The 72,089-nt window shown below is 36.6% G+C and overlaps 2 protein-coding genes across 2 annotated transcripts; one reads left to right on the top strand and one right to left on the bottom strand.

The window, feature by feature from the left end:
* The first annotated feature begins 16,730 nt into the window (after positions 1 to 16,730).
* Positions 16,731 to 29,911, top strand: LOC139782135 (uncharacterized). The gene is made up of 13 exons (XM_071721083.1): positions 16,731 to 16,973; positions 17,400 to 17,492; positions 19,080 to 19,265; positions 19,345 to 19,383; positions 21,589 to 21,780; positions 23,747 to 23,841; positions 25,012 to 25,245; positions 25,639 to 26,076; positions 26,685 to 26,941; positions 27,637 to 27,815; positions 28,137 to 28,262; positions 28,365 to 28,556; positions 28,663 to 29,911. The coding sequence occupies exons 2-13, from the start codon at positions 17,414 to 17,416 to the stop codon at positions 29,739 to 29,741; spliced, it is 3,096 nt and encodes a 1,031-aa protein (XP_071577184.1). The 5' UTR covers positions 16,731 to 16,973; positions 17,400 to 17,413; the 3' UTR covers positions 29,742 to 29,911.
* Positions 29,912 to 33,265: 3,354 nt separating this feature from the next.
* Positions 33,266 to 47,970, bottom strand: Rho-6 (rhomboid 6). Its single transcript, XM_071721082.1, has 4 exons — positions 47,709 to 47,970; positions 37,782 to 37,952; positions 37,090 to 37,245; positions 33,266 to 36,112 (listed from the first exon to the last, which is right to left on the bottom strand). Exons 1-4 carry the CDS (start codon positions 47,964 to 47,966, stop codon positions 35,792 to 35,794), a joined length of 906 nt encoding a protein of 301 aa, XP_071577183.1. The 5' UTR covers positions 47,967 to 47,970; the 3' UTR covers positions 33,266 to 35,791.
* Between the last annotated feature and the right edge of the window lie 24,119 nt (positions 47,971 to 72,089).

The raw sequence follows: 72,089 nt of genomic DNA, 5'->3' as shown, positions 1-72,089 counted from the left end.
TTTAGACTTTTCTTCTTATCTAGTTATTGTGTTTATGTGCTTGCAAAATGTCAAGATTTCTATTTCTTCAATTGTTTGTGGAGACCAAGTCATGGCACGTCGTATTCGCGCGCCGCATCAGCCACGCGGCGTGCCATTACGTGCTCTCCACAAAAACATTAAAGAAATAGATCACAACATTTTGCAAGCATAAACACGATAACTAGATAAGAAGAAAAGTCCAACATTCCCGTGATAGTATCGCCATCCACTATATCGATTGAGATTACAAACAAAGCGCAAGAAACGGGGGAATTGGAGAACGCATGGAAAAAAAGTGTTAAGGAGGGTCCACATTATCAAGCAGAACCGCGAGCCGAACTTCGCCGCGAACCGATCATGCGTCCACATTATCGAGCCAATCTTTGTCGGCTCGATAATTTCGGTTCGTGGCGAAGTTCGGCTCGCGGTTCTGCTCGATAATGTGGACCCTCCTTTACGTCCGCGGGACAACTAACTCTTATTATATCTATTATACATTGTATTGCATTGTATTATTATACTCGTCAACAAAATTATCGCAACTTCAATCTATATCAATTTTTTTCTTTCAAAAAGTTCCTTAAAAAGTAGAGACCTTTACCCTTTAAAATAAAATAAAAATTTTTTCAAATACGACAATTTTTCGACGGAGATATTGCTTTGAAGTTATGCGAAATTTTAATATAAATTGAGTGTTACGATAATTTTGTTGACGAGTATATGACGATTATATCTATATTATTTTAATTTGTATGACTTTAGGGTTTTATATTTATATTTTTTCATATTGTTTTATTTTTGTAAATTTTATTAATTAAATTTTATTCATTGTTTAAAGTTTAATAATTGTATCATGTATTATAATTAGAGTGCTAAAGCTTGGTAGATTTTATCGTGAACCTTCCTAATTGTTATCCATGTAATATTGCTTTTATATGCGCTATTGCTAATCTAGTAGAATCTTCTTTCTATTTTATTGTTATGGAAATAACACATTTCAGATCAGGCTTATCGTGAAAATTTCATAAATCTAATATACCCTAGTTATACACTTTTTAGGCAAAAATTGGTAATCCCTTCATTTAATATCAACCTACCTTTAATGATACTCTTCTATAAAAAAAATTCAGTTTAATAATATCTCAAAATTTGCGGAAATTAGAGCAATCACGTAGATTTTTGTTAGACAGAAATCGGTAACCCCTTTATTATTAGCAATTTTTTCAACTCTATATTATATTCTTCAGTTTTTTCTACTCTTATATATTTCATTATAATTCTTTAAGATTTGGTTAATTAAACCCAGCTTTATACGCGATCAAAGGGAATCCGTACATACATACACACATACCGACATTTAAAAAATGCGATTTTCCGACGTTTTAGAACATTCTGAACACATTGGCATCGAAAACTAAAAAAAAATAATTTTTTTTTTGGTCTTTTCTACCCCTATTTCATATATAACTCTTTAAGATTTGGTTGATTAGACCTAGTTTTATACGCAATCAATCCATATACGAGGTTTACGAAAACAAAGCTTCCTCTATGAGGGAGCAAAATATACATACCGTTAGGAATGGATTGAAATAACTAAATTCTTCTTAAACACGCAAAGTGGTCTACATGGCGCTTAACGTTTGTAATAAATGTTAAGAAGCGACCGTTCGCGATTTTTTGCGGGTATATAGTAAGTTCGACCGCTTGGTCGGTTAATGAAGAAATAAAGAGGCAATTATGAGACGCTCCTTATGCTCGAAAATAGCGCGGATTCCGCGGAGAGGAGAGTCGCGGTAGTTAAAAGGATCGGCAAGAACTCTATTAAGGTCGATTAGAAAAATGTTTAACTACTTCAGAAACGCTTAACCTGCCGCACGAACTTTCCCACTTCGTGTCGCTTGGCTACGCTGATAATCCTGACATTAACATGTAATTAAGGCGGGAAAAAAAGGACGAGGCGACCGACCACGAGGTGGGGTTAGCGAGGAGAGAAAGAAAGTTTAACCCCGTCGGAACGGCTCTCGATCGCCGATCGTTCGTTACGCCGCCCGGCGCAGCTCGGCGCGGCGTTTCGAAACGGAAGGAAGTTTGGCCTCGCGAGTCCCATTTACCGACGCGGCCTGAAAATTATGGCCGCTTCGCCCGTAACGAGTGATGCCGCAACACGTATGCTTCGTTAATCCATCAATCCAGTTTTTACTATCGATCGTTGTACAACTAGCACTGCTGATGGTCTAGAATTATTTTCGTAAATATCGACACTCGACGCGCGGAATTTCGCAAGTTAATTCAAAAAACACTTTAACTCTTTTTCTACAAGAGACAATGGTTGCATTAAAATAAAAACATATTACTTTTGAAATAACACTGGCTTAACTGCTAAATTACTGGTTTCAAAAAATGTATGCCAAATCTTTTAATTATTTGAAAGTACAGAATTTCAAAGTCATCTTCATTATCTCCTTTAGAATTATAATAAGTTATTTTAACATTTGCGGTATGAAAAGTACCGGCTAATAGGCAATATAAATATTATAAATTATCCTTTTGTTGAGAATTTAATTATAATTAGGAATGCACCGATTAATACTGTATTTAGGGCCCCGTGAGCATAATCGCATGACTGAAGATAATATTATAATGATGTTTTGATGGGAACATTTCAACCGGAATATCAGCAGCGGAACAGTCAACGTGGTTAGCGTTGCCGCAGTAATCCACGAAGATACGAAGGGCATGAACACTAAGACTGAATGAAACTACCCGGGCATCTCGTCCGCCCGAAATCGCCCATCGCGAATAGCACAATACGAATTTAGCCGCCGCTGATATGGTTGGCATTATATTCTGTTGCAAGTTGTATTCAGAACCCGCGTCACGCATCGATATAAAGCGCCTAATTATTCGTCGCATGAATAATTCACCTAGGCGAAGTCGAAGATCGTTCAACGGAAAAGAAGAAAGTCGTAGGGGGAAAGGAACGAAAGCTGCTATTAGCTGCTCCGTTACACGGCAATGTGAAAAATTAACGGTCTCGCCGACGAATTTCCGCTCTCCCTCTTGCACGTCTCTATCTCTATCGTAGGGGGAAATGGTGACCATTGATACAGCGGGAACATTGATACAGTCATCATATCTCTGCATGAGAAACATCTAAGAAGGTCACATATTCATGCATATATGGCGTTATGATACACGAATAACCTAACCAAATTTCGTACGCGAGCAGTAGCCACTTGATGAATGACAGGTATAAACGTGTTTTGCGTACTCTCAGGTAAATATTTTCAAAAGTCTTTGAAGCGTGATTTTTCACATTAATCTGATTAATACTAAATAAATATTTCGTCAAAAGTAAGAAACAGTATATCTCTTACTAATTTGTCGAAAATATTGACATGACTTTGTATTATTTTCGGCTGAGAATATATTTTATTATGTATGACGCTGTGGGGCAGATTCGTACACTGACTCGTGGAGCACTTTGATACATATCAATATGTATCTATGTAGTTTATAGTATTAAGTAAGATATTTTTATTTTATTTTAGACGAAAATGGTAAGAACGTACCAAAAAAAGACCGATAGGGTCTATATTGATGAAGATGCCGTAAAATTGTTAATTCCGTATAAATAAATATCTCTATATCTCTATATACAATAAACATAGCTTGTTTTAATAATAATCCAATTTATTTCTGAATAATATTAATATAGATCACTGAGAATCAGTGCCCCATGCCCGTATCATTGTACCCCGCATATGAGGAACATTGATACGAATTTCATTTTTTACAAAAAATGTTATAACATTTCTTATTATTAACCGACAGCAAAAAGGCAATCAAAACACGTAAGTAGAAGGACAAGCCTTTAAATTTAACCTATTACATTTATCTTAATCTATCTGCAAAGTTATTTATTTAACTCTTGAAAAAAATCGTATCAATGTGCCCCACTTCCCCCTACTTCTCTCGAAGTACTATTTTTTTTCTTTCTCTCTCTCTTTCTCCCTCTTATTCTATATATATATTTTTTTGTAAATGCCATGCGACAGGCGCACGTGTTTTCGTGAAATGCGAAACCCGTCATGCGCGCGATAGTACGGGGAAAAAAGAACCAACCAACGACGAGAACGGAAATAAAAATATACCATCTGAAGGGCGTATTGACAGTTAGCAACGACGGAAATATTTTGTGAAATGTATTTCGGTATCGAATGAGGCGACTTCGGATACGTTTAATGAATTACATGATCAATGTACGATTGTAGATCATTAATGGACACGCGTGACTAATTACAATTGTCGCTTAGTAATTTATCCCATGAATGGGCGCGAGAAAATAATTCGAAAACGTCAGTAAATAATAATAATTGAAATATTTGCTAATAATATATATTTTTCTTTTTTTAATATTATTTTCACAAATATTAATTTTATTTATATAATTGCAATATTTATGATAACTATTTATATAATTGTTAATTGAAATAGTTGCTAATAATACATATTTGCTTTTTTTAAATATTTTTTTTACAAATGTTAATTACAGTTATGTAATTATATAAAAATGTAATTTACTCTCTAACAATAGCTTATGATTTATTTGTTAGTGGTAAAAATTCTTTTTAAAAATCAAGATAGATCGCACAAAATACTTCGATATTTCATCTCGAACAATAAGGAAAAAATCTCTTCGTCAAACATTGACCACTGTCGTCGTTAGAGCGAAAGTGTCAGCGACCATAACACGCGCTCGAAATGATTGTCGTTTGTAAAATAACGTTAATTCGATGACGAAATAGGAACAGTAGGAACACACATCGAATGAAACCGCAGGAGATGAAATCCCGCGAGAGCGCGGACGAGCCGGTTTACGGTGACGCGTCGATTATTAATTACGGATTTATAATTATCGCGTCGAACAGAGATACTGCGTTTCGCTCGTCGGTCGGCGTGATTCATTCAGTGATGCAGCGTCACGCACACGAACGACCACGTGCGCTCATCCACGTCCGAGAGTCTCTCCCTCATCCAGGTGTGCAGGTGAAGCCGATGCCGTAGGGGTCACTCATTTATCATTGCATAAGATTCAGAACCTGTTCCGGTCCATTCATCGCCGCTTGCTCGTATATACCTTTGAAAGTGACTCGTGGGACGGGCTATGAGAGCTATAACTACGTACGTGTACACCGGCAGTGGCGTAGGTGCGGACATACAACATTCGTTCGCCAAATTGCGCGTATCGAAAGCTCGATAATTTCGAGGGAGCTTGGCTTCCGATGCTACAAATACAAAGAAACTGATTAACTGTTTATTCAAGCGATAGTGAAAACGAACGCTAACAAATGGGCAAAGCGCTTGGAATTAGATTTTATTAAAGACAGATTAATTTAATAAAGATTATGCAATTTTACTAATAATAATTGAAAAACGAATCAGTCAGTCATATCGATAATAATTCATTATTTATTGTTATAATAATTTATTGTTATAAATAATGACATATATATAATAGTTATAATATATTATAAATAATATATACATAATAATTTTATTATATTATACAAAAGTATAGTAAAATTAATATAAATTATTTACATAGAAAAATGACAAGAATATTTTCTTCATTTCAAATTATATTATCAATACACATGACATATGTGTACATGTACATATATACTCATGTTAAATTCTATTAACAATACTCAATAACAATATCCTCATTATAATCGCTAACACTCATATGAACGGAGATTAATCAAACAAAAAAGCCTAGTAAAATAACCGTTTAGAACTGCTTGAATCGCGAGCGTTCGTGTTTATCGTGACAATATCAACGCTATAAAATATTTCGTGACACATACGAACGTACTACATATATTGCGACCGTACGGTAGTAAACAGCTGCAATTCCCGTTTGGACGGTTTAGATTATGCGTCAAGGCATGCATTAATCACATGAATATGAGCTTTAATATTTCGTGACTGCTGATCAGTCTGTAGTAGTACCTATTTGTTAAGTGAGCTTACGAATTAGAAGGGAGACCGGAGCGAAGTCGTCACCGGGGCGGAGTCGTCATTGCAATTATCTCGAAATCTGTATGTTGTGTGAACTCGCCATTAATACTGTAAACGCGGCTTATGGTGCCCACGTGACCAACGGAGTTTAGTGAGGTTATGTGCCATGTTGTGATTCTTATCAAGGCAAACGTGTTTTCGGAGGTCAAAAGTAAAATTTTTTGCGCGTCGAAAATTTGTAATATCTTAAATATTATTATGTCTCCGAATCTCAAAGTAAGTGATTCTAATGCATGCTGAACACGAATCCAGCAAAGTTTTTTCATTTTCATTGATTTCTAATATTTTATAAGCGACCAAACTTGATACTTATGTCCGGGACGAAGTCGTCACCAAGCCATATCATGGAGGCTTCCGGCGAAAATCAAAGTCAAAGAAGCAGCAGTGGTCGGATTCCGGCGAGGACTTGGATAATATATGCTGCGTGTGCTCAGAGATGACAGAATAGAGCTGACGAGAAACGTGCGAGCGTAGGGCACATAAGTGTGTGCGCTTTTCTTGCAATTATTTTCCGCCATCGTGTTTTTAATTAATGTTTCCATTTTTCTATTAAAAAATAATTAATAATATGTATCCTATCATTTTTCATGATCGGAATTATGAATTTTCATTTAAAATTCAGTCCGAAAATGGAGTGACGACCCGGCAATTTTGACATTTCAATTTTTGCACCTTTGTCGTTTTCACTCTATACCAATTGAATTAAGCGACGTAGACCAAAAATGTCCGTATAAATTTTGTAGCCAAGGGTTCACTCTTTACAACGGTATACTATATTTTACTATAATTATTTGTTTTGTTGTTAAAAATCGGCACCGAAAAAATAGTGACGACTTCGCCTTACTCAGATACTATAGCGTAGAATTGAAAATCTATCACATAGATACATCTATATGTGTAACAACTATATTTCCAAAACTTTAAAACGTTGATAAGTTGTTAATAAAAAAAAGCTACATTATTGAAAATTATTTCTATTCATTTAGTTGTTATAATTATTTTGAAAATGAGTAATTTAATTTTTGTTTTCTTATAAAATTATTTTTAATAATTTAAATAGCAGTTTAAAGTAGCAATTTATAACTCTCTTCTATATACATAACTTCGAATATCTACGTAAGAAGATATAAATTTGAATATAACACGAGCCCCGGCGCCAGTGGATGTATGTTCCCTTTAATTTTCCAAACGAACGATATTGTTCCGTATGCGTACGTCTTGGTTTCGTCCCAGGTGTAGAACAAAAGTGCCCAGTACTTGATCCAGATCTGATGATCTGTCGGTGATCTCTTCCGTTTCTCCGGTCACTGAAATAAGAGAAACGTCGATGTGGTGTCTCATCACAAATGCAGGCGGCACCAATGAACCACGTGATAATGATAATAATCAAAATGATAATAATGATGCGATGTAGATTTCTTGATTTCTTATTAATCCATATATTTCTATGAAACAGTATTTCTGAATTCATATCTAGATTCGATCATTGGTTCTCACTACGATATTTCATTGCCCTAAGATTAAATTAATTATTAAGGTCAAATGGCTAAAAAAGTTTGTTCTGAATAATCAAATAAGATTAAATAAAAATTATAAAAAAAGGACAAAAATTTGATTAATCTTGTGGCTTTTACAATTATACAATGCACTCCGCCAAATAATTAAGAGATCAAAAAAAATTGTCTAAAAAATAAGCAAATTTTAAACAGTTGTAGCTTTGTTTAAAAAATTGGAAATTTAAATCTAAAAAAAGTTTTGAAGTATGAAATCTTTACTTTTGCAGCTGTTTTTTACTTTTTTCAATTATGGTAATTTTAATTATGGTAATTTCACACCATTTTCAAAATTACCGTCAGCATTAGCTTTTCCCAAAGCACATCATTGGAGGTTGTCGGATTTGTGCTTCATTGTAAATGCGTGTGTGGGTATGCGTGTGTGCGCGCGCGTGCGCTAGTAGGTGTATGGGTAGGTGTGAAAATCAAATGTTCTTATAACGCATTGTACGCACCGATCCATATGGATCACTATAAAAAATTTATCACAGTACGTCTGCGGTTTTTTCTAGTTTGGACTACTAGAAAGCACAAAAATTTTTTTAATTACCTTGCATAATTTTTTGGGGGTTTAAATAAAGAAAAGAGAAATCGCAAATTTTTATGTTATATTTGCCTATTTGTAACATTGTCCACAAGTTAAAAAAAAATCGGCCATTATACCGTACTAGGGATTCAGTTTTAAGAATCCATTTTTGAAATCACTATACGATGATTTTTAACGGAGTTATAAACGATCAAAGTCAAAATGTCTATTTTTTCTTCAGTTCTCGACAACTTGATTTAAAAAATCGAAATCGTGATCTAAAAAAGGGTTTTGTAGAGAAAACTTCAGGCTTTAACATAAAAGAGTCAAATAATTTTTTCAGATCTTTTTTGTGCACATGTTACGCCCACAAAGTGACAAGAAAATTTCCCATTTTGTCGAGCTCGTCGTTTTCTGTCCCCATGTTAAAATTACCATGTTTGAAAAAAGCGAAAAACAGAGCTGTGATCTTTTAAACGTAAAAATTTTAAGCTTTAAAACTCTTTTTTTTAGATTTAGATTTTCAATACTTTTAAACAAAATTACAGTAAAATTTGCTTATGTTTTAGATGATTTTTTTTAATTCCTTAATTATTTGGCGGCGTATATTTTAATAGATAAGGAACGAGAGATATAAATTTGAAAATAATTTTTATTTTTTATCATGTTTTATTACATCCATACAATGAACGATGAACATATATGTTGGAAAATTCATACATGAAATAGTAAACTAAAAATGCTTCTGGATTATTCTTTTGTTAGTTTTTTTATAATAGCATGTATCCTATTTATAGCCCGAAGCGATACATCCTGCTTGCTTGATATCTTTGAAATTCGTCTTGTGTGCGCATCTGTTTTGATTAAGGTTGCCTCATCTCGCCGCTCTGACGAACAATTTGTCACTGCCGCGTGCTTATTTCCATGTTTCGTTGTAGAGACGGATGCATTCTGCGACAAATTTTAGTCTATCGCTTGAACGGATGTTTCCTTCCCTAGGACTTCCTCTGTCTTTAGAATTTATTGATGCTGATAGGAATTGTTCTTGCATTGATTGTGTGTAAGTTAAGCCTTTAGCTTTATTATGTATTTGAGACTTTCTCAAGAAGAGGAAATATGAAATATATTGTACTTTTTATTTGTTACAGATACAAATTATATCTTCTAAAATTTTAATTTCACTGAATGTTCTTAATTATTATTCAATAATAGATGATCTTTACCATTCAAACACAGTTAACGAAACGAACACAGTGCAAACGTTTTAAAAGCCGATTTATGTGCTTTGTAAATTCATAATATATTTTAAGCTTGAAAATAAAGGCAACATCAGCCTAATAAAGCCAGCGTTTGAAAGTTCTGAAATATCTTTAACGTGATTTTTCTATATTTAATGATGAGAGATCACGGTGTTACACGACATAATTAATAATGGGATCGCGTCGCGTAAAGATCTTTCATATAACCTATGTTGCACAACACATGGTCTGATTATCTACTGGGTCGATAATAACGTGCGCGCGGTATCGATTAAGTATATTGAAAGTAAAAAAGAGCCATCTGTCGTCGAAAATATGAAAGGGACAAGAATATTTTTGACGACGACGATGACGTTTCCTAATTGTAAATTTAACCTTTCAGACTTTGCATCGTAATAACTCCGCTCGTAGGGCACGTAGCGGAAAAATAAAAACACTTTTATTACATAATTCAAACCCAAGCTATCGATTGGGTCTACTCAGAACTTGATCGGTTGAGCGGTTATTGAGATCTAATAACATTGAGTGCTCGCAACTCGTCGCGTCGCGTAAAAGAGTCACGGTGCGGTCTCGCTTCGCGTGTACTTGGCGCGAGACACTACCGCGTGTCTCTTGATAAAGAAATTTTTTATAAGAAGAATTTTTATCACTATTCAGATAAAAATTATAAGCTATTGTGAAAATAGTTTACATTTATACGATCACATAAGTATAATTAATATTTGCGAAAATAATATTCTTTAAACAAATAAATAATTATAATGGTGTTAAATATTTCAATTATTATTTTATACTAATATTATTCAAACATTTCACGTGTATCATTTTACATATTATTTTATGAATTAAGTATATTTCTCATACATATTTAATATCGAAATATTTGAATTTAGATCGAAAATTATTATATTTCGTACAGGTGTCCGGAGAGAGTGACAGAGAGCGAGGGAAAGAGAAGAAAAATAAGAAATGGAAAGAAGAGTCTCGAATTAAATTGTGGTAACAGGCAATACGGTTTCATCGCAGAGGTGGTACGTTCGTTCACTCGCGTACATATCGCGAATTCGTTAATTACAGGTTGCCCTTTTACTTAACTTTTACTCGAAAGCCCTCTCACCGCGCCGGTGAGAATCTCCGTATCCGGTTACCAGGTGGCTTCAAGCAGAGTCAAAAGTCGTGGGTCGGCCGCGGTGGCTCCTCTCTCCTCTCTTCCTGGCCCTGTGCCGATCTTTTTCTTCCTGGCTTGACCCACCGCCTTTCGCCTTTTCGTCCTGTCGGACAACCTCCTCGACTTCCTATAAGGCCAAGGTCTTTTATCAGGGAGGTCGTACCGTCAAATGAAAAAAAGAAGGAGATAATCACCGTTGGTGTATCCCTTCTCGAGTCGCTATTTGCGATCGTGACTCAACGGGATAATCGCTTACGGGAGAACGTTTGCTTTGGCATTCATAAATTTCTCCACCCGTTGATTTTTTTCTCAAATAAGCCATTATATTCTTTGGGATAGAATTGTTGTACGAGAATAAGGCCTCGCTTAGTAATTGCAGTTAAATTCAGCAGTAACGTGTTTCTTTTGCTTGTTTGAAATTTAAGATTTCAGAATTAAATGGAGTTTAAAGATTTATATAAAAATTTATATACATATAATTTATTATATAATATTGTGGAAAACATATTACACATATTTATATATTTTTTAAACACTGCTATTATGATTAAAATATTTAAACAATGTTTATAAAATGGATTTTTGATTGATAATTCCATCAGCTTTTTATATATTTTTAAAATAAATACTGCCCTATGTGTGGTATAGTTACAATTTTAATTTAAATTCTCAAAGTTATCACTTTAATTAATGCCCATAATAAATTAAAACAAATGTATCGTGTATTTAATGTTTTTTCATGGAGCCGATACCTAGAAGATAATCATTATTTTATTATGTTGTACGAGAGTGTTTTATATTATTAGGTCAAACTATAAAATTATAAACATTTTTTACACAGTACAAAAAAAATAAATGTAAATTTCGGCATTCCGTGTGATCTAATGTAGTCCCGAAAAAAAAGATTATACATATAATTTTCTATATTTCATATTTGTCGTCAGTAAAACACGTGATATCCACTTCAAAGAATCTCGGATGCACGGTTATTAATTGGACGCGATCACGCGATATTTACTCGCGATACGTCGATCCACCGCGAATTTATCGTCGTGCACTAGCTGATTTATCAGTAGCGGGGAGAATCCGATTTATCAGTGTGTCCCAAGCGCGGACCTGGTGGAGATCGACGCGATTCAGAAGCCAATCGGCCAATTTCGTTCGCGCGACATTTCGAAAGAACGAGATTGCAAGCGTAGCGATCCGATCTGTTTGCGGTACACGAGAGATCCGTAGATGTTATGTGCGAGACCGCCAGCGTTTAGTCGCCCGTCCGACGTCGCGGGCGACTTTATCAAGAACATATAATCCGAACAATCAGTTTTACAGCGATTGCATTGTCTGTTGAGACAAGCGTTATTTAAACTGTCGTGATATCAATCACTATAGTCAACAAGATCGATTTGATTGGAAAGATATGAGAGAAATATCGAGCTTTGAAAAGTTTATGCATCTTTTTCATGTATTCTAGTTTGTATTTTAATCATTATTATAATTTTATATATTAATCTTATTGTTTCAGTAATAGAATGAAGAATTAGTGATCGTTATTTTAATTAGCGGATATCATTTTAACTGCTAAATGTAAAGTATTCGCACACCTATGCATAAATGATGATAATACACGATGAGTAGACAATGACACAATGTGGTCAGACATCGATTATTATTAGCTCTCTTTACTTTGCACCGAGCTCTAATATGAGATAGCTAAGAGGTGCTTTTCATATATTTTTATTGTAGCTTATACTTTGAAGAGTTATTTTAACAATTAATTCGAGAGAGATAAAAAATATTGGAGAGCTATCAGCTTTTGTTCCGATCACAATTACTTACCCGCGCCGCGCGGTAGTCCTCTTCGTAGTATTTTCCGGAGAGGTTCGGCAAATAAATAAATGTCCGACTGGTTGAAGCAAATAGAAGCTGCTGCGCAAGCACACACCGAGTACATCCGCTACGATTCCCAAGAACGAGCAATTGGATAGAAGCGGCCGTTAAGTTTTCCGGCATTATTTCCGACAGGTATCGTTGATCGTTGTCAAATACACGTAATTCTTAAATTATTACCTTTTCAGAACAATATCTTTAAAAAAATAATAATAAAAAATTGTTTTGTAAAAATGTCGCTAACTTTTATTAGCCCAAAAATTGGAAGAAGAATAAACGCTTTTATTTTTGCATTGACTGCTCGCAAAACATTGATCTCCAAAAAGTCTGTTCTTCGTTTTTCGTCTTATATGTTTTTCGTTTTTCGTCTTATAAATTCTTACTAGACGTGGCGAAAGCTAGCTCATTCAAAATTTCCGAGAAAAACGTTTTGTGTATTAGAATCATGAAAATTTATCGCCAACTAGACAATGACTTTGTAGCTAAAACAAAGATTACCCGGCACGACTACCAGCAGCCTCCGCGACGTCGTCGTCAATTCTCTCTCGCCAACGCGTCTCTCGTCGGCTCGTTCGCCGCGTACCGTGGACCGAGTGCGTACGTGCGTGCGTGTAATGGTTACGTTACGGTCCGTGCTATTCCATCGAGAGACGCGGAGTCGGGCGAGGAGGTACGCGGGAGGGGTACGGATGGGAAGCTAAGGCCAGAGTTCGCTCCATTCATATCGTCGTCGCGGGTACCGATCGGTCGGCAGCGCACCGTCGCGTCGCGTCGCACGTGCACTTGGCAGTGAGTGCCGACTTGGCGATGAGATGCTACGATAGTGATGCGGTGACTCACACGATTTTCTCTCGCGCTCAGAAACGGATGGGCCTCTCCTTCGTTCGAGAACACAATTAAAAATATTATCTTCAAGTTCTCTATGAGAAATCATGAAAACACTTGATAAAAAATAATTTACATTTGTGAAAATCCTGTAAAAGAGTTTTAAAAATTATATGATATTCAAACTAGGAGCTGTGTTTTGAAGACCGACAATAAATCGGCGCACAGTTTACTGACAATGAGTTTGGAAAAAGTATAACAAAATTCACACAATATTATTATTAGCCTATTATTATTAGGCTTGATTAGGATCAAGATCCAGTCCAGACCGTAAATTACATTTTTTCTCTTTAATTGATTGTATATCATAACGATCGTGTTTCACTTATTATTATTAATTATATGAAAAATAAATTGATATAGAAATTTGATATAGAAATTTATTTGTATACAATATAAACACACACATGCATACGCAACAAAGATTCGAGAATAAATAACAGACTAGCTTGAAAAGTTAATATCAGGCACGGCAATTAAATCATTATCTTCAAATTGTAAATTACACAGAGAGATTGGAAGCGCGAAGAAGGACTGACAAATTATTCTTTAAACATTCTTAATTTTAAATCAATTATTTCTCACCTCTTCAACTTAGATCTGGCGATACTTTCCATTAGCAGGAAACAGGATAATAACAACTAACGGCGCTAATGTACGTATATGTCAACCTGTATTTCAACGGACGTCACGATACATGTACGCCGCGCGCTAATGAAATCTGCAGAAACACGCACACACCCGGTCGCAGGGACACACGGCTTACAGTCGCTCCTGCACGTCGTCCTGGCGGAACGACGACGCTCACGTTCGCTGAGAAGTGCTCGTAACAAAATCTTCGCGTTGCAGGATCTCCTTGTCCAATGTAGCGGGATTAAAATCCTCTCGGCGAGAGAGAGCCGTCTTCCTCCCCGGCACCGGCGGGAGAGGACTTCCGGTTTTGCGCCATTAACTAACTTGGCTTGTTTCTCGCTTGGCGCGAGCTTCTCCTGGCCAAGCCTGGAGTGTCCTTTACTATACTGCGGCCCCTCAGCGGTGCTGTACTTTACGTTCCCGGGACTAATGACGGCTCTAACATCGCCCGCTGCATCCATCGAGTTATGTTGCTCGAGAACGCGACAAGAGAGAGAGTAAAGGCGCCAATATGTAAGCGAGAGGACGGAGAGAGTTGGTGGTTATTAGACACGTTTCTTGTCCCTGCCGTATTCTCGATGCGTATGGTTTAACGGCGGAATAATAGTAGTCGCACCCGGATTATGGTACTTAGTGTCCTTAGACGCAAATTAACTTTGGAATCATCGAGCTAAGATGTTCTTATATATGTATATTTCAAGTCTTGGGAGGGCCAAACGTCATCCAATCTTTGTTAATTAATGCAATTTTTTGTATTAAAGGAATAATCTTCTTTCGTTTTTAACACTAAGCGCTACCTTATATGTGATATTTCGTAAGCAACAAGAAAATATTTAAGTTTAATTTTAATATTTAATTGTTGTTTAAAATATTTTACATTTTTATCTCATATGTATGGCTCTTTGGCTTTAATCTTTGTCTTTGAAAGAAACAATAGACCTTACAGCCTTTTATGTTCACCATACATAACAAATGTGCATATGCAAAGAGTATTGCGAATAGTAATTGCAAGCTTTCAAGAACAGCCTCGGTCAATGATAGCAATTTTGGGTTCTACGATGTTCTCTCGAATTTCCAGCAAATCGCTATCATAAGTGGCTATCATACACCGCAGCGAACGTGTCTCAAGTTAATCGATTGCACAAAACATATTCACCCACCCCCTCCTTCCCGGGAACTTCTATAATAGATTAAGTGTCGCTCGTTTTAACATCGCTTTCTAGCTACTCGATATCGCAGGATGAAATCAGTGTCAATCCTGACCGAAAGCCCTCGGGCGCCTTCGTTGCGAGGTGCACGCGGAATTTATATTGAAAATTCCATTTTCGGAAGGGCCGACGTCGCTCACGGCCGAGCGTGCAAATATTTCCGAAGCTTAAGTCCGTGTTATAGCGATTTTTTCGACGTTTTGGCGTACGCGCTCGGAATTGAAGTAGGGCCTTTCAACATTTTCCATGCGCTTCGTTTCGATCAGACCAGATCGCCGTAGCTTAAATCGTTAGTTTTTTTCATACACGATAGTCGAAAATGCTGTTGCTTATATTATTTAAAATTTTAAATTATAATAATCGGAATTTTGAAGCGTTTACTTTTCTGATTCATTCTGTAGCTTTTCTGTATCAATCAGTGTAACGGAATGTCAAGTCTCGTTAAGAGAAATTTTCACGCATATTCTCTTTCAAGTCTCTGTTTCTTAAACAAATAATGGAAGGCAGAGTTTTGTCTGACTTAAAAGTTAAAATGCAATCCGCATACTTCTAACACTTGGACGATAAGATTGAATGAAGTATATGCGTTCAAGTAATTTCTGAATTCTCCTTCTGAGGAGTTTTCTTCCGAAGGAAATGCTCTTAACTGAAAAGTTAAACGCGTGTCTTCGGCTATGCGATTATGGTCTTCCGGTAATTGTTTTAGCTGTCGCCAATGTAACTTTCGGCGACTGCGCTCGCGTCGCGTGCGAAAGTTCCGCTGGCGTTAATTAACTACTAATTGGATTTTATTAATTGGGGCCCTGCCGCCGTGGGCTCGCAGCACACTCACCAACCGTTGCTTTGTCTATGTTAATAGACAGTATACTGCAGATCACTGTGTATCCCCTCTCAAGTTAGGGTATAATGCATCACAGAACAAGACTGGACCACCGAGATACCAGGAAGAAAGTCGAACAAAAGTTCAACCGGCTTGATCTGATGTTGTTACCGAGTCACGAATTTATATATATATAACACGAGCAGCCGGCAAATAAAACTGCATCGTATTTTTTTTATTTCTTTTATGCATACAGAATCCATAGATATTTAAATCCGCGTGTTTAAACTTCATTATTAACATCCTTAATTAAACTTTGCTTACACATTTGCGAAGCAATGTAATTGAAATATAAAGAATGAACATAGTTCATTCAAAATTAAAGATTTGCACAAGAATTTCAGATTTATCATGAACAAAGCAACGTACAAAAAAATATAGTAAATATATAAAGGCACGAGAGAAAAATATTCGACTTCTTGTTACACATTTCTGTTCAGCGCGCGTAGAAAAATTGTTATAAAAAATTTATAATTGTTGCCGCATACGAACGAGCGCGGGCATGTACTTAATCTCGGGAGCATAACGCTCCGAAATTCCGGGCACGTTATTGCGCGCCGCACCGCGCGAGACACCGTGTATATTTCTGCGAGTTTCGATAACCCGGCCGGGCACACTATAATTAAAGTTTTGTTACGTAACGAGAAATTTACTCGCGATCGCAGGATGCAGATACGAGGGTCGCCGATATCAGGAAGGAACGGCTGTGGGTACGTCCGAGCCCTGCTTGCAGTGCCGGTGCACCGAAGGCGCATTGAGATGCCGACTCCGAGTGTGTCCGCGATTGCCGAATCCACCGCCGCCCGGCTGTCACGTTCGTTCGCCGGCCGAGAATGTATGTTGCGCCGAGCTGGTATGCGGCGAATCACGTTAGTACGATGATAGCCCTCTGATTAATCGATACCTTATCGATACGACCGGCACGCGATCGGCAGGAGGACCGAAAAGTCCTTATTCCGAACGGAATCCAGGAAATTATAGGGAAATACTACATATCTTTCTATAAAACGCTTTGTATAAATATATATATATATATATATTTAAATATATAATATATAATAATATTATAAATTATAAATGATATTATAAATTAATAAATTTTTCGTAAATTCTAATATAATTGTTCGATATTAAATTTTTAATTCGTGCGAGTTAGATAGAAGGTGTCTATATCCCCCGCCTTGTTTCTTTTACCTATAAAGTTTGTCTGAAACGCATAAAAGTTTCGGCTTCGCGGTAAAGCAGATTAAAGAGTTAATCGTGGCTAGGGTTTAAATTTATTATCTGACTCACAGGCGACGTCGAGAATATGTTGCGGAGAGCCAGTGTACAAACGAACATGGAAGCTGAGGATGAGGAGAAGCATGCTCACCACTCACGTACGGAAGGTATTTCTATTTTGTTGATTTTGTACTTTGTTATTTGTTCTTCCCGGTAATGTGTCGCTATATATTGTACAAATAATTGCCTTCTTTATGCTGTGCTGCACTTATCTGATAAAATGACGATACAACGTCAATATTACGTACCTTAAATACACTGTAACAAGGTAACGTACAACAGCGGATAATTTATAATTTTCGATAGTTACTTAAATGTAGAAAAATCGATTCGTCTTCTCCTTCCGAGTGACTGTATTATACATTGCGACTGTACTCGGGGTTAAATTAGTGGCGCGCTATTATTTTTAATAATTTCCATTCTAACTCCGTCTCTCTGAAAAGAGCGTCTGGGCTACCTCTGCGGTAAATAAATGAGCCTCGTTACACTCGAGTAAACTTGGGTAAATAAATTGAGGAAGGTAGAGAAGAACACTCGGCTAAACTCGGGCATAACACAGAAGGGGTTAAGATGGCTCGTTACTGCTGAAACGAACGTAATTTTAAATTAATTCGGGATTTCTTTGTTGCTGCAAGGTTTATGCCAGTACATTCTTTCATTTCTACGCGGTACAACATTGGCCTGGGCATTGTAACATTTTACCGTAACACTGTTTTCATTTGCAATAATAAAATAAAGTTCTACACACGTACGTTATATATTACAACTAAGGGATACAATAATACAATTAATTCGACGTTGCTTTACTTATTTTTATTATTATTAATTTTATTTAACTTTATTAATGACGATAAGAAGATTATTATTTATTAACTAATAACTTTTGAATTTTTTATTTAACATTATTGTATTGTTTTTATTCGTACAAGTGAATTAATTTAAGCGGTGGAAGCTCGTGGAGTTTACAAAATCTGTTTATAAAACTAAAATTCCAAGTTGAGAAGTAACAGAATTAAACATATTAAATATTAAAACACAATAGCATTTCGTCGGTTGTATTTTCCCTTGAGACAACAACCTTTTACGTTACTTTATAAATATATACAGCCTGTGTCTTTCTTGAAAGCATTGTTAAATAAATTATCGAGCACCAAGAAACTTCGCCAAAGTTCAACGAAGCTCACGTACTATCTCACGGACAAGAACGATCTTAACGAGAGCAATTTAACGTAAATTCCAAAAACTTCATTCAGTGCTCGATTGCAATTAAAGATTAACCGTTGTATATAGATCTTCTCGTTTTTTTATTTTCTAGCAGCAAATAGATGACGTTAGATATAAAACGGCATCTATAAATAACAAAGAATAACAAAGAATCTATAAGTAAAAAAGAATAACAAATACTACATTAAAAAGAGATAACAATAACCAAGTATACTAGGAATCTACAAACTAACGTAATGAAACCGAAAATCATGAAACAAATAAGATACAAGGTAATATAATATAATTAAAAGTTTCAGGTGTAAAATGCGAAAATTGCGTATTTACAAAGAAAAAACATTCTGCTTACTTGGTATTTTTTTCGTTTCTTTCGAAGCGTGTAACAATGCTTTAAATTTTTGCGTCAAAACTTTTGTTTCTTTAATTAGTAAAATGGATAATGAATTCAAAATTAATTTTAAATATATTAGGATGTCTGCACGACGGGATTCGATATGGCTCGGGGTCGGCGATGATGGGCTCGCGCCGATGCGAATACTGCTACTGCATATCCGGCTCGAGGAGATGCGTACGACCAAAGTGCCTGCTGCCTCTACCGGGATGCACCCCGCTGTACGCGCCCCATTCCTGCTGCCCGGTCGCCTATAACTGCACCCGTGAGTGTACTTTTATCACGGCGACGTCGTGGAGTTACTTAAAGTACCTTACCAATGGCCCTCCTTATTTCTTTTCAAGACCACCATCCGTCCACAATGGCGCCGGTATCGGGGAACGGTGAGTTCAAATTGTTGTCATTTACGAGTTAGTCCACTTAACGAGGAAGCGGACGCCGCCAGTCGAGAAATTTCCCGGAAACTCGATAGCGCAATCGAAAGCTTCGTGCTGTTACGCGGAGGTATATTTAGCCCGCAATTTTTGATTAAATCTAATGAAACTCCAATGAAACATAAGAGATATAAAAATTTCAGTAAAATATTATTTTTACTTTTAATGATTAATTAACGTGCGAAGGATATATAAGTAGAAGATGTCTTCCAATTCCTATATTGAATCAGGAGTATTCAGGAGCTTCTGCGTAAGAGCGAAGAAAGCTCTTTATATACAAATTGAACGCTAATAGAGATAGCGTAACATGATAAATGTGATACAGCGAGCAAAACGGAGATTGTTTTACATACATTGGCATCGTATATGAGCGAGTAACTTATTAAAGTTCGCCCGTGGGAATAGAAAACTTGAAGAAAATCAGGTCTATTAGGGATTATTCCGAAATTTACCGCCGCGCGACTAAAGCTCTCCGCCGAAGCACACTCTCGAAAGTTGTGATGAAATGTGTAACTTAATAACGAAGAGTTACTGCTGACGTTATATCACCCCACGACACTTGCTCCACAAGGATTCTACCTCCAGATAGCCGACGAGGTTCATTTAATGCTGGGTCTCATCGCCCGGCGGTTTAAGCTGTAAGTTGCAAGAAAATACCGTAATGATGTACTATTCGAAGTAATAACGTATGTAAATATTTTAAAGCAAGTGCACGAATTGCTAAACATTTTAAAGATATTTTTGTATGTATCTTAATCAGGGCCCTCGACTAGGAAATTCTTAACAAACTTAACATCTTCATTTCTTAATACATTTAATTTAAAGTATATAGAGAGTTGCTATAATAATTAAGATTCTGAAGATACTTTTTTAAATTATTTTAAAATCTAACTTAAACAAACTGGATTAAATGTTCGTTATTTATTCTAATTTTAAATCGTTTATAAAATAGTTAACTCAGCATCGAAGCTCTCGATCTTTTCTCTCAATTCTATCGATATTTGCTTCGCTTCCGGGAAAAACGCGTGACCTCAGTACACGAGAAGTGGCCGATATCCCCAAAGGATGATATCCCCGAAGAATGAGAACCGAAGGAATAGTCTCTGAATTCTCTCGTTATGGGATCCGACAGCTATAGAGGAACGTGTAACGCGATAAAGAAGAGTCAGGAGGTACCTCCCGCGACACTTTGCTCCGGAGGGAAACTGCGAGGCCGGCGCTTCGGATAGCCGAGGTTGCCGTTCATTTAACGCCCGGTTTCACCGCGCGGCCGCTTAAATTTAAGCCGGGCTTAAGCTTCGGGTTCGCTACGACGACGCTACGGCTGTCACTGGCTGCCGGGACATTCGGGGATGGCTTAATTTTAAACGGGTCACCACCGAAAACCACCCCCTCCCCCCCGTCGGGTGGGCGGCGTTGCGGCCTTGCCGTCCGCGTCGCGATGACTGACCATGAAGTCGGTAAATAACGATTCGAACCACGGCGGCTCGTTAATTCTCCCGGACAGACAAACATCCTCGGAGGTCGTCGCTCGCCCAGGACAAGGCTATTACGGGCTAACACGGCGACGCCATCAAAAGAGCGACGTTATGCGAAGTTATGCTCCAGAGCGTATAGCTCCGTTCAAACAAGATAAAACCTTCAGCGAAGGTAGGAACGTGCGATCCGTTATATTTCTACGGAGTCCTTTGAGACTCAAAATTGAGACCAAGATCGAAATTACTATAATCTTACGATTATAGTAATTTACGGATTATTACATTTTTATTTAAGATTTAAATGCATCCAGTTAAATTCCAGTAATATACAGCCCTACACTGAGAGAAATGTTGAAGAAAGTTTTGTTGAAACAACCAAAATTTTGTTACTGTAACAAAATTTTGGTTAATTTTGGTTGTTTTAACAAAACATTTTTGTTACTGTAACAAAATTTGGTAGTTTCAACAAAACATTTCTCTCAGTGTATGCCGTATTTCTTCTTTCTTCTCCGCGCTATCGAAGTTCCAGAAATCTGGATAGTACTGGACGGAACATCCGGATATTCGGGCCTCGAACATCCGGATGTTCGCGGTACTTCCTGCGCGAGCAGCGCGGCGGAAGAAACGCTCTCACGTTCTCTCACGACTCTCACGGCACATATATGATCGTCTCCAGGATGTCGCGTGGGCGAGCGCGTTTACGTCGAGGGCGAGATGGTTCGCGACATCGAGTGGAAGGCCTCATGCGACAATTGTTTCTGCGCGATGGGCGCCATACGGTGCGTTCCGCTTGCGTGCGCCCCACCTCTTCAAGGCTGCAGCCCGATCGTGCGAGAAGGACAATGCTGCCCGTCCACCTACAACTGCAGTGAGTTTCACGTAAATTCGGGGATTGTCCCACGCTCACACGCTACCCTACCGGCAGAGCTCACGCCCGGTTTGTGTTTTCCGCTGAATTAATCGTGAAATTCCTTGGTCGGGAATATTGCCTTTCATTTTCAGACCATTATTAAATATCAGGGGGAAAAAACGCGATACTGCAAAAATATCGAAATACGAGACTATATATTAACGCTTTTTGTAATTCTGATAGTAGATAGTGTTTTCACAGAAAATATACAATGGAATAAATAAATGAAAAAAACATGAACGCAAACAATCGTATTATAGTTAAAAAATCATTTGATTAGAATGAAAATAATTTCCCGATGCATGTGCATCTCTATAAATATATTTTTGAACGGCCACCATTTCCCGGATTTGCGTATTTCTATTACACAGATTTTTTTAACTTTTGCGAGTTTAATTTTTTAGCTGCCTCGATCGTTAAGCCTTCTTCAGAGAATTTCAGAGAACTTTTTGCTGGTTGCGTATTCTCTTGTATATTAGTTACAGTGGATCAACAAAGTATTTGCACACCCAGTTTTCTTACAATAACTTTATTCGAAGGAATAATACATAATTACGAATTGCATCTATAAATAATTTATTACATACAGTAATTATGTATTATTCCTTAAAATAAAGTTATTGCAAGAAAACTGGGTGTGCAAGTACTTTTTTGATCCACTGTATATGTAGAAGCAATCGCCTTTGTTTAATAAAAAATTAAATCCTTTTTTTCATACGTGTATTTTCGAAATATTAGTTTCACGTTGCATATGTGACTATGGTAATGGAAGTCGATCGCAACCGACGCTAAATTGAGTCTCGTTTGGTTAAGGCTCGGTGAAAAAAATATTTTACCGAAAGCGAAAATATTTATTTGATGCATGCCGATGCGAGAGAATAACGAATGCCACCGTCAAAACAGCGTCTCGTTTTCGGGCTTGGGAATATTTCATTCGGCATCCACGTGATCTCGCGAAAGGAAAATAAAATATTTTGCCCGGCTTTGTTGTATGCGTGTGCGCGCGCGCGCGCGTAAGCGAATTAAACACGCCGATTCTTGGACGCGAGAAACATCTGCGAATTAAAAGGGGATTTAATTTCCGCGCGAGAGCGTTTATTCGATACAGTCAATATGGCAGCTCTGTGAGCGCGATAGCCATCGATATTAATATCGTGGCAGATAGAAATATGCATCTACCGAACGAAAATCGGCCAATGACCTGCAAACATCGACTTAAAAGCGCGTTTTATCCACTGACAAATGCCGCTGATATTTTTGCTTCTTTTTTTTTAAATATATACGCTATTTAAAAATCATAGCATGACGCGATTCCATTTTATACTATTTTGGGAATCAACATTTCATTTTCGGGTTGCACAAATCGTTCAAACATTGCTTCTGTATTCTTAGTCATTATTAATTTACTCAATATAAAATATCTATTTATACAGTATTTGCCGGATTAATCCTCTTTAATATTTAATTTCTATATTTTTCATACTTTAATAATGAATAGGGAATAGAATTGGAGATGAGATATGTACGTATTATTTAAATTTAGCACGAAAAGGGAATCGAAACTTAATAAGCCATACTGTGTAGAGTGTGTAGCGTATTATACAAACTCGTTCGTAATTAAAATTCTTCATGATAGCACAGATGTACAGATGTACAGGGATATTTATGTCGGTACAAATTGGACATCTACGATTTTTACTTTTAATTCTGTCCGTTATAATTAACACGCGTCAATCGTGCTTTTTTAATACGGACATACCTACGTCTCGATAAGGGAAACACAAGCCAGGTTGGGTTTGTCCTAAAAAAATTACACTCTTAGGCTTATTCGCGAGTTTAATTATTATTCACACACATACATATGTATACATACAAATATTATTTCTTGAGTGTTATAAAGAAACTGAGAGATTAAACGTTCAAGGCGGCAGCATCGAAGTAAAGGCCACCCAAAACTACGCATCTTACGCCTTCGTCAGCAAGGACTACGCTAAGTTCCGCAAGGAGACCAACTTTTTCGTACGTTTTCTCTTCTTCTTCTTCTTCTTCTTCTTCTTCTTCTTCTTCTTCTTCTTTTACGCTTCCCTTATAGAAACGCAAATTATCGCGTCGCCTTTTTTGCGAATTCTGTTAAATAGTTCTAACTGCTCTAAATAAGCTAAATCCCAAAGTTACCAAATAGTAGGAACATGCTCATGGGATCGAAGTTAAGGGGAGGTGATTTATGTAGTCGGCGGAATTTAATCAATGAAATCTACCCGAAACATTGATTATAAACGCGTTAGACATTCGACTTAGTTCAGGAATTTGGAATGAAGCATACCTTATTGGATCACGTAGCGCGATACGAGTTTCCGATCGGGCGACGACGTATCTATTATGGATGTGTTGCGTTATTATTAATGGGTAGCGGGTCGTTAGTACAGAATACCACTTATGGAGAATTCGATTCTCGCGAGATACACGGGAATCTACTCAGACAATGGAAACAACTGTGCTGCGGATTCCGAGGGTTCGTCACAAACTTGGATTCTTGAACGAGCGCATCAATCGCGCGTCAATACTAAAGAGATAACTTTGAGAGGGACTCGATAGTTTCTATCGCAGAATTAAAGGAAGCTTATTTTTCCCATAATTTTTCTTGCACAAATTTTATAAACATTGTTTATATCAATTGCTTATAAAAATTTAGATTTTTTAAATTATACATAAAAACTTATGTGTATCTGTTTTAATTGATTAAAAATTAAGAATCTTTTATTTTTCTATCTCTAAAAAATTTAAAAAGTTTTACTTCTTTTTATTCACTTTCAGCATTATTTCATATTGATTAAAATTATGTATTATTAGACATTATTTATAGCATTCTTGTATAAATTCATGTCCAACACCCGTGCTTCTAGAATTTTTTAGTTAAATGATCTATAACGCGTCTACTTTGCATTCCCAATGTCCACATAGTGCTCCAATATCGGAAAAAATTAAGTATTCAATTGAGCTCGAGTCGCCCGATTAAACGCAAACGATTAAGCGAAATCATTAAATTGACTCGGTTGATCGAATTACGAGTAGGCTTTGAAGCGCGCATAGAGTTTTATTAAAAAAAAAAAAAAAAAAAAAAGAGAGAGATCCCTCTGTGAAGAGATCCTAATCGATTTACGGTACGAGAGCCTGTCATTAATTGTTCAGCCCGCGATTGATCAATCTACGAATCCGCCCGTCGAAGGACGAGGTCACAGAGTGGTCGAGGAACGGATTAGCACCAGCACGATCGATCTCGAGGAGGACTCATCTGTCGTCACCTACTCGACCGCTTGGCCCTCGACCGTGGAGACCGACATCATGGACAATGAAATCTTGATAGGGACGGTGGACTATAAATCGACCTTGGAAGTGACGACTGCCGCAACTTCAACGAATGAGGTGATAATAATATGTATGATAATTCGCATAACGAAAGCCTTCCCAGTCTTTTAATCCTTGCGTAATTATCCATTTAGCACAAATTAATAGATACATACGTTGCTAACTCAGATGTAAAAATATAATTTGAACGGAGTTATTAATATTGACGTATGTAATACAAATATCTTTCAAATAATTTTAACAACAACAGATAACAAAATAAACGAAACAAACATTAAATCAGATGATATCTTTCTGCTATTAGTCTCAATAAAAACACTGCAATTTATCGGAATGCAATTTTTTTTATCGCTTTAATGCGCTACTGTTTTCTTTGGTTCACGAAAGCATAAACCCGATCTAATCATAAATCAATCCGACGTTAACAATTATTTTGTTTTCGTTCGCCAGTTATCGAGTAACACTGAATCGACAACCTCATTCGAATCGACCCTGGCGTCCACCAAAGATGCTGATTCTGGCATTGGTACCTGCATCATGTGCTTAACAAACACGTTCACGGACTCCACGATCATGACGACGGAGGAGCCGTCTAGTACGGATGGCTCGACGATCTCGTTATCGGAATGGACGACGATGCTTCCTGAATTAGCGCTCGATAATGGAAACGATGAAAACGAGGGTGCCGGCGGGGATGAAAACAAAAACGCGGGCGAAAACGAGAAGCGGAACGAAGACGAGGCTACGGAGAGAGAGACGACGGTGGGAGAGAAAGCGGATATAATTGAGAAAAACAAAGCTACGATGCATCCTTTCGCAATTTCCACGAATGCCCGGAAAACGCTTATTCCTGACGAGAAATTGTCCGAGAACTCTACACTCATTAAGGTAACGACAAAAGGAAGAATAATAATTTGAATTTTCATACGATACCAGTGAGATAGTTTCGTAAAAGTAAGTAAGAAATAATCACATATTTTCGTACATTTTAATTATTTAGTGATTGGTAGTCTTATGTTAAAAATTATTGCTGCATTGAATATTTCTAATTATATTTACTTGAAAATTTTTTAAATTACGAGATTATCTTGAGAGAATCTTTTTTTTATAAAATGTCCTTTCGATAATAAAGAAATAGGATTATGAAGATAATAGATAATAATGAGAGATTTTTCTCTTAACACTAAAAAATAATGCAAATTTCATTAAATTTAACTCACTTTGCGGAAGTAGATTTAAAGTAAAGGAAACATTATTTCTAGATTAATTTTGTAATCTCTTAAAATTAGATTTACATTTTTTTATTTTTTCAAACAATCTGATAACGAAACTTGAAAACGAAACCTAGATTTATGAGTTTGGTTGCAAATTTGATTATTTACTATCTTTGCTTGTATTCATACATACCTATTTTTTAAATATAAAATATGTTTACTGTAAACTTACCGTAAAAAAGAACAAGTAAGTATTATGATTAAACGTCACATATTACATAGAGGACGGAGATCATCGGCAAGAGACCCGTCACCAGTCCATCGTCGACGATACTCATGCCGGACGACATCCTGGTGATGAACGTGACAGTCAAGACGAATGTCTCGGTGGGCCATATACAAGGTGTCACGATAAATCCAATTAGGTCCATTCCCCCCGACATTGAGGCCATCCTGAACATCACTCATCGAGAAAAAGGCGAAGATTATGAGTACGACTACAACGAACGACTTCTGCCGCCGTCGCTGCCGAACGTTAGGTGACTATTATCATATCTCGATCCATCATCATCTCCTATTCCGTCCCGTGATTTGACACCGGACAACCTCCGTTGATGGGAAGTACGAAGGGTATATAGATGTTTTTTTTTTAGACAAATTTCATAATTGCAATATTTTTAGAATGCATGAAAATATCGGCAGGTGCAACGTAACGCAGTCGATGTAATCGATATAGCGCGTTTTATTTCTTTTTATTAGCCGACACGAAGTGCAATCAATTTTTCACGCTTATAACGGAACCGCTTTTTTGCGAGTTTTGTTGGCCGAGAAATACTGCCGTGAATTAAATTGAAATCGTTTGTCGAAAACAACTGATTGATACCGATTTACGTCGGTTACATTTTTAACGGCAGAAAATGTACAGCACTTTTTTGTGTGCTGTAGCCTTTTCATAAAATTTATTAAGATACACTTTTTTGAACAATTATAATTTGAAAAGTATGATAGACAATCCTCTGAAGAACTAAATTTTATTTCTTAAAATTCTAATTAAATTCTTTGAATTCTATTATCTAAATTCTATTATCTAAATTCTTGAAACATTTTTCTTTTAATTTCTTTTTGTATATATAGGTATATATAACGTATAAAAGTAATTTAAAAATTTAATTAAAACTACAGGTTGTTTTGTAGCTAAATGTATCAATGGAAAAAATATATTTTGCTATTGTAGGATAATACCCTTTGTGGCGGCAGATGCGTTGGTGAAAGGCAAGGATGTACCCTCATCTGAGACTGGATATCCTCCTGGTTCAGTTGTAGTGCCCCCTGAGCTACGACCGACCGATGCTTCCGGCTTTTATGATATTGCAACCCAGGAGAACCGATTTAGCCCACCCGTAGAGACCGAAGGTATTTTATGATTCTCTATAAGAAGTCAAATGAATAGTCTAGACGCAAAAATGTACAAATAAAAGATGCTATAAAGCCGAGTTAAATATATATATATATTAAAAGCAATATATTAAAAAGCAGTTTTTACTTCTTTTTCGCATATCTTTATTTTTCTTCTAGAACGTGAATATTTTTAAAATACTTTGTATTGTGTAGTTGGATAAAAAATGAGATGCTACCATTGTTTCGTTATTTTAATAGGATTAATTAATTTTAACAGAAATACTGTCGCTTACAATATTTTTTTATAAATAATAAGTAATAGATCTTTATTCGTAGGTGGTTTTGTACCCAGAGAGCCGCCATACTTCGATGTTCCTTACCGCTCCACAGACTTAAATCTTGAGATTGGTACTGGAGTTACTGTAGTTCCACAAATTACAAATCCACATCGAAAGAATAACGGTATGCATCCTCAATTATTTGCTAATCTGTAAAAAATCTGATAACTTAAACCGCAGTAATACTATAATATACATCATTAATTGGCTTGTTTTGTCGAACTAGATTTATCGAGTAAGTGCCATTTTGAAGATATGGAATACCGTCACGGTGCGATCTTGCCACGTACCGCTTTTTGCATAATCTGCATGTGTTATTATGGAGACGTCGTCTGCTCCTCGGAGAAGTGTCCGCCATTGAAAATTGGTTGTCGCAGAATTAATTCCGAGGAGAAGTGTTGCGGAAAAATTGTTTGTGGTATATTTCATATCGTCGTATAATAAAATTCTATCAGAAATGTTATACAAACTCACAAGACACATTTTTATTTTTCTATAATACGTCTTATCCGCTTATCTTATAGTCGACGCCGACGAATCGCCAACGGTGGTGCTCGACCGCGCCGACGCCACGGCACCTTCTCAACGACAACCCACAGTATCTCCGGATCCGTTTCGCGACGTCATCAAGACCGAGCCAGCCCCCGACTTACCTTCCCTGATCGAAGACATGATCCCGTATCTGGTTGAACGCGGCATCACGATGCCCAGGCCGACGACGTCCATGACAGCCTCGAAGGCCTCGGCTCTAGGCTTAATGGGCAATCAATTACAACACTCGCCGAACTTTGACTTCATGGAGCGAGTGCCGCTTATGCAACCGCCCTTCGATTACGGAGAGGAAACGATCGACTCCTCTTTCTTGACGAAAATGAAGTACGGAGTGAACCACGAAGCGTCTTCGACGGATACCGTCTCGTTAACGTACGATTCCAAGAATCAGGTCCTGGATCGTAAACCCTCCGAAAATCCCGAGGCGGACATCTTCGATTACGACGGAGCGGCGTTGACCGAGTTAAATCGCACGACCGACAGTTCGAAGTACGATTTCCAACGGGGCAATACCACGGAGCAGAAGTTCGCGAAGGGAAACGTATCCGAGACCGGCGATTTCGATAGAAACTTCACCGGCGAAGAGGACAATCGTACTACGAAATACGACAATCGCACGGAATCGGATAATTTTCCAAGTGAAGATGGAAAGACCACCGAGGACGATGAAGATGTCACCATCTTTTCTCTGGACAGTGTTCTTAAGCTGCTATTTTCCTCGAACGCCAGTTCCAGCAACAAGCTGACCGAGACTACCACAAAGACACCGAGTGTTTCCTCCGTCAGCGGTGTACGAGAGGATCAGGAGACACTCGTCGCTTCATCGACGAGTACGGAAAGGTTAACCGAGGAGACGGAAACTGTCGAGACGTCCTCAAAGGTCCTCGACAACGAGATACCAATGTCCGTGGGCAGTTTGCTGAAGCTGGCCGGTTGCAATATATACGGGCGAATGTATCGCGTCGGCAGAATTATCACGGAGCTCTCGAGTCCCTGTGAGGAATGTAGGTGCACGGAAATTGGTGTCCGGTGCGAACAGTTGGAATGTTAATCGGACAATCGATTCAATATCGTAAAAAAGTCTCGCGAACGCTCGAAACCCGATAAAGTAAGACTGTTCTGTCGAGAAAATTGAAAGTGCATACATGTTGTGCGAAATATTTTCGAGAGAGGATAAAACGTTGCTTATACAATTTAATACAACCGTGTATTTTAAAAATTTACCTCTTGTTTAATTTTAGACTCTACAAAGTTTAAAATAATAAAATCTCCAAGGTTTATAATAATGAGAACCCCAAAATATTTTTAGGATTTAAATAATACTTGAGATATCTTGGAATTATGTGTGAGCAAGAAAAGAAAAAAATGGAGTCTCTATAAAATTAGATTAAAATATAAGAACGATATTCAGATTTGAATAACTTCGTAATGGGACTTTACGCAAAGATTTTAAAACTTTGAAATTTTAAAGTCGAAGACTTTTTTACCATCGTGCATTTTGCTCAATTAAATAGCAATCGCCTTTATCATGATAAAGGAGAAATATATGCTCACTTTAGCATTTATCTTCATATTTTTTTAATTTCATAGAAATCCAATCCAATTCGATAGAAAATCGATCTGTAAAAATTTCTCATTATCTATTCATCTTCTATAGTTTTTAGATGTTTGGATTTACTGTGGTAACACAAAATTCGAAATTTCGCTATTGATATAGTTAGATGCTGTCTGAAACTACGAATCTCTCAAACTACCAAGACGGGCCCGTTGTTGTACCGCCAAGACATCTTGGCAGAACGATGAATCTTCGGCCAGAACTTCGGACAACTTGGACCACGTAATTATCCAGGCAGAACCGATAGACTCAGTCTCGATGACCCTCGATAACGAGACACCGACGTTCGTGGTCAGATTACTCTAACTGGATGTAATATCGCCGGGTTGTATCGTGTTGGTTGCATCATTACGAAGTGTCCCTAAGTTTATGTCTCAAATGCGGCTGCGTTTGCGTCACAAGCGAATTTATGTAAACTGGCGAAACTTAAGCACCGGACCCTTAATTGTTTGGATGCCTCACAGATTAATTTTCTTCGCAAAAGATCTCTCGGCTTCTTACACGGGACGAAACATTTGAACAACGTTAAATTAATATCTACGATAATAAGTGAATAATAATTTAATATCTACGATTCCTTCCGCCGTTTTCAAGAGGTAATAAAAAACAGATTATGTATTGTATGAAACTGGAAGAGAACGCGTTCTCTCTAATATTTGCCTCTAATTTTTTTATCAACTGAAGATTAATGACAGTTTGACACTTTTCCGCTTTTTCTTCGAATATCCGCGCGCGTAATTGACCTTTCTTTCGATTAAAGGGTATCGCCCGTGTAATCCGTCTTATAGTTCGCAGCGATTGTCGTCTCTCGTCTTATCCCGAGATTTCCAGATTCCTCTTTCTAATTTCTTTCGTGCCTGTCGTTTTCCCTCCCTGTATCGGCGAGCATTATTCCCAGGACGTCGCGCGGCGGTCATAAACGTGAGCCTTGGGAGAATCAACATCCTGGGGTGGGATCGATCAGGATGTAATTGTGAAGAATAGTCCTTCCGTGCTTCAAAGGATAAGTGGATGAAGGCGGAAGTTAGCGCGGTATTCGCTCGCCTTTCTTCTTTAATGGGAATTATCCGTCTATATACCAGCGCGAGGTGGGGGGGGGGGGGGCAAAGGTGCCGTTTTGATTTATCTTCGTAATTTATCTCGCCAGACCGAATGCAAAAGATATCAGGTTGGAATACTATGGCGGTAAAGAAAGGAGGGGAGGAAAAAGAGGGAGAATAATCACTCGGCGAAGACGTTCTTGCCAAATTTAAATTATCCCGCTAGATTACACCTCTTTTGTAGACGAATTAGATTTGTGGCACATATGATAGCCAGCCATTGTGTGTGATTTGTGAACATTTATAAAAAATTAAAATTTGGCCAAAAAAAATAATCCATGCATGAGCCGAACCTCTTTAAGCGTTGTATAATCTTTTCTCCTCTTCTGAACACAAATCGATATTCAATTCTGATTTGAAAAATTATTTGACATGGAAAGAACTGACTTATGGAGTTTTCCTTCATAATTGTGCTAATTTTCTGTAAATGTTATATCGCAACATGAATAACAATAGGTATACTTTATGTTAGCACTTAAGTTATAATAACGATCTCAATAGCATCACTGATTGAAATTGGAATCTAATGAATCAATCTAATTAAAATACGTTGTTAAATCCTATTACATATATGTATACATAGATACATGCAGGCGGGATCCAAGATCAGTCAGCAACGTACGTTGTTGTCAATGATGCTAAAATAATTTTACAGATCATGACGTCGATTCAATTAATATTATTCATCATTTTGAGCATTATTTTTTGAATCGGCGCCGTCGTTATAAATAAGGGTAAATTAAAAATAATAAATATACATTACAACATAAGTATTTGCATCCGTATTTTGCTGTAACTGATATACTATATCGAGAGTTATAAGAATGCTTTGTTGTGATTTATAAAACGTTGTATTATTAAATCTGAGTGTTTTCATTTTATTATACGTTATATTTTTGTAAGCGTTTGCGTCCTCGAGGTGTTTCCGCAGCCTTCAATTCAATATTCTTGCATTCATGATCGGGCAGAAGTACCATTAGAGTTACACATCGATAAATAAATAAAACTTTCGCAGTAAAGATATTAATGTTATAAAATTTGAGTAAATAATAAAAACTTGCTTTTTTGAAAAAAAAACTACCGTTATGTTTCTTGATAATATATTATTAACTTAAATTTGTTTAAAAATTGACAGGTTTCGCTTTACATAAATGCCGCATAGCAGATGCTTGTAGCATATATGTATATTATATTTATTGTAGTAAACTCTTACATTATCTTATATACCTTATTTAGGCTTTCTTGCGCTCCGTTTTCTTTTTATCATTCCTCTTTCTTTAATAAAAATAGCGGAATATAATGCATTTATATATTTCTGACAAAATTAATTTTTTAAAAACTGCTCAATTACCTTTTTTAATCAAATGTATCCAACAAAACACAATTTTTCCAAGATTTTCTGACAAAAATATATAGAACAATATCGAAAAAATGTCATGGAAATTATTTTAATACATAAAATGCAAAATATAAGCAACATCATGTTACTAAAATGATGTAATCACATCGCGGAAATTGTTTGGGAAAATGAATCTCCGATAAAAGAGGCGGCCCATTCAATCGAGATTAATGCGAAGAGTTAATTGCAAACCTAATTAACTCTAATCTTCAAAATATCATGTCCTCGATATTCTACGGAATAATAATGACGGATATTGAATGGGAACAGTTAATAATGCGAGTACAGAGAGGAGGATAGTTCGATATGGGAGATTCGAGATTGCGAATTGCGCCAGTTTGTAAAACGTCATACGATACGCTCGAATTTTATTGCAGGCAATCGATTGTTTCGATATATAATGAAGCTAACGGGGGCTCTCGCGTCGTGTACTCGCGGCGAAATCACAGTACGTGTGTATGTTGTGTGTAATCATATATTTATATTTAATAATTTATATTTACAAGATTTAGTAATGTGTAATCATGTCGACGATAACACTAACATAATCACAGCCAGTTCGTCTCATGTAACATTGATAAACAAGTAGGTATACGAGTATACGATTAACTGTCCGGGAGAACACATTACTTTGTCTCGCATATGGCATTATGCTCTATATATCGTTACATGCTTGCGCGTTACGCACGATTATTAAGGGGGAATATACACCTAGAAACGAAAAAAAAGGTAATTTTCGGGAATTTTTTTCAGGGGAACTATTGGAATTATCGGGTCGGGCGATCTTGAAAATCGCTACGTTGAGTTCAAGCGCCCGCCATTTTGTAAAAAATCGATATTTTTAAAATCGGCTATGATACGCCAAAGATAATAGTATCAATATTCATTTCATGTTTGATTTTTTTGTTTTAGATAATTTTTGACGAAGCGCCGCTGGGTACCGTTTTGGATCATTTTTTTTACGGCACTCCGTAGACGACTCCAGTACTCCGTGAATTTGCAACATTTTTTAATAAAAAAAATTTTAAACATTCTTGAAAGTGTATATTTTTAACTACAAAAAACCCCGACCCGATAATTCCAGTAGTTCCCCTGAAAAAAATTCCCGAAAATTACCTTTTTTTTTCGTTTCTAGGTGTATATTCCCCCTTAATTTATTTCGGCACTAATATTTCTCTGCCCGCGCGTCACCGCGAAATGGAATTTTCTTAACGGCTTCTCAGATTCAAACTTTAAAAGTGACTAGAGATATATTCAAATTAAGTATAGAAGCTATCGGTTAAATCGCTTAGACACCAATTTTGTGAAGCGAACCACGATCGTCATTTCAAGCTCCTTACCTTCGTCGAATTGTTTATCAGAGAATTCTGACGAGCATAAGTTTAACCGAGCTGTTAATTCAAGTTGTAATAACGATAATTTATGTTACCGTTCGACGCGTCGCGTCGCGTCGATCGTTAGCTATGATAAATTGAAGCGGAGAGAAACAACAAGCCGGATCGAAAATTGATGTATACGCACACGAACTCTCTTAACAAATACCGCATATCGTGAGTAAAGACGCTACGCTACGCTATAAATATTTCTCGCAAGTCTTACAGCTTCGTAAATAGAAATGCGATTATCTTTGCGCTATATGATTACGCTATAAAAGATCTCTTGCACACTTATCGGAAAACATGGCAGGACTCTGTCTTAACGTGAAGAGGAATTCAATTTGGATTCCGTAATTATTTCGTTACCTTCTCGCTCTACATGATAACGTCGAAAGATGACTCGGGATTAGGATGTTATTTCTACAACACCAAATTAGTTTGTACGGAGAATTTATATGCTTTCGCAGCTCGAGATCAGTCGCACATTGTTAAACTTTGCTTTATTAACGATCGATACATTTATCTTGCCATTATTAAAATTTTCGTTATATCGTAACACATTTACGGTAGTAATATGATCGCTTTTATTTTATACATCATCTTACACATCTCGTACACGCTAGATTGTTAATATGAATAATTGAAAGAATGAAGGTATCATCCCATTATCTTCAACATTGCGACGTGCTAGCTTTAACGTACTCGAAATCGCGGCTTTTACCACGCGAACCATAACAATATCTTCCTGCGCGTTTATTTAAATAAATTACTTTTCACATTCTACAATAATCGTTTGCCACTGCTGGACAGATTTACATCGCACCGTCAACGCATTGTCGCTTCAACCTCACACATTGTTTTTTTTTTACGGGAAAAATTTTTCTTACCTTTATTGTACTACACACATTTCACACTTTCGTAATTCATCTTGTTCGCCGAGATCGATATAACGAGAAATCAGATTTGTTAAATGGTACATGTACAATCCGATTCTATCGGCAGGGTGGTAGTCGGCAGTTTTAAACATCTTATCTCCGTAGAAAAAGTCACAACGTTCACCAATGTTCGTAATATCAAATTTATCAAAGTATCGGGCGCGTAGAGTCACCTTCGAGTACTTGCACGATTCTACCGCATATTTCGTCTAACGAGTCCTCGAGATTCTAGAAATTCTAATGGCAGCGAGTAGCACGAACCAAGATTCGACGAACATTCGCGATCCTCGGTGTTTTCCTCCTACCGACTCACCGAGCGCAATGCTCGCTCAAGTTCCTTCACAAACGCCTCACAATCAGTGTACCGATCACACGATCTTCCCCTCTGGAATGAAACGTGAACGTTTTCACGGGGATTACCTCTAGAGTCACGATCGCGCGTCGTTTCAGCGTGATTTTTTTCGTGTCTAATGGATGATGGAGATTGGATTGCACGAGATTCACGTGAGATCTGAGAGGTAAGGAGTGGAAAGGTCCACCGGCAGTTACGCGATCGATCGCGCGGATCCCGCGCGGAGCCCGCACGGGCCTACTCGAACACGCTCTCGGCGGCCTCCCGGATCTTCACGATCAGGAAGGACCGCCTGCAGAGCTTGACGAGCATCTCGATCCTCTGTCAGGACGGCTTCCTGAGCTGCGGCAGGGCGATCAGGTAGACGTTGCCGAGGATGGCGCCGACGATCAGCAGCATCACGCTCACGGCCGACAGCAGCCGCACGTACCGCACGAACCTGCGGCCCCGGGCGTCCTTCTTGCTCTGATTCGGGAACACGGCCAGGCCCAGAAGCGGGCCCGCCAGCGCGCCCGCGACGTGCGCCGCCCAGCCGACCCGACCGCATCCCAGCAACGCCGGGATGGGCAGCGACGCGACGTCCGCGCCGGCCAGCAGCAACACGGCCCCGAGACGCCAGCCGGCGTAGCGCAGCTCGCCGTGACACTGCAACGAACGAGAAAGAAAACGGTGGTGCGCGATCGACTTTTCCGCCACGGAGAGTCAGGACGTGCAAACGCGTTAAATCACGGAGAAATCAAATCTGTACATTTAACTGAATCAATAAAAAAAAATAGAACTTGTATATCATAATATATAAGAAATTAATATGATTGAAGAAATATATTCAATCATATAAAGATAGGGGTAAACAGTACAGTTGTTGGCCACTCTAAAATGATTGGCCTCATCTTAACCTTAGAGCACCACACTGTGTTTAGCATCTCTAATATTGCCGTTTAGTATAGCCATGCATATACGTCTACTAAACGGCAGATGAGGCTGCAAAGCATGGGAAATCGTAGAGAGAGAACAAAAGTTTTTTTACCTTATTACTTTAATTCCCTAACTTTCACTTTATTGTAAAAAAGCAGGCAGTTTTAAAACAAACAAAATGGGTGTGCTACACCCATGTGTGGTGTTCTAGGGTCAAAAAATTAAAGATTATATAAAGAAATACTATTAAAATGTTTAAAAGTGTTTCGTTTAAAAGTGTATTAATTATTTTTGTATTTATAATTAAAAACATTTTAATAGTATTTTTTATGATCTTTAATTTTTTAAGATGTGGTCAATCATTGTAGAGTGTCCAACAACTGTACTGTTTACCCCTAATACGATATTGATAATTGTGTCTGATTCTCGAGGATTATTTATTATCGTCACTTGCCGCGAGGAAAGTCCGTTACTCAAGCTAAATAAGATTCTTTCGCGAGAGTATCTCGAGCGGAAACATTCCTGCGCGACTCTCAACAGCGCGTTTTAGTGCAGCATCTTTTGTAATCTTCCTTATTTTTTTCCTTCATTTTTTTTTGCTGTTGCGACACGCAACGCTGCGCGGGACTTTCTCAAGGAGCAAGGGGTCGGTTTACGTCGTCTGAACTCCGCTCTTAGAGATTGAGAAACTTTTTTCTCTCGCTTACCAGGTAGAGGTGAGCGAGATGACTCGTAAGCAGCGCGTAAACACCTGCCGAAGCGCCGACCAGGTAAAGACTAGGTTGCAGAAGTGACGCTCCCAGAGCGCCGCAGACTCCGCCGCCCAGGTAGATTGTCGCCACTCCTATTCGTCCTTGCTCCACCTGCAACAATGAGCTTTCCATGTTCCCGTCTGCAATTCCGCACATGCAGAATTACGATCTTTGCAACGTATTTCTCATAAATAAAACTTGTTACGTCGGATCTAATGAACAAATCCTGATGATCCTGCAGAATAATAAGGATTCTAGCTGAAAATTTTATTTAACCGCGGCGATCTTTTTATTTATGTATTGTATAAAAAGATAAAAAATAATAAATATAGTTGCAAATCGATGTCGTACAGTATTCCTGAAAACATTTCGTTTCAAAGGAAATGCTATCTCAACATTTTGTGTCGTGCTTATTCTCATTATTCTCATTTTCAATATTGCGTGGACAGAGTATTAAGTTTCCGTTACGGTGTAACAAAAAGTAAAGCAAAAAGTACTTTAATTCGACAATATGGGAATGTTATCTGATGTAATCGTGAGCAAAAAGGATCGCCGTCGAAAGGGAGGGGTCTCTTTCTCTTAAACGCGCGGTGCGCGGTGTCTTGACGCGCTGAACGACATCCCCGCAATTTAGTTGATTGGCTCACCTCGAGTGGAGTAGCCAGGACCAGCTGAATGACCACGTTGAGTGCGAGGTGAAGTGTGTTCGAGTGAAGCAACATGTAGGAGGCGAACCTCCAGCCCTGCACCCTCTGACGGGGATCGTAGACCAGCCATCTCCGTAACGTCGCCTCGTCTCCCAGGCAGTGGACGGTTATCTAGAGAAAGCACGTTTAATGTGCTTGCCTTTGCCGCGGAATATTATTCAGAGAAGAGTACGGCATATATATATATATATTCAAGAGCACGGAGATAATTACATGTCGCTGTTAGAGATAAAATTAATTACAATTGCCAATGTCTCTATTAAATATGTATGCGTATAATACTGAATTGTTGAATACATCAAATTATATTTTATGCTTTTTTATTATATGATATACATGGTATATAAAATGAAATTTTATATAATAAATTATATATATACCTATGTAATATCTATTTTATTATTTCTATTTTTATCGATATTATAATATAGTTAAATTATTATTAAATAATTCTTATTATTCCAAATTGTTTATTTGCGTTTTATTAATCGTGTTACATTCGTTTTAGCAATATACCAGATAAGAAACGTTTGAAATTTAATTATTTTGACTCAAAATGTCTTCCACAAAAAATAATTTCTTATATTCCCTAAAGAAGAGAACGGTGGCTTAGTGAATCCGGGATTTTCTATTTTATCTTAGAAGCTAAATAAAGATACACGAGCACATGAATGAAGTGCTATTTCAGATCCTGCTGGTACGCCAGCTATTTCCGTAACGACACTTAGCTTTCCCAGAAGCGATTTGTTGAGATAGAAAACGTGTTCCACGCGTTTTTATCGCCGAACCTTACATAAAAGTATGAAAAAATTCTTGTCTTTGTAGATAAGATAAAGTGACATCAAGCCTAAAATAATTAATGGACCACATGGCGCTCTTCGCTTAAATCTATGCACATAATGTACTTCTAGACAAGTATCGATAACTACTTTTTTATTTTTAATAAAAAAGATATTATATTTCAAAAAATTTATATCTCTATGTTATGTATAATAGAAGTACATTGCGAGTAAATTGACATACTCGAGTACGTTTAAATGGCAAATTTTTCTAAAATTTGAACTACAAATAAATTTTATTTAATTTTGTAACGTATATAAAATTAATTTAAAACTTTACAATTTATTAAATTCATTTATTTGTCAAGTTTACAATTTAATTCGTCTAAAAGACAGCTTGAACGCATAATTCATATATCGCGCGATACATCATAATCCATGATAAACTGTACAATAACGAATAATCCAATATCGCATAACGCCTTGCAATTGAGTACCAAATAACGATCAATCGCATTATCGATCACAATGATTTACGAAGATCCAGGAAGCCTATTAAAGCAGCCTCCATATGCACATAGTAACGATATCGGGCATTTCGTTCAATATTAATCGCACAGTCAGCAAAATATTTATGTCACGGACGTAGTCCGCGAGCAATTTATCAGCGCGTTTAATAACTTGCTCATCCGATTACGCTCGGAATTTATCGTAACCGTAATAAAGAGCGGCATGTATGGGTTCGACGCAGAGTGCGCGCGCGCGCGCGCACAGGAGTCTTTAGAAATAATGCCTTAACGATTGTTGCTTGTTTTTTTTTTGCGCACCACAGCGGAGTGCACGCGTGCAAACATTCTCGCCAGTAAATCACACGTGTCAGCAGGTGCGCCACTCTTTCGGGAGAGCTTGATACCTCTCCGGCTATCTATTCTGATGTCCCGGTTTTTACGAGCCCGTCTAGGTTTTGGTGCCCCTGTTCGTGCTTAATGCGCTTTTATGTCCTCCACCTTGGACAGTATCTCCCGGATGTTAAAATCCAGTGTTCACTTTGCAACAAATGATCGTCTCATGTCACACGTACTCCGTCGTCCCACGATTATATTTCAATTCGACGACGTGTCCGCCACAGAACTGAATGAGATTGACCTCGTCGTTTGGTATCGCGAAAATGGAATTCAGCTGTACGAGATTGTTAATTCTGAAATTTACGTGATTTATTTTTACGATATTTTACTCGCAAGCAATAAGTATGAATCTGAAAATTAACACACCGTCACTTAAATATCTATTTATATCACGTTTTATTTTTAGAAAATAATGTAGATAATATATATACATTTTTAATTTTTTTACGAGCTTTTTTCTAAAATATTACTTAGGTCAAGATGAGAGCTTCGTGATACACATTCTAAGATATAATAAACACGAATATATATATATATATATATATATATATATATATATATATATAGAATAGTCTAGTAGCGAATTGGAATTATCTGATATAACGCTTCTCTAAAATTATCAACTGTAATAAAATAAACATATATAACATATTTTACAGAGATATTTAAATAGCAATTATTAATAAAGTTTTAAAGAAATGATAACTATTCATTTTTACATTGAATTGATTGCTGTATTATTCCAGTTATCTAAAGATCTTGATTATCTCTCATTCCATCTTACAAATGACAATGAAAGAGAATTATTTGAGCAAGAGCGCGAACATCCGGACGGTTACTGTCAAGCGCGGCGCCATGTGCCAGCCCGTCGCGATCACAGTCAGTGATTTCGTCCAATACTGTGGCTCTAATTCTGAATTCTAAGCAAATGTTTGCAGCAACCCGGATAATTGGTGTATATACTGTATATGTATGTGTATGTGCGTGTTTGTATGTAAACGCGCATACAGAGCTCCGGTTGGTAGTTCGTAATTATAGAGGCGTCTGCACCCTACAACGTAGGAATTTCATTTTCCTAAGGCGTGAGAAAAGAAGAACGTAATATCGTGTAATATTCGCGTAATGCGGTGCAATATCGATATTCATGGTATGTCGAAATATATCGCGCGACGAAATTTGTCTAGCACATGGAACTTGCGATTTTACGACTCCATTGCACTCATGATACAAACAAAATCTGAGTGAAATGTGCCTTCCTCTTCGTCATAACATTCAGAATAAAAAGGAAAATTAAATCAAAACTTTACTCTTGTAGGTATTCACACATACATAAATTTTTGTTCTAAAATATATTACGTATGTAAAGAATTTTATATTTCTTGCGATTAATTATTTATCAAGTTGAAGAAATTTCAAAGATCACAAGATTTCTAAAAAAACAAAATTCAAGACTCAATTACGTAAAAAAATAATGTGCAATCTGTAACCTTCTTTATCTCTTTTTTTGCTATTTTCTTTTCAAATAGTATAATTTACGATTAAAACGATATCAACAATTCACTAAAAAATCTAAAACTGAATTTACTGCTCAACGTGATACTATCTAAAATGATTGCTATTATCTGCCAGAAGACGGTACGTAAATCACAGAAGACGTTTTACGAGTTTCAGCTATCGTCTACTCAAAGAGTATAGTAAAGTGACGGAACGCGAGAGACAGGTTCCAAGTTAAACCTCAATACCTTCCACAAGCGAGAGATTTGTATCGCCTAAAGTTAAACGTAAAGAGGACTTTGTTCCATATACATAGAATCGCATGAATCCAAGATATCACGATGAATATACCTCACTGGCGCCGTTAGCTATAAATTTGGGGACTCTGGAAACTAAAAAGACATAAATAAATAAATGCATAAATAAAACATAAAAGGAATACAATTTAAAATTTCATCACCATGGAATCTGATTATTTATTTTGAAAAGGAAACAGAAAGAAAGAAAGAACGAAATAGAGAGAGAAAAAGAGAGAATATAAACATTACTTTAATTTATTCAAAATTATCATATATTTGCGTATATATTGAGGGACGCGTCTCCCTCGTCCTCCTGCTAACGGCGGCCGTGCTTATCTTACAATAATTTGATGATTCTATATCAAATCATGCTTTACATCGTTCTTGTGCAAATTGGGTCGAAATAAAAACAGTTGAGTCGAAATACAAATTAAGTAATAATGACAGATTACATGATCAATCAAAAAAACTCAATGGAGTTTTTATTCTTAACAAAAGTGTCGAGATAGCAAAGATATTAACAATTAATATGAAATTGTAAAATAAAATACTATTAAAAATAAAAAATTTGTTTCGAATTAAACTTCAAGTAGGAAAGTTGAATTAAATCATATATCTGAGTTAATTATTTCAAGAGTGAACTATATTTTAATAACACTTTTATTCCAAGTTTAATTAATTGAATCTATCAGAGAACCTATTATTAAAATTTGATTTATTATGTGACATTCTATACATGCAACAATTATGCTTCATTGCATGCATTCTTGGGAAATATCAAAGCAGAAACGCAAATCATTCAGAAATAGAAAACCCTGGAGACAATTAATTTCTACAGGATATGAGCATGTCAAGGGTTACTATATTTCTATAATTTTCATTACACAAAAGAGTTGATTTATATTTAAATGCATTTATTTTGTCACTCTTTGATTTCGTTGTGGACTACGGATTATATGTATGTATAGTCGTACTTCGTGTGCTACAACTGTAATATAATATTTCTAGTAATATTGATCTAATTTTTCGTTTGTTTTATGTATTTCGAGTATATTTATATTAATATTTCAAGAATAAAGTGCAATATGTTTCATGACCCGTTTTTCTTTCCAAAGAATAATTTCCTCAAGCTTTTTTATTTTGATCGGATAAGTCCAAAATTCAACATTATACGGGCACCGTTCATACCGCTTATCGTGTTAATCGCGACCCGGAACATCTATTTCCGGTGATCTGGAGAACGTTTTAAAGGTGGAATTCGCTCTCTTCCTCATTCCTCCTCTCATTTGGAGGTCGTTGCACGTTAACACCCTCGATTTTCGTTCTACTTCATGCCATCCTCTTTTAACAATGCATGGTGGCATTGCCATGTTAAAGGCAGAAACGGAGTTTCTCCGCGAATTAGAAATGCATTTAACTTCGTAGTTTTAAGTTTATGCATTTGAAGCACAAATTAACGCTCTACCACATCATTATAGAATCAGAAGCTGTATAATACTCCCAACAGCTATCGTTCTACCGTGTAACTCCGTATTATTAATCAATAATCATACAATCATATAATTATATTATTTAATGCTAAATTTTTCTGGCAACAAAGTAGAATAAGAATTACTCTAAATTAAGAATAAAAAATTGTCGACTAAGTCGACTTCTTTGAAAAAGCATGTAAACATTTTAGATACACATCAGAAATAGTATTTAAGTATTTTTCTTTCCATCATCGGAATGCGCATATACACACATAAAATTTTCTCTATTCGTAAACATCATTTTATTTTATAAGTTATATCTATTTTAAGATCCCGCCACACATCAGATCTTGCTATAAGATCAGAAACGAAATGGCCGTATCATATTCCGCTTCTTGCCCTTATACGCATTCTGCTGTGTTTCTCCGTTCGGATGTAAAGTTCCTTAAATTTCGAGGAACGATTTGCGGGAGCGATACGCGCCGGAGCGATAAATATAACGGCTCGTTTCTTTTTATCGTCCAAAACGCCGCCGATGTTCTCCGCTTCCGCACCCTTAGTACACGAAGCGTACCGCGCGGCGCGCATTCTCAGGCGTGTGTTTATACGCGTTGTCCCATATATTACAAATTATCTCCCACTTGCAACAACGAGTTTTCACCAGACAATACTGCCGCGATAAAGTTGAAATTCACGGACTGCGGCCGTGAATTATTGGCGCCTTTAATTCCGCGGCTTTAGGTTTATACACTTTAGCGAGCATTTCTCCGTTCGCAGGTAATTTTTCCGACCGTAAAATGCCCAGGTTCGGACATTATTATATGCCATGGAAATATCAACTTTTTTCGAGTAGCACAACGCTACTTTTTGAGCGTTTCATTAAGCTCGAGAGCGCGTTAATATTCTATCTCTTTCTCTCTAGATCGCTCACTGAGCCACTTTAAAAATCGCCTTTTCACGGTACGCTTTTCATTTTACAATCATTTAGTTAACATTTAATATTTTTAACATTTTTTTTGCCACGCACGTGTATGCAAAATTTCTTCGCTAATGTAACTAATTTTTTCCACCGTACACACTTTAATCTAATAGTCATAATTTTATTTTATATTACAAAGCTACACTAAATTCTCTTTTAAGCACGGTAAATCACAAAAATATTATTTTATAATTCTTGATCCTTAATTCTTGATCCAAGGAAACCAAGTTTTGATTTTCCTTAACATTTTCATTATTTATATGAACTATCGTTTTTATCAACATTTTATTATTTTCATTATTTTATAGTTTATAGTGTGTGCAATTTAATTTATACTTAGAGAGTGTATAGTTTAAGTATTCTCCTCTTCCCCTTTTACATAAACTTTTGTCGGAGTAAGATCAAAAATAGAATTTAATAATACGACATAATTAGAAAACTTGCGTTCAAGACGCGCAATTGCAGATGCATTTCTTACTCTAATCTATACAAGATCTATATGTTCAACCTCTTTTTTTCAACTTAAACATCCAATCTCATATATCTTAAAATATATGTGCAGAAAAATTATTTTTTTTTATAAAAAAAGATTTAATCTTTTCATTCATTTTCACGCACGCTTTTCCTCAATAGTATACGAATACTTTTGTGATTCACCGTATGTCTATTTTTTTCTTTCTTACACTTTGTACCATCTTTTATCTTTTTACTGTGAATAAATATATTAAATATCTCTTTTAATATATTTAATGACGGTTATAATACCAAATATAGATCTAACTTTCTCTAGATATTTCATCGGGAAGTTATAAATGAGAATCAATTTTGTACACTAATTGACAATGTCTAAATTATTGATAACTATCATCACATTCTAAAAAAATAATTTTTTTGCATGATATATTTATTTATTTCGAGTTGCTATTATATTGTTATATAAATTGCTCATAACGCAATTCAATCTATATGTATCATAGATCGTGTACTAATATTAATTAAATTTTTCGCCGACTTTAGCTTTATAAGATAAAATTCAAGCTTGACGATTTTTTCAAAGCAGTACGTTGATTTAGAAACTGCTATTTTAAACCTTCTTTTTAAAATAACATCTACGTAATTACGCGTTTAGCGATCCTAATTAATTATTATTAACCTGAAGGATACTATTTTTAAAATTATAATTTTTATGAAAGAATTAAATAAGTTTTCGTTATAATAATAAAAATAATTGCAACACATGTAACTGCTTTGACAATAATAATGGAAATTAAGGATGACATGTGTACCTATATATATAAAATTCGTACTAAAAAGTATAATAAATTCTAAACTGTAAACTTTTCATAAGATTGCGTAAATATGACGAATGTATTTATACTTAATTTTCATATACTTAATTGCCTCATATCTCTTCATGCTTTTTACCGTCTTTTGCACAATGAACTTGGACTGTTAAACATCTGCGGCGAGCATTTACTTTGATCTCGCTCTGCGGCGACTCGTACAACGAGTTAAAAGAAAGCGCGGCTAAGTGATTAACTTTCGTCGTGCTCCGTGGTAAACGAGTAAGAAATTGCGGCGTAACTTCGCGGTTTTAAATTCGCGAATTTTTATTACGCGTACCCCTCGCTGCTTATTCACTTTCCGACTAAAGCGCGAGACGAAGTTCTCGAGATTATTATCGAGCGAAAAAGAGCCATAAAGAGCTTCCACTTTTTTTTTTTGAAGTTTTCGTCATTAGGTATCTCGGAATATCGTTCGAGTATTCTCCGGCGAGTTCGCGCGTATAATTGGAAAGGAATCCCACCGCGCTTTTCGCTCGCCCTTGCTCTCGAGAACTGAACACGACACGCTGGTTCTGTTAATGAGAAATCTTGGAGCTTACGCATAGCGTTTTACAGCCGTTCCTTTCTACTTCGCTTACATTCGCTGGAATACCTGCAGTATGTTCCGCGTTTTACGACGAGAGAATTTTATCCAGATGGAGCAGCATTTAGTTGAGTAATAAAAAACGAATATAAAAAACATGACGGAAAATAATAAAGAGCGCGAAGAAGAGATATAGGAGAGACCGGGGCGAAGTCGGCCCTTTTTTTTCGGTGCCGATTTTTAACAACAAAATAAATCATTTTAGTGAAATATAGTATACCATTGTGTAAAGAGTGAACCCTTGACAAAATTTATGTAGGCATTTTTGGTCTACGTCGCTTTGTTCATCCGGTATAGAGTAAAAACGACAAAGGTGCAAAAATCGAAAAGTCAAAATTCCCGGGGCGGAGTCGTGTCTTCATTCTCGGACTATATTTTAAATAAAGATACATAATTTTGATCATAAAAAATAATAAATTACACTTTATTCATTATTTTTTAGTAGAAAAATGGAAAGCGGAAAATAATTTCAAGAAAATTAATTTTCTTTTTCGCTAACAGTTAAAGCATGTAAAGACCAGAGTCTGACGAGCGCACGCACTCGTTGTGTGCCTTACGCCTGCACGAAATGCACTGTTTTTCATCGGCTCTGTTTTCTATTATCTCCGAGCATACGCAGCACATATTATTTAGCTTTCTTGACTTCGTTTTGGCTTGGAAACGATTTTGCCCCGAACACAAGTTTTAGGTTTGGTCGCTTATAAAATAATAGAAATCAATGAAAATAAAAAAACTGCACTGGATTCGTGTTCAGCATGCATTAGGGGAGACCGGGGCTAAACCGTCTGTTTTTTTTCGGTGCCGATTTTTAACAAGAAAATAAATAATTGTAGTTAAATGTGGTATACCACTGTAAAGAGTGAACCTTTAGCTACAAAATTTATATAGGAAATTTTTGTCTACGTCGCTTTGTTTAACCGGTATAGAGCAAAAACGACAACGGTGGAAAAATTGAAATCTCAAAAATGCCGGGGTTAAACCGTCTACCCCCCGGGATAAATCAGTTTCAGGTTTGATCGCCCATGAAATATTAGACATCTACACTGGATTCGTGTTCAGCATGCATCACTCTTTATAATCAGCATGCATTTATAATCACGTACCTCGAGATTTGGAGAGCAAATATTATTGCAGATATTACAAAATTTCCACGCGCAGAAAATTTCACTTTTCACCACGAAAACACGTTTGCCCTCGTAAAAATCATAACACGGCAGGTAACCTGCCGAAACTCCGTTGGTCACATAGGTACCATAAGCAGCGTTTACAATGTTAATAGCGAGTTCGCACAATATACAGGTTCCGAGATATTTGATTAGACGGATTTACCCCGTAGACGTTTTAGCCCCGGTCTCCCCTACTCTTTAGAGCCACTTACTTTGAGCTTCGGAGAGATAATAATACTTAAGATATTACAAACTTTCGACGCGGAAGAAATTTTACTTTCGATCTGCGAAAACACGTTTGCTTCGATAAGAATCACAACATGGCACGTAACCTCACTAAACTCCGTTGGTCACGTGGGCACTATAAGCCGCGCTTACAGTATTAATGGCGAGTTCACACAACATACAGATTTCGAGATAATTGATGCAAAACCGACTCCGCCCCGGGGCCGACTTCGCCTCGGTCTCGCCTAACAATTTTTATAAATTATTACAATTTTTATGAATTATTACTGCTATTAAGTGATGATTTTAAAAAAATATCATAATAAAATCATAGCTAAATATTTTGATTTAGTTACTGCATTTTGTGCAAATATATCTCCTAGTATTTATCTTTAAATGATATATAATATTAAAAATAATCGCAAGACTAAATCACAAACAGATGTCTTATTAATAATAGTATGCCAAAGAAAAAATTACACTTGTTATCATTTTTAATTATTTCTTTCGTAGCTTTTAGAAAGATAATTGCTCTTTTATTTAAGATATTATTACAATTATAACAGTGTTCCAAGTAAGTAATTGTCACGGTATTTCGTAATCAGCATTTATAACTCACCTCGATGATACTGATGCAGATCATGAGGTAGGGCGGTCGTATCCGGAAGCTCGGCTTCCTGGATGGCAGTAGATATCTGGGCGTTGGTCTGGGCGTGACTTCATCGTCACGTTTTTTTTTATAGGAGGATGTGACGATAATTGGCGATTCCGGGGAATAGGGCGAACCGGGTCCAGGCGAGTACGTCGCATCCGTAGAATCCGACGAGATCGTCGACAAAGTCGGCGAGTTTTCCAGTAACGCTGCCTCGGCGTCCATTTCGGTATCTTAAACAAATAGAAAGAAAATTACGATTATTATAAACACTTTTTAAGTGCAATATCCAATGCATTATAAAGATTAAACGCAAAGTACAATAAGAAAATTTAAATCTTAAATACTTGTTTAACGATTCGTTTAAAAGCTTCCTAATAAGAAAACTATTTTTAACGTAGTAACAATTACTCAGAACTATAGAATTTATAAAACGTTCTTTAAAAAGAAAGTGTGATTACATGTCGCAATATACAGAATCTGATTTAATATCGCTTTAATTTAATAACTTTTAAAGTTACATTTTGCGTGTTAGAGAATATCCGTAATAGAATAAAGGATCGAAGTACATTACACGTGTTATTTATCTGAAGACGAGAGAAAGAAAAAAGACGGGAGAAAGCGGAAGTATCTATAGAAGTCGAGAAAATAAAAGTTCAATCGAACAACTTTACGAGAGAAGCTCCGTTTTTATAAAAAATTTTTTTCATCTAACGACAATCACTGAGCTGTGACGAGTAGTCCGACGATCCCAATTACGATTCTAGCTTCAGCAGCTCTCGCCACTGCAATGAAGTCGCCTTTCGGCAGTTTAGTTCGCAGATATCGTCGGCTTTCGTCGGCCTCTACCATGCGGAAGCCTGCCTCTATAATTCAGCCGCAAATCCTATAATGGTGCGAAAGACGTGTTTCGTGAAGCAATTTACAGAACGGCGCAATTTGTAAGCCTGCATACGTTTACGAGTACAAGTTAATTTCGAAATGATACTTCGTATTCGGAATTTGTCATGTATGGAGTGTCGCGTAAACGGAGTAATGTGGGAACTGAGCAGTTTTAATATTAGACCAAAAAAGGAAAAAATTTGTGGAATCTGGATTATTAAATAAAGATAATTTCTATTGCCAAATTACTATTTTATATTTTAAATAAAAAAGTAATCTCGGATATAAAAAAGCTTTTTATTTATTTGCCAGAATATTAAATATGAAACTTATGCAGTATTTGTTTTGTGGATAAATTGTCTGCATTAATCTTTTTAACAAAAAATGTAATAGGGGAGACCGGGGCTAAGCCGACACTATTTTTTCAAAGGCAATTTTTAATATTTAATTAAAATTTTTAGGCAAATTCAATGGTACATATTTAAAGAGTGTTTCTTCAGGTACAAAATTGATTCAGGAAGTTTTGCTGTACGTCGCTTTGTTTTGCCGCCAGGAAAGGAAAAGTGACGCGAAGACAAATTTTCGAATTGAAAAATGCCGGGGCAAACTCGACACCCCGCCGGGGCAAACTCAACACTTTGTCTGATCGACACAATTTGATCTGGAACTTATTTTTTACTGTCTGAAAATGAAAATACATTGTTTATTGTGTATTTAAAAAGTACAAAAATTTGGAATAAAGTAGCTAGAACAATCATTTGAAATAATGAGAACAAAAATTGTTGAACTTTCAATTATCTTCATCTAAACTCATGTCTGAAAAACAGTTAATGCAGGTAAACTCGCGATCGGACGTGCGCATACATTTGTCATGAGCCATACGGCTGCATGACAAGCATTGTTAGTTACTGGGAGCCGACGAAACGGCGTGGTGTTGACTTTGCCCCGGACGTCGTTTTTCACTTTTGTCACTTCAAAAACATGAAAATTTTGAAAATATGCAAAAACGATTATCGGATTCATATAGAGCATCAAATTTCCCATCAAAATCACTTACCGGTAGATTCGCAAGAGTAAAGCTCGATGAAAGAGTAGACATTTTCGAGAGATCAGAAAAATTACTTTTCACTATCAAAAACGCTTATGTCGCGTTAAAAATTACACTATAACTCAGAATGTTACCAAATTCCGTTGATAATACTGGCACATAAAGACGCATTTACAGTAGGAAAGGCAAGTTTCTACGATAGATTTAAATTGGCAAAAAGCCTAGTGTCAAGTTTGCCCCGTTGTCGGCTTAGCCCCGGTCTCCCCTATAGTATTTAAATATAATAAATTTATCTTCTAAAAAATTTTCCTCAGTTTTCCAATCTGTTTTCGTCATTAAATATTCTAATTTTTAAATAAGCTTGAAAATAATAAAATTTTAAAATATAATTTTAATTTTAGTAATATTAAAGAAACATATAGGTTCAAAAGTAATAATATAATTTTTTATTACAGGATGAAATACAACAAAAATTAACGTTCAATCTGCACAATAATTACCAACGTTGTTACATATTAATATATAATATATTTAAAAAATATAACATATTAATATGTAATATATATCAACACAATTAACTTGGCTAATTTATTATCAGTTAATTACTTCTATAATTAGATAATATCAATGTCTCTACAGTTAATTTTCCAGTTGAACAATTCTTGATGGCTTTACCATGATTGCCCTTCTCCTATATATACAGCGTATTTCATTTATATAATATATTATAAATACTCTAATAATCGTCCATATAAACATCGTCAGATTTTGTTACAATTTTTTTTATTTCGACGCCTTCGCTATTATCAAGATGATCGAGAATTACTTTACAATGATCGCCCACTAACTCTGTCCCTTGAGGACATTTGATAATTGTTTCAACTTCCTCGTGATAAGAACGTTTTGGTTTATCATCATCGTCGTCTAACAAAATTTTTGGTATAGCACTTAAACCCTTAATACCGACGTTCGCGAGTTTTAGCAGAGTATTCGATCTTCGGGCTGGCTGCACGGAGTCCACATAGGTAGAGGAAAGCATTGCATCCGAATATTGAATCGGTGCGTCGTCCGAATATTCTTCTCGTACGTTATTTGAATATTCAACTGGTGCATTCGAATGGTACATCCTCCGCTTTGACTGAGGGGTGCGATTCGGAGCTGTGATTATATATCGCCTTGAATTGTCCAGATTGGCCGCGTCAACCGAATGTACTTGGTGTCCATGCGAATTGCTTGACGGTATATGGGGCTTATGATTTGGTGCTGTTATTATGTACCGTGACGGAATATGATCCGCATATAGTCCCGAACTGTCCAGATCGACCGCGCCATCCAAATGTACTTGGTGTTTATGCGGTTTACTTGATAATGTTTGGGGCTTATGATTCGGAACTGTTATTACGTACGGTGACGAAACAGGATTTGCATATAGTCCTAAACTATCATGATCGGCCGCGTCATCTGAATGTACTTGACGTCTACGTGATTTGCTTGATGTTTGAGGCTTGCGATTTGGCACTGTTATCACATACGGTGACGGATCCGCATTACGTCTGAAACTGTTCTGATCGGCCGCGTCATTCGAATGTACCTGACGACTATATGATTTGCTTGGTGTTTGAGGCTTGCGATTTGGCGCTGTTATTACGTACGGTGACGAATCCGTATGATGTCTCAAAGTGTTCAGATCGGCCGCGTCATCCGAATGTTTCTTATACTTTTCTTTTGATAATGAAAGAGAGTCCTCATATTGGCCTGAGTTATCCAGATCGGACACGTCATTCGAGTGTAATTGACGTTTATGCGAATTACTCGATGTTTGAGGCTTGCGTCGTGGTGCTGTGATTACATACGGTGACGTATTAGGGTCCGAGTATCGTTCCAAACTGTCTACGTCGGCCGCGTCATCCAAATGTTTCTTATGCTTTGTTTGTGATATTGGAGATTGGAGTGCGCCTTTTGCGGCTAGCAGAGTTTCACAGTGCAGTTGAATCACCATTAGTAACAGAACAGCTCGAATCCATTGAGATCTCATGATCGTTAAATGACAAGAGGGACCTTGTTAACAGAAATCTTGATCTTGAGAGACCGAGCCACTGACAGTTGCCACTACGTTCTGTTTCAACTGTCGCGACTTGCCCCCTTAAATCAAGACGCGGATCGTAAAAAATATCGAGCACATAAAGACGCCAATGGAACGTGGTATCGGCTATAAATAATACCTATGACGATGAGCGTTTCTATATATGATTGGTCGCGTACAATTACAAACAGCGCGGCCTCGTACTTTAATGTACATTGATTAATTTCACGCCAGCGTTATCTCATCAACGCTTCGATTAGACAGTGGTTTAGGAGTTAATTTTTTTATTATTAACAGCATATTTTATTGTTCGATAATTATTTTTCCAGCCCACCGGCGACAATTTTAGATATACACGTATACCTTACCATGCATATAAAATTCGCATATATTAGATTTTGAACAATAAACATAAATATAATAATTGCAATCCATATCCGATTTTCACTCCTTTTTAAATAATTATAAATAATTGAAATAACTTTACACTGTTGAAAAATTTTTGTAGTTTTGTATAAAAAGGTCCTTGTTAAAATTTTCGTGTAAAATAATCAACACATATATGTGTAGATTTAACATATGCCTGCTATGTTAATTCAAGTTAATTGAGCTTAACTTTAAAATGTAAAATTATTAAAATAATTTAAAAAATATGTCAAAGTAACACAATTTAAACGTATTTATTAAATGTGTTAAAATTTACAGAAAAAGAGTGTTGATTTTACTCTATAACAGAAGTAGGAATAAAAATTTACAGAAAGAGTGTTGATTTTATCTTACAATCTTAACTTCAACATAAAAATTATGTTAATTGTACACATAATTAACTTCAAATTGCGATCAGAATTACATTTCCTTTCTGTTGAAATATTTTAACATAATATCGGTGTTACCATTTAACACATCTATATTATGTTAAATTAACACAAAAATTTGAGTGGACCGTTTCGGACATGTGATTTAAGTTATATTTAACACAAATTTTCCAACAGTGTATGTAATTACCTTAGTACAAAAACAGAGTAGGGGAGACCGGGGCTAGAAGTCACACGGGTAAGTTGTCACAAAGCTTATATCTCACTTAATAGATTGAGTGGAATATTCTTCTTTATAGTGTAGGTTGCTCCTATCGTGTTAGTTGGGTGTACGAAATAGCTCGTTTCGAAAACATCGCATGTGATATTTACGAGCACTTTTTAAAAATTGGAGGTCGTGAGTAAATTTTTCTTGCCTGATCTATTTTTATTGTTCCGTTGGTTTTTGGAATTACTAGTCGTAATTTCTTTTTGGTCATAAGAAATATTATAGTTTTAGATAATAAGTTTTCCTGTATTTAGTTAACCGTCATTGCAACATAGTTTATAAATATAATCTTCTTTGTTCAAAATGACCATTCAGGGTAAGTTGTCTCAAATGAAATGGGATTCAAAGTTTATGATAATTATTATTCTTTTATTAACTCAAAGTTTATGAAAGTATTACAAAGTTTATGGAGAATTATTATTCTTTCATTTAGTCTAAGTTTATGAGAATTATATTACAAAGTTTATGAAAATTATTAATTTTTCGTTTAATTCACGCTGCAATATATTATTAAGTTAAATTTACCAAAAACTGGTACTAACTTTAATAAAATATTAAAACAGGAACTATTTGTCGTATGTTTCCTCTACATGAAAGATACATGACAATCAATCCAGAGTCATGTGACAACCAACCCTGGGTATGGGGTAAGTTGTCACATTTGCGCGGTTTTGCTTAGAATTAAATAACTTTTTTGTGTATAAGTATATACAAGTCTAATATTTTTTTTCTTACACCTAAAGGATGTAGCTACATTATAAAGTAGTATACGATATTATAAAATATTGCTAACATTTTTTTAAAAATCAGTATTTGAAAAGTGTGACAACCGGTCTCCCCTATGCTCATACTAAGAACAATATAATATAAACTGTGATATATAAAGAGAGTATTTACAGTTACGGAATAATGGTTGTATCTGCCAGGATTAATTCTTCGGAACTGTATTCCGCAATCAAACTAAAGCCACCTAGTCAACTACTCCCATAGCCTGGCCGGCTTAAAACTCGATCTCACGCGTTCTGGACCGAAACGACCGAAGAGCGGCGCACCAACGGGGAGAGCAGCGTCACACCGAAATCGCTGGTTTTCGTGGGTATCCACCAGTTTCGCGGTGTGGCACACCGGGACCGAAACTCGGCGAGCCAACAATTCAGCGGCAAATTCTAGGGTGACCCGAAAACACGAGCCGAACAAAGAGCATTGGCGGTCGGAACAAAGAGATCATGAGAAGCGAGCCCCTCGGAAAAGCAGGAGGAGCCCACAAGTTCTCTCGGCTTCTGCCTTTCGCGGCGGTCTAGTCGGCGAGCGTATCACTCTTATTTGTCTCTTAAATCACTGCTTATTTCGCTTTTCTATATCTCTCGAACAGATTCACTTGTCGGTGTACCGCGATCCTGAATGCGCCGCGTGTAACGTCCACGCTCGATGTCGAGCGAATAATGCATAACTGCATTCACGTAGTTCGCGCCGCAACATAAATGCCTGCAAGCTCGTTGACGCTCATTAACTCTAGAATGCTCCTCCTGAGGCCCCATTGCTTTTTCACATAACGCTCTCCATACTTTGAGTTCATTTTCAGCTCGTTTAAATAACTTTTAATTATAGTAAGATAAATAATCCTTTCTTTTTTCTTTTAAGTAATCTCCTTAAGACTTAATTGTAATATATAAATAATATTTATGGAAATCATTTCTCTCTCTTAGTTTATAGACTTGGTATCCCTTCGTTATAAGATCGTACACAACATCTTTGGTATAAAACACGAGCGATAGTCGCGTCTTCTCTCTTCGTGTTATCTTCTTTTCTTCCGTACGGTAGGGTCGCTGCTCGACTGCTCGAGCCAGCTGCATTATGCCGCTTCTGGCAAGGGTATTATTAGCTTCTCGCATTATTGTCTTGGATTAACTCGCCCACGTAAAAAGCTGTAATTTCTGGCTAACTCGCGCGCACGTTTTTTCTGTGGTTATACCCAAGTGATAATAAGTATAAATCTAAATCTGTGGTAATATCGTTGTACGATGTCAAAAAGATTGTTCATAATTCTTTATTAAATGTAATTAAAGCACCGAATTACTCGTTCTTTCAGCAGAGCATTTCACTAATAAAACGATAGATTATTATCTGTTATACATATTATTATATATACTACTATCATTGTGTATCGTATACCTGTATAACATTTTCATATTTATCTCGGAAATATCAAAATTGCGTGCGTCAAATTTTAATCTTAAATTATTCTTCAATTTTTCTATAATTTTCTTTTTATACATAAAGTGTTTTTTTGTAAATTGCAACATTGTATTTTAGATAAAGTCTTTCGTGCACTAATTTGATTTTCTCGAGTGTTCATGTTCTTGGACCGATTAATTTAAGACGTAAAGCGTTCCAAACGAAAATGGATTGAGCTCATAATTTACAAGACTTTAAGCACAGCCTCATGCTTAAAATTAGTCTTATATATTATTGCTCTCTTCATTAGATTATAGTCTCATTTACGACTGTTATTCTCATAAATAAGGAAGAATTTAATTAAGCGACATAATTTTATTTCAATCGATGTTGATGCAATCATCAATTCTCAGATTTCTAGACACCCTTGCACATGTATAATTTATGCTCGCCTTTGAGGCTTTTGGCAGAAGATTATTCGCATGTTATTCAGGAAGAGCACAAACGAGCCGAAAGCGCAGAGCGAAGCCGCACGGAAGCGGAAGCGCACGGTGCACTTTCGACCGCAGATCAATGAACGTTCGTTCGCGGTTACCTGGCTGCATCGCACACGTGTGGCGAACAGGCGAGCGAGCGAATAAGCATGCATGCGTGCATACGTGCGTACGTGCGTGCGTGCGTACATTCGTAAAATCTACGGCGGCCGTATTTCGCGCTACGGCGGAACGGGCATGGCGAGGACGACGCCATCGTAAATGGCGATTCGCCGCCGTATAATTCAGAAATATCAATTCTACACGAGCATGGAAATAGATCGTCGCACTAGCACAGTGGCATTAACTCTTTGTTCTCTGTTGCGGACGTTTGCGTTGTTCTGCGCTTCCGCCATTTCGTTAAATTTACGTCACGTTATTACGCGGAGATGCAACGCGGGGGATAAGATTGCGTTAACTGGATAATCTCGATAGTTTTATGCTATAATCTTTATTTAAAGTCTAAGATTGTGGTCCATGTAAATTTAATATTGAAACAGAATGAGGTTTGTCAATAAATTTGTTTGCAGATGATTTCAAAATCTTATATAATGTATGTGTGTGTGTGTGTGTGTGTGTGTGTAAAATTATTTTTGATATTATATATGTATCTTTAAATATCTCGAATATTTCACTTCCTTATATGCAAATGTTATCAATGTAATTAAAAAATTCATCTTATATAATTTCTATTTTTATTTAATATTGTTAAGAGTCCAATTCTCACAATTTTCTATATTAAATATATCTATTATTGTCTAATATTGTCGTTCTTTATATTAAAATGTTTAAATTCTTCCAACTTTTAAATTCTTTCTTTATATAATTATTTTGAAATTCAAAGCAAATTTCTATATTCTACAATCTAATGCTTATTATCACACTCTATACCAAAGCAAATAAATTGCCTTATAATTTTTAGTCATACGAATTTCGTACTTCATGCTTCTCGATAATTATTGGATTATCGAATTATACGCCAAGCATGGCGTAGCAAAGAGAAACTGCACGTAACCGCGACGCGACGTATTGTCGATTTCGACATTTTCAGATATGCGAAAACTCCCACGATTCGGATCTGAAGTATTTTCACAGCGATGAGAGAAACTACTCATAGTTTCGCAAGTTGCGTCGTGCGGCGGACGTTAATCGCTGACGAAACTTCGACTTCATCGGAATACGCGCGGAATCTGGGTCCTGGGTACGGCTTAATGAAGCATTGACGTGTCCGGCAAAACCGTGTACCTGTCCGCGTGTAATTAACGTAACGCTGGCATCGGTCCGTGGGCCACGCAAATCAAGCGGTACGCGCTGAGAGAGCAAACCCGAGCGAACCCGGAGCCGTAATTAGAGGCTCTCGCGGCGCAAAGAACAATGGAGTAGGTGTGTTCGCGTTATCTCCGTACCTGTCGATATTTGTGGCTGCCCAAGACGCGACTCGAATATCGATGGGCTTGGACGACCTGGGTAGAACGTATAGAACTTCCGGAATTATCGTCCGTGTGTATAACGACGGAGAAGTTCTGGTATAACTTGATCGTCTATCATGTTTAGCAAATTTCTGGTACATCTTTGTAGAATTATAATTCTTACCTTGTAGTTGATCCGAAAGCGTCTTTTGCATTTTATACAATTCTCATCCAATATTTTAATGTAAATATTGATAATATCATATTTCATATCTTATTAACATATATCTGAGAGTAATGTTCGCAAAGAAAATAATTCCATCATATGTCAAAGCTAATAAAATCTTTGTAGGAAAGACATTTCTATATTTTATATTTTACGTGGAATATATTTTACGTGGATAGAGTTATTATCTCAATTTATACGTACATACATAAATTACATTATTCTGTAATACATACAAAATATTCGATTTTTTAAGATATTCGTGCGTGAGATGTTTTGATTAATTTGATTACATCACTTGTTACAAATAGTTACGGTAGATATCAAGTATCTCCTTGACTAATATTCAATAGCAACAAAAGAATGACGCGTCTTTGGAAACATATTCATAGCTAAAGTGCAATTATTGACAGTGGGATAGAAACAGAATTTAATTAATCCATCAGATCGTGCCACATCACGAAGATAATACTGATTAATTAATTAGCATTATTGACGATTGTCATTCGTATCTATGATGATTCTAATGCTAAATAGCGCACAGAAGTAACTAAATCACGCGACATTACTCGATACAGATTCGTTAATCGTCAGGAAATGATTCGTCTATCTAAATTAATAGAGATATTATTATTTCATAATAATAATAAATATATCACGTATCTGATACTATCATTAACATTGTCAAATTATTCGCAGTCGTTTAATCTCTTATATACGCATATAAACCGAGACACGAGACACGTTCTGCACGAGAGAAATATCCGAGTAGGTACTCGTTAACAGGGGATAACGCGACTTCCTTTCGCGAGTTTGCGACGTCGAAAGTTTCGCGAGGGACCAACCTGCGTCATTAATTATTCCACGATAGCGTGAATACCAGTTACATACCTACGATTGGCTCATTAATTTTCAGCGGCGTCATATCGACTTTCTGTCGAGAAGCCTTGATATCCCAAAATCCCGGCGACGTTACCGATCGTAGCGTGAGTGAACGTGTGTCAAAACGCCGCGGCGCTGTCTGGCCGACTACAAATCAAAATTGCAATCGTGTGTGCGTTGTCTGAATGATCCCCCGAATTTACCGCGACCGTGTAACGTCGTTTTGAGGGGAAAAACGGCGCGAAATGATCGATTGTTTTAAGGTGGAGAAAACGAGGAGCGCCGTCGCCGTCATCGCGCGGAAAAATTTGCGGGAATTTTCGGAAAGTCCGCGATCTCGCTCTCGGAACCAGCGGAAATTGCCACGTGTACGTCACGCGATATTACGAAATCACGCGGTATCGTGCGATATACTGGTCTGGTAGATGCTCAGGCGCTGCCGTGCAGGCCATCTCAATCTCGCGGTGTCAAAATAAAATTTGAAATATTATAAAGCCTCGGATGTGAAACGGGCGTGAATAAAAATTGCGCGAGGACACGCGGAATAATTTTGTTATTTTACGGAGATGTTCGAAACGCGTGTCCGCGGTATGCCTCGGCATTTTGCAACAAATCGAGAGAACCGAGAGGTGCGATGACAACATTAAAACCGCGTTAAAATTGTTGAAATGAATGTGGAGTCAAATCTCTAAATCTAAAACATGATTTTAATTTATTAATCTCTTTTGAATTTAAATAGCCACAGAGTTCGTTACATTTTAATATTACTGTTTATCTATATTTTATAAATTGTCTTTTTTTATATTATGCTAACTACTATAATCTACTTTTTCTCGTTATCTCTTATTTTAATTGCAGACAATTGATAAAATAACATTGTAAAGTAAAGATTATTGCTAGATTGTGTGTATAAATATTTGAAGATAAGTCAAATATAAATTTATATAATATTCTTTTTGACTAAAAAGAATAATTATTTATCAGATAATGAGCTATATGAATATCATCTTCAGTTTTAAGTTCACATCAAGTATGAGATCTATATACGTTTGTGATATATTTTTATATTATATCACATTGTGATATATTTTTCAATGAAATTAATGCACTATTTCGAATCGGTGGTAAAACACAAATTTATGTAATTTTGGATAAAACAGTATTGCACAAAACAATATTCAAAAAAGTATTTCAAGTGCAAATTATAATTATATGTTTATATTTTTGAATATTCGACAGATTATAATCAGAATTATACACATAAGACCTCAAAGCATCTTCATTGAAGTCTAACGTGGTCCCTGAAGATTAATCGCTGAACGCACAACTGCAAAATTGCGTCAAAGCTGCGTCCTTTGTCGTTCTGCTTACGTGAACACTTCGAAAGTAATTGGCTTAGAACGAGGTTTAATTGCGTTAAATCGATTTCGTAAAAAAAATTATTTACGTCACATATTTTCTTTTAAACCGTCAATGATATTCTGACGTTAGTTAAACTTCACACGTTAAATGTGTGTTTTAAATGTGTTTTAACAAAGTTTTCAAAAAAAAATTTGTTTAAATAAGAGATATAATAAGAAAAGATATATTGATGTATAAAATTAAATATATTAATTAATATAGGTTTCCCATAATATAATAGACATTTATTTCGATTAAATTACCAATGTTGTAATAACAAATAAAATTAAAGCATATAATATCAACAAACTGTCAAAAAAAAAAAAATAATAATAACAATTATTTCTCTCTTTGTTAACAAAATTAAAATATAATATAATTGTATATCTATATATTTATAACAAGTTATTATACATTCATAATTATAAATTATAATTATAAAAACTCGCGTGACAATTTTATATTAACAGTCAAATTAACACAACAACGCAGTTCTTACGTTAAAGCTAAAATGAAACAGTATACACTACACCATGCGTCTTTACACGTTCGTACCAGTTTCGTTGTAATTTTCCTGCACTGTCAAAGATATTACAGAAGGTAACTCTCGCTGCTGCATCTGCAGAAATTTATTAAACATATTTCCCCGTCTACGAGAGCATGTAAGATGCTGTTTCGGCATGAGGCGTAAATTATTCAGCAAATCGCTGAAGAATAATTTAACATGCCGCCACGTACCTGACACACAGGAATAAATTACATTTCTGCGCTGTTTACGTGCTATCTCTTTAATTAAAACGCCTTCAAACTCGAGCAAATTGTAATGATCAAAATTCTTAATATAAATTTCGCTAATTTGCATTGGCCGAACTTGGTAACAAAGTATAATCAGCATCAATTACGCCATCTCTGAGTTTCAATTGAATGTATTGTTGCTTCCCAAGCTGTAGATCGAATTTTAATAGCTAATTGCAATCGATCATTCGGAATACTGAGATATACCTAATTCTGATTATAATCTTTTAAATAAATACTCAAAGAAATTTATTAAGTGTGTATAAATATATTTTATACTCTTAAAATGCTTCTTTTTTTGTAACATTAGAAGAAAGTGCCCTATTATGAGACAGGATCCTATGAGATATGTTAAGCTAAAAGGCCCTATCTGTTGATTCCACCATGAAAAAACCCCGCCATCTCATATTAGGATCCTATCTCATAATAGGGCACTTTTTTCTGTATAAATTTTTAATTCATTAGTTTTACCGTCGACTCAAAATAAACCTTTAATTTTATTAAAGAATGTATAACGTATCACTATATTTTAAAATATAATTCTCTATTTTATAGTTAATTATATAGTTAAATAACATTAAATATTTTTGTTCTATATGTATATAATAATTGTTTCAATGCTTATTAAATTAATTTTATATTATAAATGTAAAATTAATATTCATAATAAATATATACTATATAAAAGATATAATATTTTATTAAACGTATAGCAATTGATTTTTATTAAAAGAATGGAATGCAATAGTACTTCAATAAATCTCGTCCATAGATTCTTAACGAGACATACATATAACGCGTAGTTTTATATGTCGTATAATAATTTATTGTTATGAACAAACTCTCGATTATTTCGAAGTTGAATCGTTAACAATTTTACGACGTCAAACCGTATCGCAATAACATAGACTCCATTCCCTCAGAGATGTAGCGTGAAATGCATCTGTTGTACTTTTTTAAGATGATGTAGAGCCCACAAAAGTTCACGATGTGTGCCCGGCTGAAACGTCAAGATTTATAGAAGCATTAAAGCATTCCAGTTTTGGTAAAAATATTTCAGTTGCAATATAATTACATCTGATTACACTACAGATTACACACAGTCAAATTTTTCATATAATTTTATACATTCGTACTTTCTGATAGGTTACTTTTTCTCTTGTTCTGTTCTTCTATTATTTCACATTTGCTACATGACTACGTACATACGTGGAATTAGAGCGAGAAAATAATTTCTTTCATTTTTCAACGTTTTTCAAAAATTATTTTAATTATTATTAATATTATATTATTATTACTTTCTCATCATTTCGTCGTAAGCATCATCTATACTAAATACAGTTTTTAATTATATTTAATAATTATTTCATACTTTTTAAAGCTTTTTTAAATCTTTTTAAAATTTTTTAAATACTCTTTTGAGCTTTTTTTGAAGTCGGTTTTATTAAAAAAAAAAATTATTTTATACTTTTTTAGTGCTTTATTAAATTAATATGAATAAAAAATAATAATTTATTAGTTGCTTATAATTATTATTGCATATTTCCTTATTGCTCTGTTCCCTGGTGTTCTAACACGATATTTTATGAACTAAAACCTTCCGGGGGGGATTGTAGGACAGTGAAAACCGCATCTAAATCCGTCCAGTAGTTTCAGAGAAAATCGCGGACACATATATACATACTCGCCGAATACAAAACCTCCTTTTTGAAGTCGGTTAATAAAAAACTAACAGCGTCTGAAGATCTTTAATAGCCTTTGCCGTAAGTGTTAATCTTAAAGAGTCTTTTCTCGTCGTTTATTCATTTAAATTAACTTAGGAACGAAAATTCCGCGAGTATTCCTAAATTAGAAATCACGACAACGAATTATTTTAAGCTGCTACAGATATAACTCTAGGACATCATGCAAATATTTCTCTTTTCATCGTACCAGGTTTCCCGGATTCCACGCTCATTAATCGCTACTTTTGCATAAGATAGCTCTTCCGGCGTTTATGGAGTTACGCTGTGCTCACCTTGAGGTTAACCTAACGCATAATTGTAGATTGAAATTACATGAAGTACCATGCATTAGCATTACGCTCCTTAAGCTGTTTCAAATGAGTTGAAGCGACAAAAGGAGAAGTCGTTATATTCGCAGCAATATTTAAAGCGCACTGCTTCGTTGAGAGAACAAAATAATTGCACGGCGGCGGCTAAGAAATCGTTTAGCGTGTTATTCAGCGTTTCGCTTGTCGACAGGAGAATACTTTCTCAAGTGTCTCTCTCAATGCATTCCTGCTCTCGTGCCGCTTAATCAGCTCTCTATTCCATTCCTTCTACTCTAATTGAATCGTTTTATTAAACTAAAGCACTTAACTCTCACTTAAAATTAAAATTCGTGTAATTAAAGTGACTAGAATTAGCGGATGATTCACGGAATTACGAGATTAAAGATTAATTAATTAACACTTTTTATATCTCTTATATTGCAACGTAAATTACTTCTTGTAATTTCTTAATGATTGTTTGCCTCGAGAAAGATGATTCTAATATATACACAGAAAAAAAGAAGTGTTAAATTAAAACTTATATTCTTGTATATAAGCAAGGATCTACAATCTTCTTGTAAAAATTTCAACTTTTCTTTCTTAATTAAACTATATAAATACCTTCATTCAAACAAGTTTTCTTTGTTTAACGCAATATTTATATCTCATTTCAAGATTATAGATTCTTGCTTATATACAAGAATATAAGTCTTGATTTAACATTTCTTTTTGTTCTGTGTATAATAAACATATTAACAAACATCACAGAGACAGCATTATAGCGTGACACTAATATGATTAATAGAAACAAAACCGGAATTAATAGAAGTACACATACGTCTAAAAAAAAACATTTTAACTTTCAAACGTCACGTAGACGTGTCTCGAATATCTTTCGGGCTTTTACATTGTTTGATTCGTCTATTCTTTTTACGTTCCATTTTTCACGAGAGCGATGGGACCGCGAGCGATTCGAGCTTTTGACATGCTCCAGAGTCGTCGGAGTTCGTGATATTCGAAAATTCATGCGTTCGCTGAGAGAGAGAGAGAGAGAGAAGAGAGAGAGAGAGAGAGAGAGAGAGAAAAGTTCGCGGGGAGTGACTATCGTCTATGCCAGTCTATGGCAATATAGAACGGAAACTCCACCCAAGCCAAGTCACAGAATCCGTCCGTGAAGAAGCTTGACAAACGTCTGTCGAGGACGAGGCGATTAATTATGAAATTCAACTATAACGCTCACGAGCGCACGGAAGATACACGTCTCGATTACGGCGCTATTTCAAATAGTTTCTCGGTCCTACATCGGGTATTATAGCGTCTGACGGTGTTACATGGAATTACGGCGACCGTCGCCGTGTTTCCCGTCCCGCGCGTGTTTTCTGGCTCGCGGCGCACGAGAACGCGATTACATTCGATCCGTCATCGTTGGTTGCAACGGGAAGTCCGTTACAGTGTCCGGACCAATTCGCTTCTTTTCGTTCGAAGACGAATGCGCTTCAAGAGTTATTTAACGCCGAAACAATTACCTTCTTTTCCACATTTTCCACTCACATATTGTTCTCTTCCTCTTCTTTCTATCTATGCTTGCTCGGAGCAAGAGTGACGCAAGTCCGTAAAATTCGTAAGAATTATTATATTTTTCGTGAGAAAACCGTTTTCAATATTCAATTAAATAAAAAAAATAATTTGTAATTAAAAGAAGAGTAAAAACTTATAGTATGCTATATAATATATTATTTAGCTCAAGTGTGAATATCATTGTATCAATGACAATTTTAGAAAAATTACTCAGAGATAATTTCATTAATCCTTTTGTGGAAGTGGAGGACTTAAAAACAAAGAAAGTACTTTAGATAGCGAGACTTAGCGTTCTATTTTATATACGCCATATCCAAACGCGGACGCCGGGCGATGTCTTCTTCGGCTTGTAAACAAGCGACCGGGTACTTGATAGTGTAAACGCGATAAGAAAATATTGAATTTGGCCGCCGGTCTTAAAAAGGAGTTGGGAGACATTGACGATCCCGAAAACGGAAATACCGTAAGAAAGCTTCCGGATCCGTGTGAAAACAGGCGCAAACACGTAAATCGTTCTAGGATATCTCAAGGCGATTTTTCGCGGTGTTTGTTCTCGATTTAAATGAATTCTCATGAATTTTATGACGGAGAAGGTAGGGTTATAAGTAGGGCTTATAAGGAATCATCGTAGTCCCTGGAAAAAGAACTTTCGTCTCGAGATACGATGAGAGGGCCAGAGCACGTTCGCTAGCGAAATCGAATTGGACCAAGTTTTGGGGTAGAAAGTTCTAGTCGTTTTAAAACAACTAACTTGATAGAATTCCGCGAAAATCCGAATGACAGGAAGGAATCGAAATTTTGCGCGTTTTACTTCTTACAATTAGTATAGCGCTAATACACGCGATTTAATTCCTCTTTTTTATATTCTGTCCCATTTTTGAATATTTGAATATTCAAGTTTCTAAAAAGTATCATACAAAATAAAAATTAATTTTTAAACGCAAATATCTTTAAAAGATATATCGCGGTTCGCACCTATTTTGTGTAGCTATAGTCCAGCTCATCAGTTTTTAAAAAACAACTTTCTGCTTACGACACGGTGTTTCCTATATTGTGGTTAAAAAGAGAAATAGTTTCCACACACATAGGGGAGACCGGGGCGAAGTCGGCCCTTTTTTTCGGTGCCGATTTTTAACAACAAAATAAATCATTTTAGTGAAATATAGTATACCATTGTAAAGAGTGAACCCTTGGCTACAAAATTTATATAGGCATTTTTGGTCTACGTCGCTTTGTTCATCCGGTATAGAGTAAAAACGACAAAGGTGCAAAATCGAAAAGTCAAAATTCCCGGGGTGGAGTCGTGTCTTCATTCTCGGACTGGATTTTAAATAAAGATACATAATTTTGATCATAAAAAATAATAGAATACACTTTATTCATTGTTTTTTAGTAGAAAAATGGAAAGCGGAAAATAATTTCAAGAAAATAAATTTTCTTTTTCGCTAACAGTTAAAGCATTTTCATCGGGGTCCCTGCCCTTTGTACACACCGCCCGTCGCTACTACCGATTGAATGATTTAGTGAGGTCTTCGGACTGGTGCGCGGCAATGCGTCGGCATTGCCGATGTTGCCGGGAAGATGACCAAACTTGATCATTTAGAGGAAGTAAAAGTCGTAACAAGGCCGCGCACCAGTCCAAAGACCTCACTAAATCATTCAATCGGTAGTAGCGACGGGCGGTGTGTACAAAGGGCAGGGACCCCGATGAAAAACAGTGCATTTCGTGCAGGCGTAAGGCACACAACGAGTGCGTGCGCTCGTCAGACTCCGTTTTTACATGCTTTAACTGTTAACGAAAAAGAAAATTGATTTTCTTGAAATTATTTTCCGCTTTCTATTATCCTGTTTTCTATTATCTCCGAGCATACGCAGCACATATTATTTAGCTTCCTTGACTTCGTTTTGGCTTGGAAACGTCTTCGCCCCGAACACAAGTTTTAGGTTTGGTCGCTTATAAAATAATAGAAATCAATGAAAATAAAAAAACTGCACTGGATTCGTGTTCAGCATGCATTACTCTTTAGAATCACTTACTTTGAGATTCGGAGAGACAATAATACTTAAGATATTACAAACTTTCGACGCGGAAGAAATTTTACTTTCGACCTGCGAAAACACGTTTGCTTCGATAAGAATCACAACATGGCACGTAACCTCACTAAACTTCGTTGGTCACGTGGGCACCATAAGCCGCGCTTACAGTATTAATGGCGAGTTCACACAACATACAGATTTCCAGATAATTACAAAAACGACTCCGCCCCGGTCTCCCCTATATATACGAGGCACGTGATATTTTTAAATAAAATTTACATTAACAACAACTTTGTATACATTTTTCTATATGTATTCAAAATTTCAAATATTTCTAATAATAATATACTATCGGATATTGTAATAGGTACCTATAACGACTGGTCTTGCTAAGCACAGTTCTCAGGAGCATTTCTCTTTCAGATATCCGTAAAAACGCGAAAGGATAAGGGAGCAAGTAAAAAGCCTGATCAGTAAATGCTACGTCAACGAAATAACCTGTTTGCGTTTCGGAAGAGTGACAAAGGTCAGAGGGTCTTATTTACACAGCAGCCAATTAGCAGCGGCAGAAGTAGTAGCGGCAGCGGGCAGAGTGTGCGAGCAGCGAGTGACTTGAAGCGCGGATCCAACAGAGCGGAGTATTTAGATCGTGTTCCTCGCCGACACGACGTGTACTCGCGTTAGCCGTCTCAGGGCTTCAAAATTAATGCAATTACCGCAAGGCTGCCGCTTCGCCCTCTCCCGCCCCGCCCGGTACTGCCGTGGCGGCAGCAGCCTCTCCGTTTCATTTGCGTGTAACATTTGCATTTAGTATTCATGACTATGCTACATTACCGCGGCAGTGCGCGCGGTCGCGGCCGCGCTAAAGGCAGACGTTGTTATTACGCGAGCCGTTACGTTGTTTAGCTTTAATGCACGTAATTTCCGAACGCGCGCCCGACCGACCGGGCCGGTCCGGTCGACCGCCCGCCCGCCCGCCGCCGGCATTGATGCACGCGCTCGCATAAAATGGCTAAACACTTTATCGCGATTAATATTACCGGGAGGGAAATGCAACGGTGATAGCCGCCGAGAAGAGGAACCGGGCTGACGCGTTTAACCCGTGTCAAGGCAGTGATTTCGCCCTTTATTTCTGTCATACGCAGTGACGACCGCCATCAGCACGGAAATGCGCGTCGCGCTTAATTGCACGATTTAAAGGGTGTAATCAAATGCGCGGGTCGCATTAATTAGGCGCTCTGGAGTTCAGCCCTCGCAACGACGCCACGCTAAACCGACGAATTATTTAAGCTCGTCTCTTTTACCGCAGACAAAACAATTGGCGGATGATCGTAGAAGAATCTCTTCTACCATGGTTCTTTTCGTAAATTATCAAAATTGTTATAATTGTACGAAAATATAAGAATTTTCCGCAATAAAGTTAAAGTCATTCAATTAAGTTAAACAACAATATAAATATCATGTTTACAATATATGTTACCAATATTAATCATCAAATAAAACCGCATATTATAAAATCACGTGCCTATATAATTTCTATTTGCCATTGTTTCCATATTCATTTAAACAAATACTTTGCATATCTTCAAATTCCTCATGACAATTAAAAGCAGTGAGCTCTTGAGCTTTAAACCATTTCCGACGTATAATACTAAAAAAGCTTTGCCAAACGCTTGCCGAGAAAGCTTTGCCAAAAATGGTATTACTAACGAAGAATTAATTATGACGTACGATATTTTATCGACGATCGATGTAAAACTATCAGAACGACGATAGAACGAAGAAATTGATGTTCGAAAACTTGGCACTGAAATTATAAGGAAAATGACAATTATATAAAAGATAAGAGATGTTCGTGTTTATTAGCTTCAAATAGAAATAAGCTTCAAATTTGGAGGTATTTCTACGTCCTCAAACATATCTGAATTAGAATAGGTAATATCATCTTTTGAATCAGCAGGAGAAGTTTGTTTGATTTGTCAGTGCGTTCGAAAATATACGAAGTATACAAAAAAAGTACACCAAATATTCTTACGAGAAGTTAAGCTCTTAAAATTGTGAAATTAATCAAACAATAATCAAACTTGATTTTACTTACAAAACCACATGTACAATAAACAAATAAATTGTGTAATGCGTATATATACATGGGGAATTTTGAAAATATTAGAGCAACCGACTGCACTATAAAACCGTATATTTCAATCAATTAACAAGATTAAAAGATGTTTTTATTATGCATATATACAGATATGCGATAAAAAATACGATTATAAAGACTCTTATTGATGCTCACAAATAAAATTAATTTTGATAACAAATCTCAATGAGCATCAAAAATTTTTATAATCGTATTTTATATCGCGAGATCGCACATTTGTGTATATAACGCAATATATACGAGCTTTTTTTTCATCATAACGATATGAAAAATTGCATAATCTTTAATTATTAAAACCGTTTCATCTAGTTGATTACGAGAATATGCAGCTACTTTTATTTATTCACATTTACAAATGCAAACTCGTAATATATATTCGCAATTTACAAACACAATATTTCCATTTGCCATTTGGTTTACTTTTAGCCATTTTAATTATCTGTCTGCTATTTATTTATAACAATATGCTTTATTATTCGTTTAAACAATATGTGTTCGAAAACTTTATCGAATAAACTTCATCATTATAGAAATGAATGTTCGGTCCCGAATAGCTCGCAAAAAATTATAACCGTTATACATACGAATATGTATACATTCCATATCACATATATTTTTATCAAAAATGACAAAAATGGATGCTCTTTACAGTTATTGCGAATTTTACGATCGAAAACGCGTACGGATTACGCGTATTTGTATATAGACGATTGCTTCTCTCCTCTTTTGCGCGCGATTTTTGAAATATCAGTATACCCTGACAGCATATTGAGATGGGGAGATCTCTCGTTTTATGAGGATCGCATTTGAATAACATAGATAACAAATTCGAGGGAGATCTAATAATTCCGATAATATAAAAAAAATTCAGTGACATCCAATTTCAGACGTGCGAATGGGGAAATTTGCGAATGGCGAACGTCAGACAGTTCTCGGTCTGGTTATACCGGTTATAACGACGGTTACGTATCGTCGCGATTTTTCAGGGGGGGTCCGCGAAAGCACGGGCTTGTAAACGGTACCGGGGTATCGACGGTTCTGATTTATTCCCGAATTTGAATAACATGAGAGCAACGCCTTACCGTGATACGCGGCTCTTCACGTTGTATCCGGCGCGGCGCGAGGAACGGCAATACATCTCGTAAAAATCTACAATTCGATCTGCCTGCGTATCTTGCTCGGTGTCTTAATTGCTTTGTTAAGAGTCCGCGAGATAATGCGAGAGTAAAGGATAGCGAATAAAGGCGGGTCTGTGCGACCTAATCTGTGCGCGAGGCTTGCCAATGAATTAGCCTATTCATAAAAGGTATAGTTCATCGAATCTCAACGACACAGACACGAATTATATATAGACTATTACGCAATCAGAACCTTTACGCGCCAGCTATTCCCCAAATTTTTATCAACATACTTTAATACTATAGATATCTATCTGATTCTGTGAAAGCATTTTATTTATCCTACGTAAAAATCGAATTAATTTGTGCGATAACACTAGCAGCGTTTATACCTACAAAGAAAATGCTTCTAAAAATAGCGAAGACATCGTTCTATACGAGAGGACGCAGAATATGATAATGCTCTTTCTCTTAGGAGCGCTTTCTTTACATTTATCGACGATGTGCTTGGGAGCATTCTCACGATCTCCAGGGACGGTTTTTCATGGCAAGCGAGCATCAAAACTTACGAGTTAAAGGCCTTTAAAGGACCACCGAAGAAACGTTCCTGTCGAGGCCCGTTTACGATCGTCGACGGCGTCTCGAACGCGCGCTGCTGACGAAACAGACTCCGGGTTCTAAGTGCTTTTACGACGGACCTAAAACGCATTTTAAAACGGGACGTTTACGCGGACGCGCGCGCGCGTGAAACGTAAGATTTACGGTGGTTGGTCGGCTCGATATGAAAATTAAATGGAGTTACGCCTCTCGAGAAATGGAACTCTGACGAGTTGTACGAACAGGACTAGTTTGGTTGTTTCCCTCTCTCTCGGCGAGAAATAAACCACCGGAAATGCATTTCAGAGTTGTGTATTGACGTCAGTACATACGGTCGCGTTATTTATATTCGATCATGTTCATATATTTACATTTGTAAGAGCAAAACCAGTAGCATTGATATACGCCCATCGCTATAAATAATAAGAATATATACATAATAGTAAAAATGTATAACGTATATGTAACAAATAGTAACTTACGCGAGTTTGAGCGTAAAACACGATTTATGCGCATCTGTGCGTCGTAAAACTTCGGATTAATCGCTGATGGACTGTAAACATAGATATCGGCTTCGTATTATACAGATTCATTAAGTGGAACATGCGTCAGACAGCAATGGATCAAAATGTCCGTATTTATCTAACCGCCAAAATATTTGTCGTATCAAGTGTCTCTAGCACCGCGATCGGTGCAACACGATAAATCCGATCGCATTGTTTGCCGCGCGGTATCGTCGGACGCCGCGATTTACGATGACCTCGCCGACAAGGAACTGTCGCGCGGAAAAATACAGACAATGCGCGATCCAGTTTACCGTCCTTAACTTTCGCCATTGATTAACGGGGAACTGGAGCGACGCATTTGCCGCAATTTATAGTGAAACTCCGTTTTCCGGAGTTCGACAGCTGGCTTTCAACGCGATACGCTTCAGCTCTGCGCTGTTTGTAAAGCGTCTCGTAACTGCGTTACACCTTTATCTAGTGACTTCCGTTGAACGTTTTCAGACGTGAATCGCGCGAGAGAGAATTTTTCAACAAAAAATTCAAAACAAGGATCGTGAAGTAATTCTAGACAAAATTCTCTATCTTGCATCTGACTGCAGGCGTTCAGTCTTCAATCGGATTCGCTTAGCTTTGCTCACCGCGAGAGACCCGTTATTTTCCATTCTAATTACTTAAGCTACTAGGAATCCAATATCGTGATTAAGAAATCAACCCAAAATTAAATCGTTAAAATAAAATGCGGAAACAATGTATCTTGTACACACGAATTGCATTTGTGCAGTATATATCATACGTCTTATAGTAATTTCCGCAATATTTTGCTCGTCGCCCGATATTTCGTGGCGTCTGAGTGTTTTCGGCAGTGCGATAAAGTGAATCGTCATTTAAGTTTCTTCCCAGCTAAGCCGAAGAAACCTTCCGATTTGGCGACGCGTGCCTACGGCCTCTTCTTGGCAACTTACCAAACTTATTATTAATTTACTCGACTTTCGGGGAGGAGGTTTTCGCTCCGCCGCGCCGACTCGTACTGTTAATTCTAGCGAACTTCCTGCGGCCTTTGCCGGCTGCCTATATGGCTTTAAGACATGGCACGCACGGATCGTCGGTAAATCTGATTGTATTATCGATCGCGGAGCTTCTTCGATACATCGCAATTAGATTTTAATTTGGCGGTGCGGCCGCAATACAGATATCTCGAGAATTCGGTTCGTTCGCTAACTCGGTACGGTTTTAACAGTACCTAAACTGGACGGCGCTGCACGAACAAACGATAATTAACTCCATAAAGCCGCTAATGAATGTAACAAAGTGCTAATCCATTCGATTCGTAGTAGTTCAAGATGCACTAGTCGCTATTAATTTTATGCGGAATTCTCTCTCGCGTGCGTAATTTCCATATAACTCTACTTTATCTCGTCTAAATTCCTTAATAAATATAAAATATAACTGAGGTTAAAAAAATATTAGGCAACGATGACGAAAATTAATTCAATAAAAACAGCTAAAAACATAAATGAATAATTCAATTTCACGTAGAAATAACAAACATATACGAATGAGACGAAAATTGAATATCGAAGCTTTATAGTTTTGTTTAAGCAGTAAAGCTGATAAGCTTGCAAGCTGCACGGTGCAAGTATTAGAGCGCGGTCGGAATTATGTTCCATAATTTCTTCGCCTATCGCGGATAGGCGCTTCCAGTGATGATTAAATTCCAAAATAAAACGCGACCGTAAGATCGGCGATCGCCAAGAAAATTTACAAAGCGCCAACAAAGATAAAAAATCTCGGGGATAATGATA

Source organism: Temnothorax nylanderi, unplaced genomic scaffold, assembly GCF_030848795.1.
Source record: "Temnothorax nylanderi isolate EJ_2023f unplaced genomic scaffold, tnyl_v1.0 TNYL_tig0390_pilon, whole genome shotgun sequence".
NCBI lineage: Eukaryota > Metazoa > Arthropoda > Insecta > Hymenoptera > Formicidae > Temnothorax > Temnothorax nylanderi.
The sequence above is the reverse complement of the archived record's forward strand: the minus strand, read 5'-3'. Positions and strand labels throughout refer to the sequence as shown.

Excerpts from the sequence above, each read along its gene's own strand:
- LOC139782135 (XM_071721083.1), top strand. The coding sequence starts at position 17,414 with ATGTTGCGGAGAGCCAGTGTACAAACGAACATGGAAGCTGAGGATGAG. Across the intron at positions 19,266-19,344 it reads GGTCGCCTATAACTGCACCC|ACCACCATCCGTCCACAATG; the intron begins GTGAGTGTACTT and ends TTTCTTTTCAAG. Across the intron at positions 19,384-21,588 it reads GGCGCCGGTATCGGGGAACG|GATGTCGCGTGGGCGAGCGC; the intron begins GTGAGTTCAAAT and ends GATCGTCTCCAG.
- Rho-6 (XM_071721082.1), bottom strand. The coding sequence starts at position 47,966 with ATGGACGCCGAGGCAGCGTTACTGGAAAACTCGCCGACTTTGTCGACG. Across the intron at positions 37,953-47,708 it reads TCTGCATCAGTATCATCGAG|ATAACCGTCCACTGCCTGGG; the intron begins GTGAGTTATAAA and ends TGCTTTCTCTAG. Across the intron at positions 36,113-37,089 it reads ATCTCGCTCACCTCTACCTG|TGTCACGGCGAGCTGCGCTA; the intron begins GTAAGCGAGAGA and ends CGTTCGTTGCAG.